The sequence below is a fragment of the Nicotiana attenuata genome, chromosome 8, assembly GCF_001879085.1.
Source record: "Nicotiana attenuata strain UT chromosome 8, NIATTr2, whole genome shotgun sequence".
In the NCBI taxonomy this organism is placed as follows: domain Eukaryota; kingdom Viridiplantae; phylum Streptophyta; class Magnoliopsida; order Solanales; family Solanaceae; genus Nicotiana; species Nicotiana attenuata.
In genome coordinates this window covers 29,385,669-29,457,757 of record NC_031996.1, presented here as the reverse complement: position 1 = coordinate 29,457,757, position 72,089 = coordinate 29,385,669, and the positions used below count along the sequence as shown (strand labels likewise).

The following is a 72,089-nucleotide window of genomic DNA, read 5'->3' as shown; positions in this document are numbered from 1 at the left end:
GCAGAATTGATAAATGACCTAGAAGCAGGATTTTTAGGATGCAAAGTGTGAAAATTCAGGATTACAAGTAATGAGATAAGTCTTATAGGCATGGTTTCTAATGGCATGCACATAAAGAATCACCACAACAACCTATAGGCATGATTTCTACCCGAATTTGATAAAAGATATATATAGAGATCCCTCCCCAGCTTTTACTAATAACCCCATATCTGTTTTTACAAGGATTATTACATTATTACAGATCAATACAATGAAAAATCATTATACTATTGGGAGCCTTGGCAGGCCCAATGTCAACCTAGAAACCAGGCCTTCAAGCAAGCAGGTCTGATGTCCACGGGTAGTCCACAATACACAAAATAGGCTTTTGGTGTGTCAAAGTTCCCAAGGGCCTCAGGGACCTCGGGCAATGCTCACACCACAACCTTTTCAAAGAAACAGTTTTGTACAGAGTTTGGAAGGCCAGCCCCAGTGTGTCAGAGTTCGGAGGAGTCTCATGGACCCTAGGCAGTGCTCACACTGGGGGTGGCAGGACCCTAGATAGCTAAGAGTAAGAGGTTGAAAACAGTATACAAAGGTAGGGGATAGTTTTATGGAAAAAAAATTATTTTCAGAAGTGAATAGAAACAAGTTGCAAACAGAAGAGAACCATATTTCAGCAGATTAATTAAGATATAGTTACCAGTAGTTAAACAATCACAACAAAACAGGAACACTGGAATCATAGATAGAACAGAGTCACAATTGGGTCAAACAAGGTTTCACAATGTCACGACCCTAGTTCGCCCTCCGTGAACTATCGTGACGGTACCTAGTCTCTACGACTAGGTAAGCCTAACAAATTGCGGAAAAAGAAACAACAGAATAAAACTAGTCAAAAACTGCGGAATACATAATGAAACGTTTAAGATGCCGCTCGGCATATACAATACAAACTCTCAAACTGAAACTACATTTCCCAAAACCCGGAATCTCATGAAATCACAAGCTATGGAATAACTACAAAGTGTCCTAACTCCAGAGTGTCTAAACAAAAGAAGAATACAGAGGGGCTATAACGAAAAGAGAGAGTAGATAGGGACTCCTCGGTCTGCGGACGTGGCAGATATACCTCAAAGTCCTAGAGATCGCCTCGCCTCGCTAACGATATGGCTGAGTCGATGTACCTGGATTTGCACACGGAAAACATGTGCAGGAAAGGGCATGAGTACACCACAGCGGTACCCAGTAAGTGCCAAGCCTAACCTCGGTCGGGTAGTGACGAGGAAGGCCAGGGCCCTACCGGGTATAAAATATAAAGCAAGGTAAGACAGTGTAAGGTGCAATAGTATAATCAAAATAGTATCAGAAAATGAGAAGAAATCATAGACAAATATACACTTAGTACACAGAAACATCGATAGGGGATCTCCCGGGATCCCGTCCCGTAGCCCCAAACGTAAATACTCGGGATCTCTCAGTATCCTCAATATGTGTGCTAGGGATCTCTTCGTATCCCGAGGATCTCTTGGTATCCTCAATATATGTACTGGGATCTCTTAGTATCCTGAGGATCTCTTGGTATCCTAAATATATGTGTTGGGGATCCCGAGGATCTCTTGGTATCCTCAATATATGTTGTTGATACCCAATTTTTCCCTAAGTATTTTTCTTGCAAATACTTTCAAAATTGCATATATAAGTATGCCCAAGTGTTTTAGTATTTTTCCTAATCTTTAAAGGATTTCTAAATCAATTTTTCAAATCAATTTATTACCCATTTTAGCGGTACAAAAAAAAAACCAATAATTATTCCCAAAATAGTCATTTTGGTGAATAACTTATTTTACTCTCATATTTATACCAAAATATAGCTAAGGTAATTTTTATACATTTTTTACAATTTATTTAGTATTTTAATGGATAAATTGCATGTAATTGCAATTTTAGCCTATTTTAAGAATTAATAGCATTCTATAATTATGTAATTGGTTCCAATATTTTTAAATTAATATTTATATATTATTAACTGATACGGTACTTTTAATTTGCTTTCAAAATCATTTTTACTATTTTTTATAAAATAAAAGGGGTAAAACTGGCTATTTAAAATTTGGCCTCATTTCGTTTCAATTGCAGCCCCATTACATTTCGATTATAGCCACATTGACCCCCCTAATTGACCCTATTTTGAATCCCAACCGGACCAGCCCAATTCCATACCCTTAACCCGTTTTAATTACCCGACCCAAACCCCTTTTAATCCAGGCCGTTGATCAATCTGATCAACGGCCACGATCTCCCCTTACCATTTTAATTCACCCAAACCCCCAACCCTAACTCATTTCACTCTATCAGCCGCCCCTGAATTCCCTCTCTCAAACTCTCTCGAAGGTTCTTGAAACCCTAATCGTCTTCTACCATGTTCAACCTCAATCTCACCGGAATCCATCGCCTCTCAGGCCATGGATGGCCTATACTCACCTCTCTCTGCTCTTGAACGCTTGGTTTTCGAAGTTTCGAGGTCTGACCTCGATGGTGTCCGTTCAGATCTTCTCCGATTCAAGGTTCCATGGCCTCTCCGGCTTTGCTCCGGCGTATCCAAGCATTATGAGCCTATTTTTGACTTATCCGACTCAGATCGAACCTTTTCCAAGCCTTTCTCGTTTTAGGGTTCCTCTGAAACCCTAGATATTCGAGGTTTTCTCTGTTTGTTTTCTTAAATTAGTTCTATATCTGTGCTCTACTTGAGTTCTTAAATGTTTTCCCCAATTTTTTCTTTCAAAAATTACTTCTCTTCGATTTAGGGTTTCCTAAAAAGCTCAAACTGTTCTCTGACTTTTCTTCTCCTTTGTGTATATTTGTCACGTATGTGCTTCTACTGCTTTCTTATGTTTTTCTACTATATATGTTCTTCTGTGCCTTGTCTTTCTACTATGTTTATACACCATGCTTACATGTTCGTCCTACTGTGTTTTTCCTATATGTCTTGTTGATATATTTTTCTGGTATTTTGTGCTCTCCTACTGTATGTATCTCCTACGGAGTTCTTAAGTTCTTTGTTTGCCCTTTTACTGGACCTTGTTTGAGTTCTCTTTAAAAATGTTTCCTCTACTGTTTTCTTAAGTGTTATACTACCTCTATTCGCTTCTGAACTTGTTTAAGTCCCAGGTTTTCTTAAAACATGTTCCTTCTACCCTTACTATGCTTCGAATCAGTTTCTTCACTTTGCTGTTTCAAACTTGCTATTGTATCTGTTTGTTTTCTCATAAGTCTTTGAAAGAGACCTCTGAACCTGTTTCAATTATTTGTCTCCTCGTCTCTGTATCTGATTCGAGTTGGAAACCCTGGGATATGGGGTTTTGACGAGGTTGATCTTGTGTTTGGATTAGGGTTCTATTTTTGAACCCTCGACTCTTTTAGACACACTCTGAGTCTATAAACTAAGCTTGAACTTCTTTGTTTATGACTCTAAACTTTTTCTATGCTAGACTCTTCTATTGATTGGTATGACAGTTCTTCGTACTTGAGCATGGCTGTATGTTTTTATATGTGTGATGAATCCTTTCTTCCAAAAAGGTTTCCAACTTTTGATTGATTCAGAATCCTCTTTTAGGTTTAATTGATTAGTACTGATATTCCATAAGTCGAGATTTTTCCCATCTTCCTGACCTGGTTCATTCACATGAAATCTACAATTGCTGATTTTACTGGCTGTTGATTGATTGCCTTTCCTTATTTTGCACAAACCGTGTGCTATCAAACTTTTTCCTTAATTAAATCTCTATGTATTTACCCTTCTTGTACTGCTTTGGAAAAGTGTTTGCTCAACCTCTTGCCTTAATTATTTTACCCATTCGAAATCAGAATCCCTTAACAAAAGGGAAACTTGTGTAATTGATTGACAATTGACTTTTTAAATTATTCTCCTACCTTATTCTGCTTGCCTTCTACACTATAAAAAGTGAACGACTCCTTTCTCAACAACAACCTTGAATTTGAAACTTTTCAGACAACCTCGAATTCAACTTTTCAGATACTTTCAATTACACACTCTCAATTCAACACTTTTACACTACTCAATCTCATAGTTCTTTTCTAAAATCATAGTGTTCTAACTGCTTGCTTGCACTTTGGCTTTACAAGACTACTGCTTTCTCTTCTTTTGTTTCCCTGAAACTGGTATGTTCTAGTTTGGTTTTCAGCCTCATCCCAATGTGTTTACTTTACAGCTTCTACACCCCTGTCTGCTTTACTGCCTATGCTTAATGTTAATTAGTATGTCAATTCCTTTGCATATGTTTCTACTGTGAATCCCTACACCCCTGTCTGCTTTACTGCTTATGTTTAATGTTAATTAACATGTGAACTTCTTTGCGTATGTTTCTACTATGAATCCCTGCACCCCTGTCCCCTTCTATGTATTTGAGTTGAAGTTCAGAACATGGCAACATCCAAATTGTTGCTCATGTTTGGACTTGATCCCTTAGGGGATCCTAACTCCCAAACAATATGTCTAACAGGCTGGTTGGGGTGTGCCGGCACTTCCAATTGCTAGGTATGACCACCAACCTATCTTTGCTTTTCCCCCAGAATCCCTTCTCTGCACTTACACTCATTCCTAGTTTCTAAATTCTTCCCCCCTCCTGTGAGCCTTGCCTTGGGACCTTGAGCTCCCTCTGAACTTGGACACTTGAGGGCTGGTTCTTCCACACTGCACTTTGACTCAATCTTGTATTTGGGTGTAAGCACTGCCCGGAGTCCATGAGGCTCTTGGGAACTCTGACACACCCAAATGAGAAAGGCTTTGGATTTTGGTCTTTGGAGTTGGTTTACTTCATGCTTCAGGCAGGAAACCTGAATCATGCTCTCCTTGGTTGTAAATTTTTTTTTGTTTCTCTGATGTAATTTTACCTTTTCTTATTTATTCTGGGCTGTAATAACTTGTAATAACTATTGGGGCTTTTAGTGAAAAAGGGAGGGTAAATCATGCATGCAAAAGGGGGTAGATATCATGTTCATAGGTGATTATTATACTTCTGCACTTATATCCTGCTTTCAACTTTTGTTTCTGTATTGCATATAGATACCATGTTTATAGGTTACGCATTTCATATAGAAACCATGTCTATAGGTTATGTATTTCATATAGAACCATGTCTATAGGTTCTGCATTTCATATAGAACACATGTCTATAGGTTCTGCATTTCTGCATCATATAGAGACCATGTCTATAAGTCATATCCAAACGCTGCATATCATATAGATAATATGCCTATAGGACTTCCTGAATTTTGCATCTACATCTATCATTAGGCAAACCTGTTTATAGGTTTAAAATAACTAACAACATTTAGATACCATGCCCATAGGACTTCTGCACTCCTGTTTCGATTGTAAAAAATGTTTTAAAATCAATAGCACCTAGAAAGCATGCCTATAGGAGTTGTCAACTAAATCTGAATCGTCTATTTTGCCTATAAGTCTAAATCAGTAGTAGCAAATGCTTAACATCTGCAGAATTTATGTTTTTAACAAGTCCTCTTCTTTAAAATTAGTATACTTCTCTTCTGAAACTAATAGATATCATGCCTATAGGTTTTCGTTCCACACTTAGGCAAGCCATAGGGTAACTTATAAATTGAGTCAGATTTTATTAACTACAACCAGCAGGCAGGCCTGGTTCGGGCTTCTTATCTGAAATATGTAATAGATCAGTCTGCCACAACTCTTAAGTTTAATTAAGACCTAAACAGTACGTGTAAAGACATGCTAAACTATATGCTTCTCTTTGTTTTTAAGGAGGTTTGTTTGAGCCCTTTCTATCTGTTGTGTTTCTTCCCCATATTTGGTACATATGTGTTTTGATTATCGCCTTAGAATTTTGTCCTTTGAAACCATAAAACCACGTATCCTTTCCCTTTAGGACTAGAAGTCCCAAATACCTCCGGGGCTGATAGGATGGGGGCGGGTAATAGCATGCAATAAGTAAAACGAGATCATTTCNGTTTTTCAAATCAATAGCACCTAGAAAGCATGCCTATTGGAGCTATCAACTAAAATCTGAATCGCCCATTAGCTTATAAGTCTAAAATCAGCAGCAACAACAATGACTGTAGAATTCATACTCCTGTGATTGACATTTTCTTTTTCCTAAATCAGCATACTTCTTTTCTGAACTAATAGATGTCATGCTTATAGGTTCCGTTTAATACTTAGGCAAGCCATAGGATAACTTATAAATTGAATCAGATTCTTATTAACTACAACCAGTAGGCAGGCCTGATTCGGGCTTCTTATCTGAAATATGTAATAGATCACTCTGCCACAACTTTTAAGTTTAAACAGACCCTAATCAGTACGTGTAAAGACATGCTAAACTATATGCTTCTCTTTGTTTTGAGGAGGTTTGTTTGAGCCCTTTCTATCTGTTATGTGCTTCTCCCCCATATTTGTTACATATGTGTTTTGATTGTCGCCTTAGAATTTTATCCTTTGAAACTATGAAACCTCACATCCCTTCCCTTTAGGATTTGTAGTCCCAAATACCTCTGGGACTGATAGGATTGGGGCGGTAGTAGCATGCAATAAGAAAACGAGACTATTCCACGTTTTAATACCTTAACGGGGTGGGAAAGGGTAGATATGGATATGATGACCACGCGATAACACCACGTGTATAAACGGTTACCGGGGGTTGTGTGGGGTGATCCATATTATTTATAAACCTAGGACCTCCCTCCCTTTACTTGTTTATTTTTAAAAGACTGCTTTTTCCAAAATTTCAGCTTCTTTAATCTCTTTTTTTACTTCAATTACTTGCAGTAATTATGTGAAAACCCCTTCCCTTAACTTGTTTATTTTCAGAATTTCAAAGACTACTTTTTCCCAAACTTTAGCTTCTTTAATTTCTTTTAATTTCAATTGCTCGCAACCATTATGTGAAAACTTCCTCGTATTTGTAATTCTTGCTTGTTGTTTGCACTTAAAGTCACGATTATAGCATGGCCGGGAACCACACTAGTGGATCTTGAGGGGTGCCTAATACCTTCCCCTCGGGATAATTTCAAGCCCTTACCCAATCTCTGGTTTTCTAAATCAAAATTCTTCTTAGTGTCCTAATGCACCGAATCATTAGGTGGCGACTCTTCAATTCAAACCCAATTCCCAAAAGGAAACGAGTTGTCCGCTCAAATGTCATAAACCCGATTTTGCGAGAAAAAGGGGGCATCGGCAGCATGGCGATTCTGCTGGGGATATCTTTAAGGCTTTTACCATTTCATGCTATTTGTGACTTTATGCTTCTTTATATGTCTTTATTTGTTTAAATGCCTTTAAGTATTTTTCTTCTTCTACCGCCGAAACTGACTTGGCTTTTTGTTTCTTTCCTTTATTTCTCTTAATGCTTTCCTTTATCACTTTCCTTTAATACTGTTGTAAATTATGAGAAACTGTTGTAATTATTACTTTATGAACCTGCAAATACGTGACAACTTGTTTGATTATTGTAACTGCATATTCAACATCATATTCCACTCGTGCCAAACAAAAGACCATAGCAACGCTTATACTGAGTGGTTGCGCTCTTCCGATATTATCACCCCCTAAATTCGGCAAAGGCATATTTGCGGTAAAACCAGTCGATCAACGGTGTAGTCGACGGTTCCGCGCCTTTCCCTCTTGAGTTGTCCGCTTAAGGGTACCAGTCTAATACCACATAGAAACCTTACTCCGTTTAATTGTACATGCATCATGGTCAAACCTAGCCGAGTCAGTTATGTTGTCCGCATAATGACTCTTTAAGATAGCCTTGTCCAAAGTCCACTGGGTTTCCTTGAAACCCAAATGGACCTTATCACGTTCTATGCATTTATTTGGAGAACTAAAGTGCTTTTATGCCAATTATTGATATTTAGTAGTCGAGTCTGGAGGGGGTAAGGGTCTAACCTTTTTCTTGCAGAAATATGAGGCACGAAGTCCCCAGATTCGGCATGGTCACCCACATTCACCCTAAATTGCTAAGCTAGTGGAAGGATCTTCATTCCAGCGATCAGACTCTTTTCCGGAAGTACCTGGGAAACCTACCTTCTCTCCTGGAAATTCAACCCAACAACAAAATCATAGAAGCTGCCATTCTATTATGGGATTGTGATAGGTCTGTGTTCCGCTTTGGAGACATTGAGATGGAACCTTTGCTTGAAGAAATAGGAGGACTGGCTGGAATACCGTGGGAAACTCCGGGTTTGCTGATGCCGGAAAATCGCAAGGGTAGAGGTTTTCTCAAAATGATGGGTCTAAAGAAGAATCCAGACTTGACATGTTTGAAGGAGTCGTACATTCCCTTTGACTATTTGTATGAAAGGTACGGTCACAACAAATCTTACCGTACTTATCCTGACGAGTTCCCCCTTACATCACTGGGGCATATTCATCGAATGGTCTTTGTCTTCATGTTCTGTTTCTTGGGGATGATAGTGTTTCCAATGAGGAAAGCAAGAATCCATACCAGGCTAGCTATGGTCAGCAAAACTCTAATGGAAGGAATTGACGGACAACCATTCAGTCTTGTGCCGATGATCATTGCAGAAATGTACTGAGCCCTAGAAAGGTGTCAACAAGGGGCCAAACACTTTGAGGGTTGTAATATGCTACTTCAACTATGGCTCATAGAACATCTCCAAAGGGGTGAATACCGACAGGAAATCCATCATAGGGACTGGGACGATCATATCGCCTTTCATCACCCAAAGCGAATGTTACATGCCCAACATGTTCGCCCGACCGAAGAATCCTAGAGAATGGGTTGAACTCTTTGACAATCTGACTGAGGACCGAGTGCGATGGATATTTGAGTGGTTCCCTACTGAAGAATTCATCGTTCGATCTAGGGATACGCCATTTCTGATACTGATCAGTTTGAGGGGAACCTACCCTTATGTCCCTCTCCGAGTTATGAGACAGGCTGGCAGGAAGCAGGTTATACCAAGGGTCGACAAGATGAATCACTTCCGAGCTGACTTCCAGAATGACGATAGTCCGCATAAGTGCCAGGCTCAGCATAGGTGGCACTACAAAATTGTCTTGGGAAAGGACACCATCGAACCAGATCGCTACCATGCTGGTTGTACCCCACACTATTCAGGTTGGCTGGAGGACAATCACAACAGTTTGGGTCAACCTGGGTTTGTTCGAGGTCACAGGATCATCGATGAAAAGGCTGAAGCACAAGTAAAGTACAACCAATTGCGCAAGAGGATTCGGGAATATGAAAATGAGCAACGGGAAATACAAGAAGCCAATCAAAAGCTAATTGAAGAATGAAAGGATACGGCTGTTAGCGCCAACAAACGACTGGTCTGTTTAGAGCGAGGTATAGTGGAACTGGAAAGGAAGTTTCTGAAGAGGGTCGAAGACTGCCGGATTGCTAAAGGAAATAAAGTTGGACATCTGGCCAGAGCTTACTTGCTACTAGGACTGCGCGATCTGGGAGAGCTGTTCGAGGGAGCTAACACTGCCGAGTCAGGGGAAGGTCCTTCTGGGACAAAATAGATAGGCGTTTTCCTTTTTTGCTTTGAGAAATGTAATAAGGCCTATGGCCACTAGTGACATTTATATTTCCTGTTATTTAGTGTCGCTTTGGGATTCGTCTAACTTTTTATCAATAAAATGAGGCATTTAGCATTATAAGTTCCCCAAATTAACTTGTCGCTAGGCCTACCTTGGGCACAACAAGGTCCCCAAAATTAGGACGCGCTTTATATTTCCTGCACTGCGTGTTTAAATATTGCAACAATTTTTTCTTTCCTTATGATCCTTACCGACTTATCACCTTTTTGTTTTTACTTTTTGTTTATTCCCCTCCCCAAAGGTTAGTTCGTGAACTCTGGCAACATCAGCATACTTTACAAGATCCAGGGGCCCTCCACCTACTCCTCCTCCCAGTCCCGTCAGACACAAAAGCAAAAGAAGAATGGAAGATTCAAACAACTCGGCTGAACGGGTAGAGGTCACTCGTGGTGCTATGGTCCCCAAGGAAAATGCTTCTTAAATAGAACAAAAACTACTGAAATTCCAAGAAGAGCTTGATCAAGTCCGGAATTTGGCAAGTCTGTCAGTTTCCTTTACCACTCCAGAAGTTACCTTTCCAAATACTCAGAATACCATACCTCCACAAAGCATCCCAAAGCAACCCGCTCCTCACTACCACTGCAATACTTGCCACACTCCCAACAATGCTCCACTTCTCATCTCGGAACCTTTGAACTCCACAAATGACCACTGCCACACCCACACAACACCCCCATCTACGTGGAGGATGTGCCACATTCTACCCAGCCCACCTCAAACACACCCGAGTCCGATCATAAGGACTTGCTCATCAGAAATCTGGCCGAAGAGCTTAAGAAGTTGACCACCAAAATTCAAGGCGTTGAAGGAAGTAAGGGAATTGAGGGGATAAACTATGAAGATCTATGCATATAGCCCGATGTCGAACTGCCCAAGGGGTACAAACCTCCCAAGTTCGAAATGTTTGATGGTACAGGGGATCCCAGGGTTCACTTGAGAACATACTGCGACAAGCTGGTCGGAGTAGGAAAAGACGAGAAGATCCGCATAAAGCTTTTCATGAGGAGCCTGAAAGGAGATGCTCTGTCTTGGTACATTAGCCAAGACCCAAAGAAGTGGTCAAACTGGGTGAGTATGGCGTCCGACTTCATGGAAAGATTCAGGTTCAATATGGAAAATGCACCGGATGTGTCTTACATTCAGAATTTAAAGAAGAACCCCACAGAAACATTCCGCGAGTATGCCACTCGTTGGAGATCAGAGGCTGCTAAGGTTCGACCTACTTTAGGGGAAGAACAGATGAACAAGTTTTTCGTCCGGGCTCAGGATCCGCAATATTATGAAAGACTGATGCTGATCGAGAATCATAAATTTTCTGACATCATCAAGCTAGGAGAAAGAATCGAGGAAGGTATCAAGAGTGGTATGGTTACGAACTTTGAAGCCCTGCAAGCTACCAATAAGGCTCTACAGTCTGGTGGTACGTCCAAGAAAAGGGACGTAGGCGCCGTGATGGTTGCACAGAGAACCAAATCACCTGCCAAATACCAAACTTTTCCAATACCTCCACTTACACATCAGCCCACTCCAAATTTCCAAACACCCGCACCTTCCTACCAAACTCCACCGCCTACTTATCAATCACCTCCACCTCCTACATACTAACCTGCTTTACCTAGATATTCCCAACCCGTACACGTCTACCAAGCCTACAACACGCAACAATCCCACTACCAATCACCTCCCCCTCGTCAAAACTTTCCTAGACCCCGACCAAATTTCGACCGCAGACCTCCCAAACAGTATACTGCCATTGCCAAACCAATCGACCAGCTGTATGAAAGACTCAAAGCTGCTGGTTATGTCACCCCTATCCCACTATAACCTTTGAAAACCCTTCCCAATGGGTCAACCCAAATAAAACCTGTGCTTACCATTCTGGCATGAAAGGGCATACCATTGATGAATGCCGCTCCCTGAAGGATAAGATCCAGGCTCTGATTGAAAACAAGATCATCATGGCAAAAGAGCCTGCTCCGAACATCCGCAATAACCCTCTACCAGACCACAAAGGAGGAGGTGTTCACATGATTGAAATAGAGGATGATTGGGATCCCAAAGGATCAATTGGTTTGATCGCAAAAGGCGACGACCCAAAGAAACCAACAGTCACCCTTAATCCGATTGTAATCCAGATTCAGCCTTCTGAAGATGCCGAGGTGAACATGTCCATACCATTTGAGTTTGAAACACCAGCCTCTGCAAAGACGCCAACACCAATTGAGGTCGAGTTTGGATCTCCAAAGGCGCCTGAGCCATTTGAAGTTGCCATATTACCTTCCAAAGCAAGGGTGCCCATTCCAGTAGCAATGACATCCGTAACACCATTCCACACAAAAGCCATACCATGGGACTACACAGCCGAGGCAAGAAGCAAGGGGAAAGCTAAGTTCGGGGAAGCAGTTGCGGCACAGGGTATGACAAGAACCGGCAGGTCTATACGCCAGAACACTTGGCTGAGTCGAGTAAGCAGACCTCTGGTCAACAAGCTATCAAAGAAACCGGGCCAGATGATCTCGGGAGAAAGATACAAGCAAAGGAATACTCAGTCATTGATCAGCTGAACAAAACACCGGCACAGATTTCTATCCTTGCTTTGCTACAGAGTTCCGACGCACACAAGAATGCCTCTTTAAGAGTGCTGAGTGAGGCATACGTACCAAGCAACATCACCGGTGGAGAGATGGCTAACATGGTAGGTCAAGTGTTGGAAATTCACAAGATCACTTTTCACGAAGATGGGCCGCCACCAGAGGGATTGAGTCACAACAAGTCATTGCACATCACTGTGCAGTGTGAAGATTATTTTATCACCCGGATCCTGGTCGATGGGGGGTCCAGTCTCAACATCTGTCCGTTGGTGACACCCAGGACATTGGGAAAAGGGCTGCATGAAATCAAGGACGGGACCATCAACGTTAAAGCTTTCGACGGGTCTCAAAGGTCTACTATTGGGGAGATTAGCTTGTGTTTGCAAATGGGGCCCACTTGGTTTGATGTTGATTTTCAAGTGATGGACGTGCCGGCATCTTACAATCTGTTGTTGGGATGACCATGGATTCATGCCCCGGGGCCGTGGCATCAACACTACATCAGGCAGTGAAGTTTGAGTGGAACCACCAAGAGGTGATCATTCATGGCGACGGCAGCAATCCCATATACAGCCGCCAGACCATTCCAGCATTTGGAGGAAGAAGAAGGATAGGTGGGGAAACTTACCACCACATCAAACGAGTCAACGCCGTCGATAAAGATAAGTGGTGGGATAACAAAATTGAAAGCATATTGAACTGGAGAGGGTATGAACCTGGCAAGGGACTTGGAAAGAATCTCCAAGGAATCGCTAAGCCCATCAAGCTCAAGAAACACGGCACCACCTTCGGATTGGGATATGAGTATACCTGGAAAGAATTCAACGAATGGTCGCCACCCTGGCGTGGTCCTTACTATCCATTGGAGCAGCCAATACCACGCTTGGAACAGACTTTCCAACCGGCCGAAGTTATCTATGGGTCAGAAGAAGAGGAAACACTAGCAGCAATGAGGAATTTGTTCCTAGAAGACGATGATATGGATTGCTGTGTCATTTTTGAGGAGGAGGGGGAGGAAGGCCCTTCTATACAGGCAGTAAGCAGAGGAGCATGCCTCAACAACTGGACCGTCAGAACCACCAGAGCCCGGCATGCCTCGGGGTAGCAAGGCTGAACAAGCACCATGCACTATTTTATTTTACTAGTTTACTTTCCTTTCGCATTTTTGTTTTTGCAAGAAAGAGCTCCAATGTTCAAAACATTTATGGAATTTATCAAAGCACTTCGGTTTTCTTATAAATCATACTCTTATTATTTTCTCTCATTACTTTACTTATACAACATTACTATTACTTATCTTGATGAACCAATGATTGTGGCATGCAACGAGACAACGCAACAAACGGACATAGATTCAGAGGAAAATGACATACTGGAAGAGATTGTTAAGGAAGTTGAGAATTTCAAAAATAGGCCTAAGTCCAACTTGAACGAGACTGAGATTGTTAACTTGGGAGATGCAGAAAACATCAAAGAAACACGAATCAGCATTCATTTATCACCATCAGAGAAGCAAGAGTATATAGAGTTTCTAAGAGAGTATGAGGATATATTTGCCTGGTCGTACGACGACATGACTGGTCTGAGCACATATATTGTGGCTCACAAACTGCCGACTGATCCGACCTGTCCGCCAGTAAAGCAGAAGCTCAGAAAATTCAAGCCAGATATGAGTTTGAAAATCAAGGAAGAGGTCACTAAGCAGGTCAAAGCTAAGGTTCTCAAGGTAGTAGAGTATCCAACATGGTTAGCCAACATTGTGCCAGTGCCGAAGAAGGATGGGAAGGTTAGAGTTTGTGTCGACTACCGGGATCTCAATCGGGCCAGTCCAAAAGACGACTTCCCCTTGCCGAACATACACATCCTGATTGACAATTGCGCCAAGCACGAGTTGCAATCATTCGTAGATTGTTTTGCTGGGTATCATCAGATCTGGATGGATGAAGAAGATGCTGAGAAAACGAATTTCATCACGCCATGGGGCATGTACTGCTACAAAATGATGCCGTTCGGGTTAAAGAATGCAGGGGCCACCTACATGAGGGCCATGACCACCATTTTCCATGATATTATACACAAGGAGATCGAATTATATGTAGACGACGTTTATCATCAAGTCCAAGAAAGCCGCTGATCACATGGAAGATTTGAGGAAGTTCTTCAATAGACTGAGAAAGTATAACCTGAAACTGAATCCCGCAAAATGTGCATTTGGGGTTCCTGCCGGAAAACTACTTGGGTTCATTGTTAGTCGCTGAGGGATAGAATCGGATCCATCAAAGGTCAAAGCTATTCAAGAATTGCCACCGCCAAAGAATAAGTAAGAGGTAATGAGTTCCTTGGGGAGACTTAACTACATCAGCCGGTTCATAGCACAATCTACCGTTATCTGTGAGCTGATCTTCAAGATGTTGAAAAAGGACGCCGCTACCAAATGGACCGATGATTGCCAAAAGGCCTTCGATAGAATCAAGGAATACTTGTCAACACCGCCAGTTTTGGTCCCGCCCGAGCCATGTAGACCCCTAATACTCTACCTTGCGGTATTGGATGGGGAGTTCGGTTGTGTTCTAGGGCAGCATGATGAAACGGGGAGAAAGGAGCAGGCCATCTACTATCTCAGCAAGAAGTTCACTCCGTACGAAGCTCGATATTCTCTGTTGGAGTGCACCTGCTGTGCTTTGATTTGGGTAGCCCAGAAGCTGAGGCACTATTTCTGTGCCTATACTACGTATCTCATATCAAGGATAGATTCATTGAAGTACATTTTTCAGAAGCCCATGCCCACTGGCAAGCTAGCCAAGTGGCAAATCCTGCTGAGTGAATTCGACATTGTCTACGTGACCCAGAAAGCAGTCAAGGGACAGGCACTAGCGGATCATCTCGCCGAAAACCCTGTGGATGGAGAATACGAGCCCCTGAAGACGTATTTTCCGGACGAAGAGGTATCATTCATAGGAGAAGACATTGCAGAGTCCTATGATGGGTGGAGGATGTTTTTCGACGGAGCAGCAAATTTCAAAGGAGTTGGCATAGGAGCAGTCCTAGTATCAGAAACTGGCCAGCATTATCCGGTGTCCGCCAAACTCAGGTTCCCATGCACTAACAACATGGCCGAGTACGAAGCCTGCATCTTAGGGCTCAAGATGGCCATTGACATGAACATCCAAGAGTTGCTAGTGATTGGAGATTCGGACTTGCTTATACATCAGGTCCGAGAAGAATGGGCAACCAAGAACTCCAAGATACTCCCATACCTGCATCATGTACAGGAATTGAGAGAGAGGTTCACAAAGACGGAATTTCGGCATGTTCCCAGAGTCCAGAATGAGTTCGCCGATGCATTGGCTACCCTAGCCTCTATGATACAACACCCAGATAAGAACTTCATTGATCCTATTCTCGTGAAGATCTATGATCAGCCAGCTTATTGTGCTCATGTCGAAGAAGAAGCAGATAGAAAACCTTGGTTTTATGACATCAAGGAATATTTGGCCAAAGGAGAATATCCAGAGCTTGCAAATACCACTCAGAAGCGCACACTTCGGAGACTGTCTAACAACCTCTTTCACAGCGGAGGAATCCTGTATCGGAGGACTCCAGATTTGGGATTACTAAGGTGTGTCGATGCAAAAGAAGCATCCAGGCTACTAGAAGAAATCCATGCTGGGACCTGTGGGCCACATATGAACGGCTTTGTCTTAGCCAAGAAGATACTCCGGGCAGGTTATTTTTGGATGACTATGGAGACGGACTGCATCTAGTATGTCCGAAAGTGCCACCGCTGTCAGATCCATGCGGACATGATAAGAGTGCCACTAAATGAGCTTAATGCAACATGCTCACCATGGCCTTTAGCCACCTGGGGAATGGATGTTATTGGACCAATCAAGCTGGCCGCATCAAACGGGCACAGGTTTATCCTAGTAGCAATTAACTATTTCACCAAATGGGTTGAAGCATCATCTTACAGAGCAGTAACTAAGAAAGTCGTGGCAGACTTCGTTCATGACCGTATCGTTTGTCAACTTGGGATTCCAGAATCAATCATTACCGACAATGGTTCCAACCTCAACAGCGACTTGATGAAGGCTATGTATGAAACCTTCAAGTTCAAACACAAGAATTCCACAGCTTACAGGCCTCAGATGAATGGAGCCGTAGAAGCCGCCAACCAGAACATCAAGAAGATACTAAGGAAGATGATAGAAAAGCATAAACAGTGGCATGAGAAGTTATCATTTGCTTTATTGGGGTACCACACCACAGTCCACACATCAACTGGGGCAACTCCCTATTGCTGGTTTACGGTACAGAAGCGGTCATTCCCGCCGAGGTAGAAATTCCCTCCTTAAGGATCATACAAGAAGCAGAACTCGACGATGCAGAATGGGTGAAGAGTCGTCACGAACAGTTAGCCCTCATAGATGGTAAAAGAATGAATGCAGTTTGCCATGGTCAGCTTTATCAGAACAGAATGTCCAGAGCCTTCAAGAAGAGAGTCAAGCCAAGACGGCTCACACCGGGGCAACTGGTGTTAAAGAAAATTTTCCCGCATCAAGATGAAGCAAAAGGGAAATTCTCTCCCAACTGGCAGGGTCCATACATGGTTCACCGGGTTCTGACAGGAGGAGCCCTCATACTTGCAGAAATGGACAGGGAAGTTTGGCCAAAACCAATCAATTCAGATGCAGTCAAACGATACTATGTGTAACCATTTATGATTTCCTTATGTAATTTGAACTACGTCTGACCTGATTCCCGTTTAAGAGGGGATACGTAGGCTGCCTTATGGGTTCGGTCATAATTCAATAAAATTTTCATTCCCCCCCCCCCCCCCCGCACAATTGGAAACTGGGGCAGAATTTTGAGGAGGACCCTCAAAATTCTGAAGTAACTTCGGCCGATCATCGCAAGCAGCCGTCAGAAGCAGCATCCCAACAAACTGGGGCAGAATTTTGAGGAGGACCCTCAAAATTTCGTAACAAGAGAAGTTGCAATGTCTTGGACCACGTCTCGGTCGTTGGTTCATCTAAAGAAAACTTTTTTTTAATTATGCATTTACACTATATTTTTACTAAATCGTGCATGTTTGTCACCAAAATTGCTCTGTTTAGCAACGCTACCCCAATGATACCCACAATGTCATCAGATCAAAGCCGAGTAGGGCAAGCAAAGTCAGCGGGGACACGAACTAACCTTTCCCCTTTACAAAACTCACGATTTCTCTTTGGATGCAGGCACCCAAGTTGCAAAATTATATATTACACACTCATACTATTCAGGAATACAACTCTCTGAATGATCACTTCACAATCGCTATTCGCATGCAATATCCCCAGCAGCCACAATATCACAATCAGCTACCAGCTATCAACTAAGAATTTTTATAACTATCGGTCCTACCTCTGGATCTAAGAATCATGGAAGACGTAATTGAAATATGCACCTGGAATTAAATCACATTGGTATAAAGAGCCGGAAAGGAAAAAGAGGAGGAAAGAAGCAAGGGACTGAGCGACGAAGCGAGGTTTGGAACCCTTCAATTACAAAGTGGAAGATGCCTCTCACAATGGGTAGGATTACTGCATTTCTTATATTTGACTCTTCTATTTGATAATATATTCTTTCATCTTTTGCATAAGGCTACCATTCTGCCTTCCGAGGTTAAGCTCTACCTCCATCTGCATTTCTTGCATTGCACAAGGCTACCATTCTGCCTTCCGAGGTTAAGCTCTACATCCATCTGCATTTCTTGCATTGCATAAGGCTACCATTCTGCCTTCCGAGGTTAAGCTCTACCTCCATCTGCATTTCTTGCATTGCGTAAGGCTACCATTCTGCCTTCCGAGACTAAGCTCTGTCTCCATCTGCATTTTTTGCATTGCATAAGGCTACCATTCTACCTTCCGAGGTTAAACTCTACCTCCATCTGCATCGGCTGAAATATCTCTACTTCATTTAAATCCTGCATCGGCTGAAAGATCGCCATTTTACTTACATTTTTGCATGGTTGAAATATCACCACTTCATTTAAATCATGCACCGACTGAAAGATCGCCATTTTATTTACATTCTTGCATCGGCTGAAAGATCGCCACTTATTGCATTTCATGGGCTGAAAGATTGCCAAACTGTCCAAGGGCGTCATTGTTCGGAGGCACCATTCGCATAGCCCGAGAACACCATGCCATGGCCTGAGGACTCCTTTTATCTCTTGCATATCATTATTCAAAGGCATCATCGCTCGGAGGCATCATTCTCATAGCCTGAGAGCATCATTTCATAGCCTGCGAATTCTTTATTACATGCTTCATGGCCCAGGACATCATGGTCTGAGGACGTCATCCTAACCGTCCGAGGACAACATTCATGGTCCGACGGAAATTGCATCATGTTTAAATACATGCGCGCAACGACCATCTCAGCAGGAGCAATCCCGCTCCGGTTCCCGCAGCCCTATTAGACTCTTAACCACCTATCCCAACCTAAGTATCGCGTCCGTTCTTGAAAGATCTCCATCGGCATACTCCGCCGACGGATCCTGAACTACATATGACCTGATTCCTGTAAGACCAGGGATATGTAGGCAGCTCACGAATCAGAGCACAGTCAAATTCTTCGAACCATTTCGTTCGGTCAAAATTGGCCATCATATCTTCACCCGGCAACTCTTTCATTCTTCCCGGGTAAAGAGGGGCAGCTGTTGATACCCAATTTTTCCCTAAATATTTTTCTTGCAAATACTTTCAAAATAGCATATATAAGTATGCCCAAGTGTTTTAGTATTTTTCCTAATCTTTAAAGGATTTCTAAATCAATTTTTTAATCAATTTATTGCCCATTTTAGCAGTACAAAAACCAATAATTATTCCCAAAATTATCATTTTGGTGAATAACTTATTTTACTCTCATATTTATACCAAAATATAGCTAAGGTAATTTTTATACATTTTCTACAATTTATTTAGTATTTTAAAGGATAAATTGCATGTAATTGCAATTTTAGCCTATTTTAAGAATTAATAGCATTCTATAATTATGAAATTGGTTCCAATATTTTTAGCTTAATATTTATATATTTTTAACTGATCCAGTACTTTTAATTTGCTTTCAAAATCATTTTTACTATTTTTATAAAATAAAAGGGGGAAAACTGGCTATTTAAAATTTGGCCTCATTTCGTTTCAATTGCAGCCCCATTACATTTCGATTATAGCCACATTGACCACCCCTAATTGACCCAATTTTGAATCCAAATCGGACCAGCCCAATTCCATACCCTTAACCCGTTTTAATTACCCGACCCAAACCCCTTTGAATCCAGGCCGTTGATGAATCTGATCAACGGCCACGATCTCCCCTAACCATTTTAATTCACCCAAACCCCCAACCCTAACTCATTTCACTCTATCAGCCGCCCCTGAATTCCTTTCCTCTCTCAAACTCTCTCAAACTCTCTCGAAGGTTCTTGAAACCCTAATCGTCTTCTACCATGTTCAGCCTCAATCTCACCGGAATCCATGGCCTCTCAGGCCATGGATGGCCTATACTCACCTCCCTATGCTCTTGAAAGCTTGGTGTTCGAAGTTTCGAGGTCTGACCTCGATGGTGTCCGTTCAATCTTCTCCGATTCAAGGTTCCATGGCCTCTCCGGCTTTGCTCCGGCGATCCAAAGCATTTCGAGCCTGGTTCTGACTCATACGACTTAGATCGGACCTTTTCCAAGCCTTTCTCGCTTTAGGGTTCCTCTGAAACCCTAGCTATTCGAGGTTTTCTCTATTTGTTTCCTTAAATCGGTTCTATATCTGTGCTCTACTTGAGTTCTTAAACGTTTTTCCCAATTTTTTCTTTCAAAAATTACTTCTCTTCGATTTAGGGTTTCTGGAAAAACTCAAACTGTTCTCCGACTTTTCTTTTCCTTTATGTATATTTGTCACGCATGTGCTTCTACTGCTTTCTTATGTTTTTCTACTATATATGTTCTTCTGTGCCTTGTCTTTCTACTATGTTTATACACCATGCTTACATGTTCGTCCTACTGTGTTTTTCCTATATGTCTTGTTGATATATTTTTTCTGGTATTTTGTGTTCTCCTACTGTGTGTATCTCCTACGGAGTTCTTAAGTTCTTTGTCTGCCCTTTTACTGGACCTTGTTTGAGTTCTCTTTAAACATGTTTCTTCTACTGTTTTCATAAGTGTTATACTACCTCTTTTCGCTTCTGAAATTGTTTAAATCCCAGGTTTTCTTAAAAACATGTTCTTTCTACCCTCACTATGCTTCGAGTCAGTTTCTTCACTTTGCTGTTTCAAACTTGCTATTGTATCTGTTTGTTTTCTCATAAGTCTCTGAAAGAGACCTCTGAGCCTGTTTCAATTATTTGTCTCCTCGTCTCTGTATCTGATTCGAGTTGGAAACCCTAGGATTTGGGGTTTTGGCGAGTTTTGATCTTGTGTTTGGACTAGGGTTCTATTTTGGAACCCTGGACTCTCTCAGACTCACTCTGAGTCTATAAACTGTGCTTGAACTTCTTTGTTTATGACTCTAAACTTTTTCTATGCTAGACTCTTCTATTGATTGGTATGACAGTTTATCGTACTTGAGCATGGCTGTATGTTTTTATATGTGTGATGAATACTTTCTTCCAAAAAGGGTTTCAACTTTTGATTGATTCAGAATCCTCTTTTAGGTTTAATTGATTAGTACTGATTTTCCTTAAGTCGAGATTTTTCCCATCTTCCTGACCTGGTTCATTCACATGAAATCTTCAATTGCTGATTTTACTGGCTGTTGATTGATTGCCTTTCCTTATTTTGCACAAACCGTGTGCTATCAAACTTTTTCCTTAAATAAATCTCTATGTATTTACCCTTCTTGTACTGCTTTGGAAAAGTGTTTGATCAACCTCTTGGCTTAATTATTTTACCCGTTTGAAATCAGAATCCCTTAACTAAAGGGAAACTTGTGTAATTGATTGACAACTGATTTTTTTAAATTATTCTCCTACCTTATTCTGCTTGCCTTCTACAATATAAAAAGGGCAAGACTCCTTTCTCACGAAAAGGGGGACAACTTTTCAGACACTTTCAATTACACATTCTCAATTCAACACTTTTACACTACTCAATATCATAGTTCTCTTCTAAAATCATAGTGTTCTGACTGCTTGCTTGCACTTTGGCTTTACAAGACTACTGCTTTCTCTTCTCTTGTTTCCTTGAAACTGGTATGTTCTAGTTTGGTTTTCAGCCTCATCTCAATGTGTTTACTTTACAGCTTCTACACCCCTGTCTGCTTTACTGCCTATGTTAAATGTTAATTAGCATGTCAATTCCTTTGTATATGTTTCTACTATGAATCCTTACACCCCTGCTTTACTGCCTATGTTTAATGTTAATTAGCATGTCAACTTCTTTGCGTATGTTTCTACTGTGAATCCCTGCACCCTTGTCCCCTTCTATGTATTTGAGTTGAAGTTCAGAACATGGCAACATCCAAATTGTTGCTCATGTTTGGACTTGATCCCTTAGGGGATCCTAACTCCCAAACAATGTGGCTAACAAGCTGGTTGGGGTGTGCCAGCACTTCCAATTGCTAGGTATGACCACCAGCCTATCTTTGCTTTTTCCCAGAGTCCCTTCTCTGCACTTACACTCATTCCTGGTTTCTAAGTTCTGCCCCCCTCCTGTGAGCCTTGCCTTGGGACCTTGAGCTCCCTCTGAACTTGGACACTTGAGGGCTGGCTCTTCCACACTGCACTATGACTCAATCTTGTATTTGGGTGTAAGCACTGCCCGGAGTCCATGAGGCTCTTGGGAACTTTGACACACCCTGTACACCTCCTTTTTCCTACCCCCGGAAGGGTATTATGGGAGTTTTTCTAATTAAAGGACAATCGAAACGGGATTTATTATTAAAAGATTCAGAGTCGCCACTTGGGATTATTTATGGTGTCCCAAGTCACCGGTTCAAATCCCGAATCGAGGAAAAGATTGACTCTGTATTACAGTCTGCGAGCCAGAAATCCGGGTAAGGAATTTTGTTAACCCGGGAGAAGGTGTTAGGCACTCCCGAGTTCCGTGGTTCTAGCACGGTCGCTCAACTGTTATTATTGGCCTATTATCTGATTTTATTACAAGTTTTAAACCTATGTGCATTTTTAACCTTAACCGCTTTTGATTATTTTTAAAGAAAGATTTGCAACGTCATTTAAAATATATCTTGAACCGCGTCACATAAATGCACCCGCGGTCCACAACACATTCTATATAACATTGTTGAGATTTGGATTTGGGTCACATAAATGCGCACCCGAGTTTAGGAAGGTAAATTATTAAAATAACGCGCCAAAAGTAACTATGCGTTTGCAACTTTGCGAGGGCCATGGAAATTCAACTAAATGGCACGCCCCGAATTCTAAGGATAAACAAGATTAATTAAACGAGGGCCATGCAATTGAGATTTTTGTTTGGCATGGCACACCTCGTATTATTCTAACTAAAGGGTTTCTATGTTAACTCGTGAGGGCCATAAACTAATCGTTCACCTATCATGGCTCTCCTAAGTTAAACAACGGTCATGATCCATTTAAACGCAAAATGAACTCCCCACTAAGTGACATTCCATTTGCATTGTTCTAATCCATATATACGTGATGCCTTATTTACTAGTGGGCTTGGGGAAATGGATTCAGCTTTGACCATGGTCTGAAATCCAAGATTTCTTTTAAAAGGAACTGGGCTAGAGGGACAGCCCGAAGTCGAGATTCCCACAAGAAAGCCTCAAGGACTTAGTTGGGCCAACAAGAGTTTGGGCCCAAATACGGAACTCTGCATTACACCAAGCATGCTCTATCACCCTAAGTCAATTTAATGTGAAAGCAAGAATAAGAGGCAGCGAAATTAACATTCATTTGGAGTAAACTAACATGAAGCAAAACCCATCTTTAATCTGAGCCCTAAAGGCATATGCACAAACTCCCATTTGATTTCAGATTTGTAATTATCTTAGCAGGGAATGATAGATAAATAATTTGATCAAATGCTCCCAAATCAAACATTGGTTCATCATGCTTGAAATCAATCTTTTAACTAACTTCACAAAAAAATCATTTTACTTGCACCGTGGTTTAATCCAGACGAGATAGTAGATGGAAATCTGTGAAGTGTTCTAATGAGCAAACATGAATCTTAAACTTTAAGCTCGTAATAATCATGCTTACAAAACATCATTTGTATAAATCAATACACATACAAGCCAACACCTAGCACTTCAAAATGTCAAGACTAAAACCCGCTAATCTTAAACAGAAACTAAACAAAATCTGTGACCCAGAATACAAAATCAAACATGAAGCTGAATAGTTAAAGTCCATAGTTCACTTGTCATAAAAACATCTACAAAACTGTTTGTACACCCTCTAATCATGCTATTTGATATTGAAATTAAACACTGAACTATAACACAAACCCAACTTTATAACGTGCAAGCAACAACTTATTTAAACCTATCATTGCAAATTACTACATGATATGAAACAACAAAATAAATAGAGAAAAAATAATTGAATTGACTACAACTTGTATTCCATCAAATCCATTGAATTACACAATCAACCTTAGTCATTGTTCATTGGGCTAAGAAGGATACCTGGAAAACAAAGTAAGAGAGAAGTGAGAAGATCAGCAGTAAGCAGTAGCAAACAGCCCAGATTTGGTCAATCAAACACCGATCAGCTCAGTAAAACCAATAGAATAGTGGACAGATGATGTTTGGCTATAATTCCATATTTTTAGTGCATTACTTACTTTACATTTTGATGTTTTAATGCTAAATTGTAATACAATCATGCTTAATTGAGTTTATTTTATGTGTAGGTACTTTGAAGATGGGATTTTGGAACAAAATGCACAAAACAATTGGAGAAGATGACGAGGAGCCTATATGATGCCTTAAAGTTGTGATTGGAGTTGCATTGGAGCAAGAAAGACCCCTCGGAGCTGAGTGCGCGCAAAGACGAGACAACGAATTGAAGAAAAAATGGCCTGAACTAGCGCGAGCTCTAGCGCGATCGCGCTAGTTCAGAAGCGGGAGGCAGAACGTCAGGCTACTAGCGCGAACTTTAGCGCGAACATTAGCGCGTTCGCGCTAGTCCCAGTTCCGGAAAAGGTCTGTTAGGGGCAAAATCAGAAATTTGGAGGAAATTTTACTTAACCTATATAAAGTCAAGCTCGCCCAAGGAGTAGAGGAGGAAGGTTTTCACAGTTTAGTGCAAGAAAAAGAGAGGCAAGGGAGGAGGACGTTTTTGAGAGGAAAACACAAGCACAGAGCCGCCGTGGAGGCCGGGTTTCATCTTTTCTTCCACCAACTTAGTCTTTTTATGTTTCCTTGTATGATTTGTTGTTTTGCTACCATGTCTATGTGGAGCTAAGCTTCACGTTCTAGGGTTGTGGTTCTTTCATGACTATTGTTATTCGGATATTGATTTTGATTGCTTAGTTTATCATATTGGTTTATTTATTCAAAGAACTCGACAGATTCTTATGAGCAATATTAACCCTGTCAACCAATAAACTAGATAAATTAGTTAGTCAATTCAATTGAAGAATACAATAGGAATGTTAGATAGCCCATAACCCTAGATCGTTTTCATTACATTGATATCATAAAAATTTGCTCTTCCTTTGTTTAAAGTTCATTATTTATATTCTTTATTTAATTAGTTTAGAATCAATTACTTCTAGGTTTAATTCTTGTTTAGATAATCAGGATAGTCTAATTTAGTTAATGGTTAATCACAAGTCCTCGTGGGATCGACATCCGACTTTTAGTCACTTTATTACTTGACGACCGCGTATACTTGCGTGTGCGTTTGGGAGCAACAACAGATCCCAAAAATCGACTTTAAACCAAACTTAAACCAATTCCCTCACCAAATGCTCAATTTCATAAGTTTTTCCAGAAATTCTAAATCGACAGAATGATTCAGAGAACTGAAACAGGAAACCTAAACCAATTCAAACAACTTTCAACATATTTTGTTGGATTTTCAGAAGGAAATAATTGATTCTAAACTTCATTATTTCTTTCTATCTTTTTTTAGTCTTCAGGGTGTCAAAAAGCTTCCTATTGAGTGAATAGAATGCTTCATTTATAGGGGGGGGGGGTCTGTGGTGTGCCTTCCAAGGCAAGGCAATCAGATTGCCCAAAATACCCCCATAAGGCATCTTTTAAAACTGAATTCTGGACAGCTGTCCATTTCTTTCAGATATTTTCATCTTTCATCCTATTTTCCTAATGATTTTGGGCAGCTGTCCATTTAAGAAGCTCCCCAATCAGTTATTGAGAGATTCCCCAAGTTAGACAATCCCCAAACTACCTCCTTAAGTTCCTAGATATTCAATTAACCCCTACAAATCCTTAAGGCTTTACAAATATGACAAACAACAATCATCACACCATTTTCACCAAACGGATCAAAATGAAACCACAACACTAAAATTGAACCTCTAAAACTTGAACATAATAGACCTCAAACAAAAATAGCTCTTCAGGCTGACTCTTGATAATGCCAACTAATCTAAACTAGGCTATTCAGGCAAACATAAAGACAACTTGTTTTCGGATTAAACCAATTAAGAAATTGAAACAAATTAACGAACAAAACAAACAGAGATACATAAAACTAGATTAATGAACCGCGCTGTTGATTTTAAAGTTAAACTAATCAATGGAGCTGAACAAAGATAATTAAAACTGATAACGAAACTAACATGTATTATAAGCTAAATTAAGCAAGAACTAAAACTAAGCAAAACCCTAGAGACTCTTAGATTCAAGAACTTCTGATTCTCTTTTATAAGTCAAAGCAAAGAAACTAGGAGAAGATAGCCTGATGGAGAAAAGAAGAAGAGGTGGGTGATAAAATAAAAGAAAACGAAAAATGAAAAAGCACGAGAATACCTTGCTGAGAAGCAGACCAACCATTCTTTTATGTTTGCCTCAACCGACCAACAAGGGTCTTTTCCTTCAAAGGATCCGTTCTTGCATGGCTCTGACCGGATCTCCTTGAAGGAAAAGACTTCTGAAAGTCTATCTTGAAGCAAGAGGGCTCAAATCTTGACCAAAACAAAGATACATGGACGACTTGGTGGAGTCTTGGACCGATTTGAGGGGATTAGGGTTTCGGGTCCGATCTTTGATCTAAAATTCGAAGAGCCTGAGGACGATTCGAAGGGAACGGGTTGGGGAATTGGTATGAGGAGACGAAGGGGATCCTAGGGTGTAAGTTTGGTGGGGATTGGAGGAGGCGCCGCCAGTGGGTAGTGGTGGGATTTAGGGCGGCTCTAGGGTTCCATGGTTGGTCTCTGAGGTGAGAATGAGAGAGATGAGAGATGGGGGGTGGGATTAATTTGGACACTTTTATATCAATGTGATGCCCAGTTCCCAGCCACTGATTTGGGGTGAGATCAACGGCTCAGGTGAATCCTAACGAAACGAGGTCGTTTGGATAAGAGAGGGGGGGGGGGAGACCGGGTGCGTGGGATTGGGCCGGGTTTGGGACTAATTAGCCGGGTATTGGGGAAAAAATATTTTCCAGGTGATGTTTCTTTGTTGCCGACTTGAAATGTAATTTTGAGATGCTTTCCCTTTTCTTCGGGTGGGCGCCTGATTGCCAAAAAACTTGAATTGTATTCCCTTGTTCTCCAGGTGGGCGCCTGATTGCCAAAAAACTTGAACCGTATTGCCTTGTTCTCCAGGTGGGCGCCTAATTGCCAAAAACTTGCACTGTATTCCCTTGTTCTCCAGGTGGGTGCCTGATTGCCGAAACTTGAATTGTATTCCCTTGTTCTCCAGGTGGGTGCCTGATTACCAAAACTTGCATTGTATTCCCTTGTTCTCCAGGTGGGCGCCTGATTACCAAAACTTGAGTTATATTTCCTTGTTCTCTAGGTGGGTGCCTGATTGCCAAAAAACTTGAATCGTATTCCCTTGTTCTCCAGGTGGGCGCCTGATTGCCAAAACTTGAACTGTATTCCCTTGTTCTCCAGGTGGGTGCCTGATTGCCATAAACTCGAATTGTATTCCCTTGTTCTCCAGGTGTGTGCCTGATTTCAACAAAAATAGATAAAACAAAGAAAATTTTCTGCCCCAGTTTGGTAGCTGGGCACGTATGTGAGTGTTAAACTGAATCATGTAACCAAATATTACTAAGAATTTGAAAGCTAGGTCCCATTATCCAGGGGGGTCCTGAGAACTCTTAATTAAACGATAATTTTAAATATAAGTTATATCTTCTAAAGGTGTGACTTCCGCTAAATCTTGTTATCTAAGAGGGTCTTAAACTACACCCCATTATCCAGGAGGGTCCTGAGAATCAAAAATCAAGTCTTATTTAAGAGTGACAATTTTACGGTTGAATTACATTACCCTACAACAGAACTTACGCTAAATCTTGTTATCTAATGGAAATCTTAAAGCTAGGTCCCATTATCCAGGAGGGTCCTGAAAACTCCTAATTGAATCCTATCTCAAACATGCAAACTTTGAAACCAACTTATATTCCTTGGGGTGCATTTATGCTAGATTTTGCTACTTATGATTGTTTCGATTTTTAAACTAGGTCCCATTTTCCAGGAGGGTCCTGAAAATTTACCGACAAACTTGTCTGGTGCTTGCTCTTCCCCTACGGAGGGTTTTTCTAAAACAAACGAAATTTTCTGCCCCTGTTTCAATCAAAGAAAATTTTTGTTAGTTTAAAAATATGGTGGTTGGTTTGTGGCCTTGACTTTGAGGGAGATTGCTCCTTCACTTCCCATGATCGCTTTGATTTCCACTTGAAGACCTTGCTAGTTTATTGACTAACCACTTTCTCTGTCATCCTTATCACAGAGAATACCTCTTCTCCATTCAGACCAAATACCCCCTATCTGTTGCATAGCTCATGACCTGACATTTACCAAGCCCTTGTGTTTCACATGAATCTCAAAGCACGACAATTGCCACCCACTCATTGCGCATGTTGTTCTTTCTTGACTTAAACCATTGGCTCTGGCCTTGAGGTCTATTGTTCCTTCACTTGCCATGATAACTGATTCCCACTCGAAGACCTTGCTTGTTTATTGACTAACCACTTTCTTTGTTACCCTTAACACAGAAAATACCTCTTCTCCGTTCAGACCCAATACCCCCTATCTGTTGCATTGCTCATGAACTGACATTTACCAACCTTTGTATCTCACATGAACCCCAAAGCACGTCAATTGCCACCCCCTCAGTGTGTATGTTGTTCTTTCTTGACTCAAACCACTGGCCATGGCCTTGAGGTCTATTGCTCCATCACTTGCCATGATAACGTTGATTTCTGCTTGGAAGATCTTGCTTGTCATTGGTTAACCACTTTCTTTGTCAATCTTATCACAGAAAATACCTCTTCTCCATTCAAACCCAATATCCACTATCTGTTGCATTACTCATAAACCAACATTTACCAAACCTTTGTGTTTCACATGAATCTCAAAGCACGTCAAATGCCACCCACTCGGTGCATATGCTGTTCCTTCTTGACTTAAACCACTGGCCCTGGCCTTGAGGTCTGTTACTCCATCGCTAGCCATGATAACTTCAATTTCTTCTTGGAAGATCTTGCTTGTCACTGGTTTACCACCCTTTTTGTCAATCTTATCACAGAAAATACCTTTGATTCGTTCACCCTAGCCCTCCTTCTGTTGCATTGTCCATGAATTGATATATACCAAGCCTTTGTATTTCACACGAATCCCAAAGCATGTTTATTGTTACCAGCTCAGTGCGCTTGTTGTTCATTCCGGACTTATGACGCTTTGATGTGCTAACCAGATCCCGTTTTTGTGCAATTGGAAAGCTGGTGGCAAATTTTGAAGTCATTTCTCACTTGTTCTGACCAAAAAGACTCAGGAAGAGGAAGTAAACAAGACAAAAGGAACAGAGTAGAGGACAATGGAAAGAGATGATTCCTAACAAGAAAACTACAAAGTAGAAACCTATCGGATGTGGATACCAACTCTAATGACCATGACATGCACCTGCGGCCTATTCTGTTAAGCAAATCTGATATTCAGCTCTCGTCGTACCTTTTTGCCGTGAAACTGGGCCTCAATGCTCCGCTTATCCAATCTGATTCACAATCCTTATTCGACTTGTAGTGCCCGAAGGATTTTCACCATCAAGCCTCTCTCATTTTGTTCTTTCTCTCAACTCACTGTCGCCTCAAGGTGCCCGTGAAGGTTTTCACCAATAAGACTCTATCATTTTGATTTCTCTCAGCTCCCGTCGCTTTACAGTGCCCGTGAGGGTTTTCACCAATAAGACTCTCTCATTTTCATTTCTTTGTCAGAACAGAGTGTTGCCCCTGATATGAATCACCTTTACTTGCTCGACTTGGCATCTCTCGAAGACTGATCAGAAGGTCTTTCTTTGGACTGTAACGTGGGTTTTTTGGATAAGGTTAGAAAGAAAGGGTATCAAAGGCTCAAAACAATTCAAATGGGTTCAAAATTACAACTTTCGAAATCAGATTTCTTACAACAATCACAACTTCTGCCCCCAGTTTCTTTGCTTGGGGACTTTTGAATTTTTACTTTAATGGGACGGAACCGTGAGGCTGCCTACGTATCCTTAAAAGAAATCAGGTCGAACGTAGTTCATGACATAGGAATTACTTTGTTTGTTGTGATTTTCTTTTCTTTTTCCTTTCTCCTCTTTTCCTCTTTTTGTTTTTCTTCTCTTTTTTTCTTTTTTCCTTCTCTTTTCATTCTTTTCTTTTTCTTTTTCTCTTTTTCCTTCTCTTTTTCTCTTTTGCCTTTACTTATCTTTTGCGCTTGCGTTTCTGAACTTTGCTACTGATTCCAAAAGAGGTGTATGAAAGAAAATAAATAAGGCTCAAAGAGGTAACAAAGGATAAAGTATTTAGATAGCAGAACAAAATGCCTTCATCATTCCAATCTTCAAAACATGCCAAGTACAAATAACACAATTAAACAAACCACAGAAAATATTCGTAACATCTTTTGATTGTACCAGACTTGATAACCATATCCACACATTCGCCTTCTACATCTGTTAAATACAAAGCACCATTGGACAACACTCTCACTCTCCCTACCACGAACGGCCCCTGTCAATTTGGGCAAACTTGCCTTAAGCTTCAACCTGATGCGGCATGATGCATTTCAATAGGGCTTCTTTATGTTCTATCTGCCCCAGTTTCACACAATTCGGGCTTGAAGTGATCTCAAAATCCCTTTACTTATTTTTCTCAAACGTCCATATCATCTTCCAAATTGTTTCATTGCTTCATGATTAAACTAACTTTTTAACACCGGCCTGAGAATTACGCGCGCATGTCATGTCACAAGAGTTAACAAGAAAAGGACTATAAAAGGAAAAGAGAACTTAAACAAAAATGACTAGAAATAACAGAAAACAGAAAATTGCATTAGACCGATGGTGAAAGGGTTCGAACAAACAAACTGAACTGGGGTTACAACCTTGGAACAAACCTAGACAACACTAAACGAGCTACTACGACTAAACAAAGTAGGCACAATAAAAGGATAGAAGGATTTGAGCCACAAGACAATATCCGGATTACAACCCTGAAATAACCCGGACAACAGAAATAACAACAAAATAAACCACGAAGACTCCTCCCTGGCTAGCCAAGAAAGGAGCATCTTTCCAATTACCAAGCTCGACATCTTATCCACTGAGTTCCGTATCAATATTGCCAAGACCATTACCAACTTCAATATTATCAACTTTAGTCAACCCGTTCCTAAGAGGATTCACATGCTCCTTGTCACTGTCATTGATCACAATTACCCTTTCTTGAATCATTCTTTCTATTTCCCTTTTCAAAGAGCGACAATCTTCAATACTATGCCCTTGGACATTAGAGTGGTATATGCATCGCACAGCAGGATCAAAGCCTTTTGCATATGGGTCTGGAGTATAGCCGAGGAGCGGCTCAATCAGGCCAGAATGCTTTAACTTTTCAAACAAGCTTGTATAGGATTCTCCGATGGGCGTGAAAGCATTTTCTTTTTTTCAGTAGTCTTTTCATTTTATACTCTGGCCTCGGTTGGAACCTTTTGTGGGCAGGTGGTTGATATGCCTGAGGGGGCAAGTGAGATATTTGTGGAAGTGGTGCGGGCCATCGCGGGCCTCGGGGATGTGGAGCATATGGTGGTGCATTGTGGGCGGGGTATCGGGGAAGTGATGTACGATTTTGGGGGTTCTGTGGAGAGAAGTAGCAGTTGGGAGGATTACAAGGATATTCACGAGGTCGATATTGAGGCTGAAAGCGTTTAGCAAGAACGACCACTGGACCCTGTCGTCGGCGGGGCTCAGCAACATCTTTTCTATCAATGGGAGGGCTATCCCGAGCAACTTGTTCGTTCCATCTGAGCCAAAAATCCCTAAAACTTTCCTTGGGTTTCTTTTCCATATGAGATAGGGAGGAGCGGTCTGGGACAATGTCTATATTATACTGAAAGTGTCGCACAAAATCTTGAGCCATGTCGCCCAATGTATGCCACTTACCGACATCTTGACGATTATGCCATTCCAAAGCTGCGCCAGTCAAGCTCTTATTGAAATATGCCATCAACAAATCATCTTTCTCGCCAACACTTCTCATTTCACTGCAATAAACCCTCAGGTGGGCTACTGGATCTCCACACCCATCATACAAGTTAAATTTTGGCACTTTAAATCCCGCGGGCAGGCGAACGTCAGGGGACACAGACAGTTCTTTGTAAGCCATGCTACCCTGGTCTCCCATTCCTTGCTTGTTCTTTAAGGACTGTTCTATGCCTTTCAGCCTCCTGGGTATCCCATCTCACCCTTCTCTTTCTGTGAACTTTTCATTTTCAACATGAGGCTCATCCCGCGAGCCCTGCTTGTATGAGTTGGGAACCTTGTGGGCAACCTCGGAGGGGTAATATTGGTCATCATGAGCTTTGAGTGGATATTCATTGTTGGGAACAGTGGATATGACAGGAGGGCAATTTTGAGGAGAGGTAATTGGAGGAAGAGTGATGGAGCTACTAGGGTGGTTGGGAAAACTGTGATAAACGGGTGGATCTGGAGAGTATGGGGGATCATCCGACACTACGACTGGAGTTTGGGTAAGGGTAGCATCTAAGAAGCTAGGTGGTGGCGGGGGTGGTGCCCTCCCCGTCATCCAAGCCTGATACATGTCTGCCATGTGTTGTCTTAACATCTTTACCTCTTCAACCAACCCATTGCCCTGTTCAACCAACTGCTTTCGGGCACCAGTATCAACCAACCCAATTTTGTTGTTGTCCACTATTGCCTTTTATGTTGTGGAGAGGAGTTACTACTTCGAGAACTACAAACCAACCACCTTTCTGCTATGAAGATATCAAAAGGAACAAAATGGGGTCATCCCGTTAGCGTTAGGGCATTTAACATCAAAAATATCACATTGCGTGCAATGCACCTAACAACAATTAATGGTTCTAGAATTACTTCAAGGTCATAAGGTCACTTGGCATCATCCCAATTTGTCCATTTGAATCTTCTCCTTTCTTTTCTTTCCTCGCACTTCTTAGCTCGCTCATTTTCTTTCCCCTTTTTCTTTTTGATTATCGCTCTTTTTCTTCCTTCGCATTTCTCACATCCCATAATTTCACCCTCTTTTTTCTTTTCTTTTTTTCTTTTTTTTCTTTTTCTCTTCTTTTAATAATTAAATAAAATGATTCGATCGAATCCTATGTAGGTTGCCTACGTATCATGACCCCGTATGAATCAGATCTTCGCGTAGTTCTGGAAGATCAGGAATAAAGGAAACCAACTGACGTTCTCATTTTCTTTTTCTTTTCCTTTCTTTTTTTTCTTTTTTCTTTTTACCTTAATGACTACTCTGATAAGAAAAGAGAAACAAAAGAAGCAAATCCTTTTTTTCGAATTTTCTAGACTGAATGTTCTATAACCTATTCTAAACTCAAGCTTAATGGATTTCTTTTTCCTTTTGACACAAATTCTCTATTAAGGCAAAATCCCTGAAGAGAAAAATATTTTTTTGATATTTTATTTTTAGGAAGGAAATCATGTTGTTTTCTTTTCTTTTATGTACAATGTCCTAAAGTTCTAATGAAAATAAAAGGATTTTTTTTTCATTTTTCATTAGTTTCCCAAAGAAGAACCTCAAAAGAAAATCTTTTTGGATTTTTGAAATTAATACCTTAAAGAAAACTCTTTAAAGAGGTACTAAAAGAAAATTCTCTCTTTTTTTTGAATTTTTACTCTTAATATACTAAAGGAAATATAAAAGCAATTTTTGTTTTGATATGAATTGCCTAAAGGAAAAACCACCTCAAAGGAATTTTTTTTCATTTCTAGAATTAGTATTCTAAAGAAAACCTATAACGAAAATATAAAAACGCAAAATTTCTCTCTTTTTTTTTGGAATTTTTGACTTGTAACACATCTCCAAATACAAATAAGAAATACAATAACAAAAGACTAGGCAAACTCAACTAGACTATTACAAACTCTGACATCACCTAAAAGACTGAATGCCACTATACAGGACTAAAACGTAAAACATGAACAATTGACTCAAAAACATAAAATGGCTCCTCGAGCAGCTCCTGAGTGCAGTGATCCTGGGGTGTATGTCATGCTCAAACTCCGATAAGTAAATCCACACCTGTATGAGAAAACTTAAACCAACACTATGTGAGACAATAACATTCCCTACTAGACACATGCAAGACATGATTGAGGCTATTTTTGCAAAATGGCTTACTTGGCTAAAAGATGGCTAGAAGTGCAAAATTTGGCTAAGACCCCGCAAAGCCAAGAACCTAACTTTTACTAGGAAGACCTGACCCTATGTGGGTTGCCTACGTATCACGCCCCAAAAGACGAGAATCAGGTAGCGAGAATAAAAAAAACAACTAATTTAGAGAGAACATATTTTTTTTTCTATTTCCTTGAAAATGATGAAACATGCAAAATCTTTTTGGATTTTCTTTTTCCCTTTTTTTTTATTTTTGATTTTTGTGCTTTATTTTCACACTTCACCCTCTTTTTTTCCTTTTTTTTTTCACTTGCCCTCAACTATTATTGGTCCACCAAATGACCCTTTTACCCTTGAAGATTGCAACATGTAGCACATTAGGATGTATCAGGATGGTCTTTTATTTTTGGGCACACGTGTCCTAGACGGACCCAACCCCTGTGTCGAGTCCCCAAGGACAAATGCACATGATGCAAACAAGCGTTCCTACTAGGGATCCGGCATGGGGCTGTGTTATTTCTAGGTTCAAAACCTAGGTATATTGTTCTAGACTTGTGTACCCGAGCGGACAACTCGAGCCGAGGAGGGGGCTACGTACCGGGAACCAAAAGGCCATCCGGCTTAGTAACTTGTCCGAGCCTCTTTCTTATTTCAAGGTATGACACTAACAGAATAGGGAGTCTCGACCAGCGAGCACATCCCCGAAGCTGAGAAGAGAAGGGTTTCTAGCAGTTTATATACAGTTCAGATAATATCAAAGCGGTAAAAGCGTCATTTAGCACATTAGGCCCAAACATGTAATAAAATCAGATAATAGATAAATCCAAATATAACAATTCATCTAAGCTCGAATTCTGAACCCTGAACCAGAAGTTCTGGGTTCTTGTCCCCAGCAGAGTCGCCAGAGTTGTCACACCTCCTTTTTCCTACCCCCGGAAGGGTATTAAGGGAGTTTTTCCAATTAAAGGACAATCGAAACGGGATTTATTATTAAAAGATTCAGAGTCGCCACTTGGGATAATTTATGGTGTCCCAAGTCACCGGTTCAAATCCCGAATCGAGGAAAAGATTGACTCGGTATTATAGTCCGCGAATCAGAAATCCGGGTAAGGAATTCTGTTAACCAGGGAGAAGGTGTTAGGCACTCCCGAGTTCCGTGGTTCTAGCACAGTCGCTCAATTGTTATAATTGGCCTATTATCTGATTTTATTACAAGTTTTAAACCTATTTGTATTTTTAACCTTAACCGCTTTTGATTATTTTTAATGAAAGATTTGCAACGTCATTTAAAATATGTCTTGAAACGCGTCACATAAATGCACCCGCGGTCCACAACACATTCTATATAACATTGTTGAGATTTGGATTTGGGTCACATAAATGCGCACCCGAGTTTAGGAAGGTAAATTATTAAAATAACGCGCCAAAAGCAACTACGCGTTTGCAACTTTGGGAGGGCCATGGAAATTCAACTAAATGGCACGCCCCGAATTCTAAGGATAAACAAGATTAATTAAACGAGGGCCATGCAATTGAGATTTTTGTTTGGCATGTCACACCTCGAATTATTCTAATTAAAGGGTTTCTATGTTAACTCGTGAGGGCCATAAACTAATCGTTCACCTATCATGGCTCTCCTCAGTTAAACAACGGTCATGATCCATTTAAACGCAAAATGAACTCCCCACTAAGTGACGTTCCATTTGCATTGTTCTAATCCATATATACGTGATGCCTTATTTACTAGTGGGCTTGGGGAAATGGATTCAGATTTGACCATGGCCTGAAACCCAAGATTTCTTTTAAAAGGAACTGGGCTAGAGGGACGGCCCGAAGTCGAGATTCCCACAAGAAAGCCTCAAGGACTTAGTTGGGCCAACGAGAGTTTTTCCAGAATTCTAAATCGACAGAATAGTGATCAGCAGTAAGCAGCAGCGAACAGCCCAGATTTGGTCAATCAAACAGTGATCAGCTCAGTAAAACCAATAGAATAGTGGACAGATCCCAAAAACCGACTTTAAACCAAACTTAAACCATTTCCCTCACCAAATGCTCAATTTCAGAAGTTTTTCCAGAATTCTAAATCTACAGAATGATTCAGAGAACTGAAACAGGAAACCTAAACCAATTCAAACAACTTTCAACATTTTTTGTTGGATTTTCAGAAGGAAATAATTGATTCTAAACATCAGTATTTCTTTCTATCTTTTTTTAGTCTTCAGGGTGTCAAAAAGCTGCCTAGGCAAGGCAATCAGATTGCCAAAATACCCCCACAAGGCATCTTTTAAAACTGAATTCTGGACAGCTGTCCATTTCTTTCAGATATTTTCATCTTTCAGCCTATTTTCCTAATGATTTTTGGCAGCTGTCCATTTAAGAAGCTTCCCAATTAGTTATTGAGAGATTCCCCAAGTTACACAATCCCCAAACTACATCCTTAAGTTCCTAGTTATTCAATTAACCCCTACAAATCCTTAAGGTTTTACAATTGTGACAAACAACAATCATCACACCAATTTCACCAAACGGATCAAAATGAAACCACAACACTAAAATTGAACCTCTAAAACTTGAACATAACAGACCTCAAACAAAAATAGCTCTTCAGGCTGACTCTTGATAATGCCAACTAATCTAAACTAGGCTATTCAGGAAAACATAAAGACAACTTGTTTTCGGATTAAACCAATTAAGAAATTGAAACAAATTAACGAACAAAACCAACAGAGATGCCTAAAACTATATTAATGAACCGCGCTGTTTATTTTAAAGTTAAACTAATCAATTGAGCTGAACAAAGATAATTAAAACTGATAACGAAACTAACATGTATTATAAGCTAAATTAAGCAAGAACTAAAACTAAGCAAAACCCTAGAGACTCTTAGATTCAAGAACTTCTGACTCTCTTTTATTAGTCAAAGCATAGAAAACTAGGACAAGACAGCCTGATGGAGAAAAGAAGAAGAGGCGGATGATAAAATAAAAGAAAACGAAAAATGAAAAAGCACGAGAATACCTTGCTGAGAAGCAGACCAACCATTCTTTTATGCTTGCCTCAACCGACCAACAAGGGTCTTTTCCTTCAAAGGATCCATTCTTGCATGGCTCTGACCGGATCTCCTTGAAGGAAAAGACTTCTGAAAGTCTATCTTGAAGCAAGAGGGATCGAATCTTGACCAAAACAAAGATACAGGGACGGCTTGGTGGAGTTTTGGACCGATTTGAGGGAATTAGGGTTTGGGGTCCGATCTTTGATCTAAAATTCGAAGAGCCTGAGGACGATTCGAAAGGAACGGGTTGGGGAATTGGTATGAGGAGACGAAGGGGATCCTAGGGTGTAAGCTTGGTGGGGATTGGAGGAGGCGCCGCCAGTGGGTAGTGGTGGGATTTAGGGCGGCTCTAGGGTTCCACGGTTGGTCTCTGAAGTGAGAATGAGAGAGATGAGAGATGGGGGGGTGGGCTTAATTTGGACACTTTTATATCAATGTGATGCCCAATTCCCATCCATTGATTTGGGGTGAGATCAACGGCTCAGGTGAATCCTAACGAATCGAGGTCGTTTGGATAAGAGAGAGGGGGGAGACCGGGTGCGTGGGATTGGGCCGGGTTTAGGACTAATTAGCCGGGTATTGGGGAAAAATGTTTGGGCTTGGTCAAAAATTAAAGAATAGGCCCAAATCTGACCTTACCCTCCCTTGCTTCTCTTTTTTTTTCAATTTTTCTAATTCCTTTTAATTTAAAACTAAAAATAAAACAAAAATTAATACCTAAATCAAATTGTCCTACCACATTAAATTAATTGAACTCTAAATTATGATTACCACAACCAAATTAAATACCAAGTTAAAGGAATTAACCACCAAAGTTCAACAATTAGAAATAAAAATGCACAAATAACTATTTTTTTGTGATTTTTCCAATTTCTTATAAAATAATTAATTCGCTACTCAATCTTAAAATGCAGAATTAAATCCTAAGTACAAATGCAACATATTTTTTTTTTTATTTTTTATTAATTAAATAAAATAAACATGCACAGACAAATGCAAAACACTTGACAGAAAATGCCACAAAAATCCACAAAATTGCAAATAATGGAAAAATTATTTTGTTTTGAATTTGTGGGAGTAATTCATATAGAGCAAAAATCACGTGCTCACACACCCAAATGAGAAAGGCTTTGGATTTTGGTCTTTGGAGTTGGTTTACTTCATGCTTCAGGCAGGAAACCTGAATCGGGCTCTCCTTGGTTATAAATTTTTTAGTTTCTCTGATGTAATTTTACTTTTCTTATTTATTCTGGGCTGTAATAACTTGTAATAACTATTGGGGCTTTTAGTGAAAAGGGGAGGGTAAATCATGCATGCAAAAAGGGGTAGATATCATGTTCATAGGTGATTATTATACTTCTGCACTTATATCCTGCTTTCAACTTTCGAATCTGTATTACAAATAGATACCATGTCTATAGGTTATGCATTTCATATAGAAACCATGTCTATAGGTTATGTATTTCATATAGAAACCATGTCTATAGGTTTTGCATTTCATATAGAAACCATGTCTATAGGTTCTGCATTTCTGCATTATATAGAGACCATGTCTATAAGTCATCCCTGAAACGCTGTATATCATATAGATAATATGCCTATAGGACTTCCTGAATTTTGCATCTGCATGTATCACTAGGCAAACCCATTTATAGGTTTAAATAACTAACAACATTTAGATACCATGCCCATAGGACTTCTACACTCTTGTTTCGCTTGTAAAAAATATTTTTCAAATGAATAGCACCTAGGAAGCATGCCTATAGGAGCTATCAACTAAAATCTGAATCGACCATTCGCTTATAAGTCTAAAATCAGCAGTAACAATAACGACTGTAGAATTTATACTCCTGTAATTGACAGTTTCTTTTTCCTAAATCAGCATACTTCTTTTCTGAACTAATAGATATCATGCCTGTAGGTTTCATTTAACACTTAGGCAAACCATAGGATAACTTATAAATTGAATCAGATTCTTATTAACTACAACCAGCAGGCAGGCCTGATTCGGGCTTCTTATCTGAAATATGTAATAGATCAGTCTGCCACAACTTTTAAGTTTAAACAGACCCTAATTAGTACGTGTAAAGACCTGCTAAACTATATGCTTCTCTTTGTTTTTTAAGGAGGTTTGTTTGAGCCCTTTCTATCTGTTATGTGCTTCTCCCCCATATTTGTTACATATGTGTTTTGATTGTCGCTTTAGAATTTTGTCCTTTGAAACTATAAAACCTCATATCCCTTCCCTTTAGGATTAGTAGTCCCAAATACCTCCGGGACTGATAGGATTAGGGCGGGTAGTTGCATGCAATAAGAAAACGAGACTATTCCGCGTTTTAATACCTTAACGGGGTGAGAAAGGGTAGATATGGATATGATGACCACGCGATAACACCACGTGTATAAACGGTTACCGGGTGTTGTGTGGGGTGATCCATATTATTTATAAACCTAGGACCCCCCCCTCCCTTTACTTATTTATTTTTAAAAGACTGCTTTTCTCAAATTTCAGCTTCTTTAATCTTTTTTTTTAACTTCAATTACTTGCAGTAATTATGTGAAAACCCCTTCCCTCTACTTGTTTTTTTTTCAGAATTTCAAAGACTACTTTCTTCCCAAATTTCAGCTTCTTTAATCTTCTTTTTTTAACTTCAATTACTTGCAGTAATTATGTGAAAACCCCTCCCCTTTACTTGTTTATTTTCAGAATTTCAAAGACTACTTTCTTCCCAAACTTCAGCTTCTTTAATTTCTTTTAATTTCAATTGCTCGCAATCGTTATGTGAAAACTTCCTCGTATTTGTAATTCTTGCTTGTTGGTTTACACTTAAAGTCACGATGATAGCATGGCCGGGAACCACACTAGTGGATCTTGAGGGGTGCCTAGCACCTTCCCCTCGAGATAATTTCAAGCCCTTACCCAATCTCTGGTTTTCTAAATCAAAATTCTTCTTAGTGTCCCAATGCACTTAATCATTAGGTGGCGACTCTTCAATTCAAACCCAATTCCCAAAAGGAAACGAGTTGTCTGCCCAAATGTCATAAATCCGATTTCGCGAGAAAAAGGGGGCATTGACACATATTCACTCAATTCTTAACCAAGAATTCATCTAGCTAACCATTACTTTCTTCCTAGTCTTCTTTGTGAATTATCCAACACATAAAATACCTTCATCTTCTCTTCTTTCTGGGCAACTGTTTTGTGCAAATTCTAAACTTCCAGCCACGAGTGCACGTGTTTGGAGGTGCTGTGGAACCTTGGGGAGCGACCGGTCTTAACGATTTGCACCTAGTCGGGCCGAAATCGCTTTCAAGGCAGTGGCTTGCCACGACACAGTATTTTTGATAAGTTGTTCTTCTTTCCGTCTTGTTCTTAGTCAATATTATCTACCCATTTTCCTTACATTCTCACCTCATTGAATTACTTAACTATGATGAATTAACATGGTTTAGTGTAAATATCCGTACGAGTATTTGGTGTAAATACCCATAAATAGCTCTGTATACGGTAGAAATTGGGGCTACCCGATTTCATCCTTTGCTCGAGATGGGAATGTCGCGTCAAGGAGCTAGGACGTCGAGTCCGGAATGGAAGCCTCTTTTCGGACCAAGGTCGACGTCAATCGCGACCAGAAAGAGACAGACTCCGAGTAACATCGGTATAGCTTGATAACGGAAAAGGCGAGATATCCGCAATTGGTCGAAGATCGTAGCGTGAATCTCGGAATGGATCAATCCATGGCGGTTAATCAGATGTTAATATGGTTTCCTACTATAATTAGAAGTGTACCTTATTTAGGAGTACTCTATTATATAAAGAGGGATCCTATTCATTTGTAAGGATCATTGTTCACTGATAAGAATATACACACTCGTTACTTTCCTGCTATTTCACTTACTGTTCATCATAGTTGCTTTATCTTTTACTATTCTTATTGTTCACCTCGAGACTATCTCGAGTCAAGGTCGAGACCTGGCTAGCGTACTGGTTTGATTTATTTTATTCTCTAATTTATTTATTTACTTTCTTGCTTATCAATTGGTATCTGACAAAATCACATATCCTTAAAACCACAATATAAATTTAATTGTTATCCGAATTTAAGGGTAAACAAGCTCAAGGACAAAGCAGTATATGTAGTACCTCCAATACCCTGAAGTCTTTAGTTGACGTAGACACTCGACGTATTAATAGGTCTAGGAATTTAACAGAGATTAACCTATGAGTTTCTTGAAAAAGACATTGTATTTATTTCAGTGGACACCTTCTAACATGTTAGTGCCCAATTGAGAAATCTATAGCCAAGTATTGAATTATAGCTAACGATGCTTGTCAAAGACCAAGTCCAACTTTCACAATTAAAGGGGACCAATGTAACATCATGATTTGTGGTACAAGTTTGTCTTGCAAAGAAATTGAATTATCCAACTTTAGTTTGATAATTTTCTCACAAGAACAAGAATTAGGGAAAGCAGTGTTACTATATATTTGTGTATGGCCAATGGCGGAGTCACGATTTTCACTAAGATGTCTCAAAATATAAAGAACAAATCCACGAAAAAACTAAAGGTTGTCACTATGTAATATATACATTAAAAAAAGTTACCTAATTATATAGTGTAATTTTTTATCGAAGAAGCATCGGCCAACACCCCTTGAATAATGTATGGGGTTAGGCAATCGTTGTGGTCTTATAGATAGATCATTTGTTAACAAAGTGATTTAGTAGTTAAATTTTTGTAATTAGAAAGACTTTCATTGTATCCAAATATAAGTAAACTTGCAGGGAGGAATAATGTCCTTCTAAGACATCATTAGATAAACTATTCGAGAACAAATTTACAGTGGATGGTACAACAACAATAACAACAAGACAAATGATGTCTGAGGAAGAGAGGATAGAGTGTACGGAAATTTTACCCTTACCTTGAAAAGATAGAGATGCTATTTCCAGTTTGAAAAAAATAAAAATCACTTTATAATACAGTTCTATTTAGCTAGTCTTAGTTCACACTAGTGGCCTATCTTTTCATTATATCCTGTAGTACATTTAATTTTCTTCCCCACATAGTCTTTTTTCCACAAGAATATAATGGTTCTAACCAAAATAAGGGGCACAATTAAGTCTTGAAGTGTGACCAAAAAAGACTCCTTCCAACATATGCACAAGATTTCTTGATTGATTTTGCAAGTGGAGGAAAATAAAGTCATGAATATGAAATTGTGAATAGCTCAAGGACAAAGCACAATATATAGACATTAACACCAAAACACAAAAGCTCATCAAATTCACTTTCCAAATACAACATCAGTTTGCAGCCATGGGATTCTTGAAAATCCTTCTATTCTGCATCTTTTGCACTTTCCTATGGCCTAGTATTCAGAGTGATTTAGAGACTTATATAGTCCAAGTTGAACCACCAGAAATCCAAATTTTTACTCAGTCATCATCTATGGATTTAGAGAGCTATTATCATTCTTTTTTGCCTAAAACTACAACAACTAGCTCAAGTGAAAATGAAGAGACAAGAATGATCTATTCCTATCACAATGTGATGAAAGGCTTTGCAGCAAGATTAACTGCAGCACAAGTGAAGGAAATGGAGAAGAAACAAGGCTTTGTTTCTGCTCAGCCACAGAGGATATTGCCCTTGCACACTACTCATACTCCAAGTTTTCTTGGTTTGCAACAAAACATGGGCTTGTGGAAGGATTCCAACTATGGGGAAGGCGTGATCATCGGAGTTTTGGACACTGGAATTTTCCCTGATCATCCTTCATTTAGCGACGTTGGGATGCCTCCTCCGCCTGCTAAATGGAAAGGAGTTTGTGAGTCCAATTTCACAACAAAGTGTAACAACAAGCTCATAGGACTCAGGTCTTACCAATTAGCTGAAGGTTCCCCAATAGATGATGATGGACATGGTACACACACAGCGGGCACAGCCGCAGGAGCCTTTGTGAATGGTGCCAATGTCTTTGGGAATGCCAATGGAACTGCAGTTGGTGTTGCCCCTCTTGCTCACATAGCCATATATAAAGTATGTACTTCTGAAGGTTGTGCTGATGTTGATATTTTAGCTGCCATGGATGCAGCTATTGATGACGGTGTAGATATCCTTTCAATATCCATTGGTGGAAGTCGTTCGCGTCCTTTCCATACTGACCCTATTGCTCTAGGGGCGTATAGTGCAACAGAAAGAGGTATTCTTGTTAGTTGTTCTGCAGGCAATAATGGTCCATTCAGTGGATCTGTAACAAATGACGCGCCATGGATTCTCACAGTAGGTGCTAGCACTCATGATAGAAAACTAAAGGCCACTGTTAAGCTTGGAAATAAAGAGGAATTTGAAGGAGAATCTGCTTATCGTCCAAAGACTTCCAACTCAACATTTTTCACTCTTGTTGATGCTGGAAATAATGCAAGTGATGAATTTGAGGCCCCCTATTGCAAACCAGGGTCACTCACTGACCCTGCTATAAGAGGAAAGATAGTCTTGTGCCTGGTTGGTGGCGGCGTTCGCAGGGTTGATAAAGGACAAGCTGTAAAGGATGCTGGAGGTGTTGGCATGATTATCATCAATGAACCGGACGATGGTGTCACTAAATCAGCTGATGCCCTTGTGCTTCCATCATTAGATGTTTCAGAAATAAATGGAACGAAAATTCAGGCATATATGAACTCAACATTAAACCCTGTTGCTACAATCACGTTCCAAGGGACGATAATTGGTGATAAAAATGCTCCCATAGTTGCTTCATTTTCTGCTCGCGGACCAAGTGTAGCTAGTCCTGGTATCTTGAAACCTGACATAATTGGTCCTGGTGTTAACATCCTTGCTGCTTGGCCTACCTCCGTGGATGACAACAAAAACTCAAAATTTACATTCAATATTATATCTGGAACCTCAATGTCTTGCCCTCACCTTAGTGGCGTAGCAGCTTTGCTGAAAAGCGCACATCCTAATTGGTCTCCTGCTGCTATTAAGTCTGCGATCATGACAACCGCTGATACATTAAACCTAGGCAAGAATCCAATATTAGATGAAAGGTTGATTCCTGCTGATATCTTTGCCATTGGTGCAGGACATGTTAATCCATCGAGAGCAAATGATCCAGGACTAATTTATGATACACTATTTGAGGACTATGTACCTTATTTATGTGGTTTGAACTACACAAATCGAGAGGTAGGTAACTTGTTGCAAAGCAAGGTGGATTGCTCGAAGGTGAAAAGTATCCCCGAAGCACAACTAAATTATCCTTCATTTTCCATCAAACTTGGATCAACTCCTCAGACATATACCAGAACTGTGACTAACTTTGGTGACGCTACATCAACTTACAAGTTGGAAATAGTTTCTCCAAAAGGCGTTGCCGTTAATGTTAATCCCTCCCAGCTAATCTTCTCCAAGTTGAACCAGAAGTTAACATACCAAGTAACCTTTTCCAAGACAACCAATAACTCAAACACTGATGATGTTGTTCAGGGATTCTTGAAATGGACTTCTAATAGGCACTCTGTGAGAAGTCCGATTGCAGCTGTGCTGGTCTAGTGAAACTACAAAATTGGCATTCTAGTTTTCTTTTCTTATTTACCCTTCTCTCTTAAGTTTGAGCCCATAGAGCTTAAATCCTGGATCCGCTTCTGCTTATATTAATGCTCTCTTTATTTTCATCCAAGTTCGCAACTGAATGATAGCATATCCTCTTTGATAGAAGTGAGCTTTTAAACGAGTTGAAGTGGATTTGACAACCTAAAAAACAAATTAAATGGCTAATGATTGTGTCTATGTCAGGGTAAAGAAGCTCCTGAGTCCTTCCTCGAGTAGTCGTAGGCTCACAGCACAAGAATTCTAATTTGGATCAGCTGTTATATGTTAAAAAAGAGCTCCAATTCAAGTATGTCTTAACAAATAGAAGATACAAACTTTCCATTATAAAAGAGACTAGCTCTGCTGGCATGATCTAAGTCCTTTACATTTGCAACTGGTAAGAACTAGCTATATAAAGTAGGCTCAACATAATGCTGGAGTTAACAAGTTACTGAATAACGTCACAAATATACTCGAAAGTCGACCTTTTAATTCTGAATTGCTGTCCTATCATTATGTCGACAGGAGTTCCAAAGTGCCAAACCACAAATCTAGGAGTCAACTTAGCTTTTGCATCATGGCCAATTAAAGAACCAAATGCTTATTTTGCATTGCACATTTCCAATGTCATTATTTGTCTGGAAAAGTCAGTTACATACTATGATAAATCAACTTGACATTAAAAGAAACGATAAAAAGAAAAACATACAGATTTGTTATAATAGCGTCACAGTCTAGTTAAAAAAAATAAACCAGGAGATGACCAAAGGAAAAATAAAGAGAAGAAGATACATTTACATTGTAAGGTACATGACTAAATACAGGGAATACTAAACCAAGGTTAACATCACACCATTAAGCATAAATGATGTGAAAATGTTTTATTAAAAAGTGAAAAATCACCGCGTCGTTGAGATTAGCTCCTTCATTTCCTTTTTCTAGAAAAAGAGGAATCTCACAGCAATTGGACTCCTAACAATGTGTTTGTCAGAAATCCATTTGAGAGATCCCTGATAATAACCGGTACTTGGTCTTGTAGCCAAAGGTGTAAACGTCACTTGATAGCTCAATTTCTGGTTCACCTCTGAAAAAACAAGTGTAGTTGGCTCAACTTTCACATCAACTCCCGGTGGTGAATCAACTTCAACACTGTATGTTGAGGTGGCTTGTCCTACGTTCATCACAGTTCTTGAATATGTTTGAGCAGTTGAGCTGATTCTGACTTGAATCGAAAACGATGGATAATTTAGTTGACCTTCTAAGATGCTAGTTATCTCTGAACATCTAACTTTGCGATTCAAAATGATCCCAACTTGTACATCTGTGTAATTTAAACCACATAGATAAGACACATAATCGGATGGTTCTATGTCATATATCAGGCCGGGATCATTTGCTTTTGATGGATTAACATGGCCAGCACCCGTGGCCAAGACACTAGCTGGATTGTACGTTTGATCCTCGATGAAGTCCAATCCGAGGTTTAAGATATCAGCTGTTGTCATAATTGCTGACTTAATCGCAGCAGGAGACCAATCAGGGTGCACACTTTTTAGCAGTGCTGCAACACCACTGAGATGAGGACAAGACATTGAGGTACCTGAAATCATGTTGAAATAAGAATTTGTGTTTATGTTATTCTCTAAGGAAATATGCCAAGCTGCTAGGATGTTAGCACCAGGACCAATAATGTCTGGTTTTAGAATTCCAGGACTTGCATAATTTGGACCCCTGGAAGAAAATCCAGCAACCACTGGAGCACGATCATCTCCGATTATAGTTCCCTTGAATACTATTGTTGCAGTAGGGACTAATGTTGAGTTTATATACTCTTTGATTTTTAGACCATCTGCATAGCTAACATGTGTCACCGGAAGGACATGTGCCTCGGCTGATGTTGTGTTAGCCAGGGTTTCTGTATTCATAAGAATCATGGCAGCACCACCAGCCGCCTTCACTGCTTTTCCTTTATTGACTCGCGTTATATTGCCAACCTCACACAACACTATCTTTCCCATGACGTTCATGTTGTTCAACGAATCAGGGGTACAAAATTTAGCGAAAGAGTCACTAGCATCGTTTCCAGGATAGGCAAGAGGCAACAGTGTCTGAGGAAAGTCACTAGGTTGAAAAGCTGATTCTCCATCGTATTCTTCATTGTTTCCAAGCACAGCAGTAGCCTTAATTTTCCTGTCGATGGTACTTGCACCAACTGTTAAAATCCATGGGGCTTCACTAGAAATTGTAAACCTGTATGGTCCTGAATTTCCAGCAGCACAACTAACAAAGATCCCCTTTTCCATTGCACTAAATGCACCAACTGCAATGACGTCTTCATAGAAATTATAAGCAACACCTCCAAGGGAAAGCGAAAGCACATCGACACCATCTTCAATAGCCATATCCATTGCAGCCAAAATGTCACTTTCAGAACAAGTGATAGCGGAGCACACTTTGTAAATAGCAACATGAGCTAGAGGTGCAACGCCAGCTGCAGTGCCATTAGCATTGCCAAATATATTAGCACCTGGCACGAAATTTCCAGCAGCCGTGCTAGCAGTGTGCGTACCATGTCCATTTTCGTCCAATGGTGTCCCATCCCCTGTGGACTGAAAGTACCTCGCGCCAACGAGCTTGTTGTTACATTTTGGGACACTAAACTCACACTCACCCTTCCACTTAGCAGGGGGAGGAGGCATCCCATCATCACTAAACGAAGGGTGGTCGGGGAAAACTCCCGTGTCAATGACACCGATGATCACACCTTTTCCATAGTTTGAGTCATTCCAGAACCCCATGTTCTGGTTCAACCCCAAGAAATTGGGACTATGTGTGGTGTATAAATCAAGTTGCTTTTCAGGGCGCGCAGAAACAAATCCTTCCCTTTTCTCCATTTCCTTGAGATCATCTGGAGATAACTTAGCTGCAAAACCTGTTAGAACGTTCCGATAGGAATAGATCAATCGTGGCGCCTCACGAGAGCTATCTGAGGTTGTTGCAGGCAAGAAAGAAAGATACCAACTATCTAAATCTTGATATCTGCTAGTGCCTTCACTATCTGGAAACTCACAATGAACAATGTAGACTTGTGAATTGCTTTGTTTTTCTTTAGGCCTTTCATGAACAGGGCGTTCATTTGCATTAGTGGTGAATGAAGAGAAGAGAAAAATAAGGCCAACTATAGTGAGAATTGACCTGTATTGAGCCATGACAACTTCAGTGCTAGTGAAATATAGCTGACTATTTGTGAGTTTGGATTTTGTTTTTGTGTTTTGGAATGTTTGATGGGTATATATATAGTTGTTGGAAGCCTTTTTTTAATTTGCTAGTCAGAAGCTATTATAGATATGTGAAATAGTCATGCCTGGATATTCTAGGATTAAATAGAAAAATGAAAGTCAATCGGTAATCTACACGCTAAAGCAACTTCATTTTGTTTAACTTATCTTAGGTAATGAACTTGACATAGCAATAGCATATAGACGAAGAAGTCAATCAAAATTATACATTTTCTATAGAAGTAATGTTCAACTCACGATGCTCACATACATTGGAGCAAAGACACACTTATTATTGTAGCTGCAATTTTAATGTTAGACCTTCATATTGAATCTACTTTTTCTTTTCTTTTTCTTGGCATTGTTACATGATAAAGACTTATCCTTTTAATGACTTAGCTCTCCTACTCAATCTTATTAATTTGCTTTTGCCTTTAAATTGCAGGGTTCAAATCTCATCAATAATCTTTTCTTTTTATTGAGGGCTAGCTCGGTCACCTTGTAAGCTCTCTGCCTTCCACAAACTCCATAAGGGGCGGATGTAGCCTTTTGACTGCGGGTTCAACTGAATCCATAACTTTCGACACAAAGTATAAATTTATATGTAAAAACCTCAACAAATATTACATTTGAACCCTTAATTTTAACAGTACAATGAGTTTAATGTAAAAAAAATCTTAAAAGCTGAAACCATTAAATTTAAATCCTAAATCCGCCTCTGTCTAAATAAAGAAAAAAGGATAAAGATTTAAAGGATCCGACAAATGTAATGTTAGTTAGTTGCTTCTATAATGTAAACTCCTAAGTTTTCTTTAACTTTGAACTTTGTCAATATTATTGACTCTCACTATGAAGGCACCAAGATAGAGCTCAAGATGGATAGTCTACTTGTGAAGAATGCATTGGAGAAGGCCGAAGATATTTACTAATATTTATCTGAAGTGATTTTTGATTGTAAAAACATCTTAAAAGGTTTTCAGTTTCTGCCTTTGTTTGTTGTTAGAAGGTCCGCGAATCGGGTTGTTCGTGCATTAGCACCGATGGTTGATTTTATGTCAGGCTCAGTGGGTGGATAACTACCCTAGTTTGATTTGAATTAAGATGATGGTTGTTTCAAAATATATATTCACCCTCACTCTATATAGATTATAAACTGATTATATATAGTAACACATATATTATACATGAATAATGCATGTATTACATATCCATTGCCTATTTTTAGGCTATTTAGGTTATATCTTCTTCAATTAAACACATATTTGTATTTTATATTCACATGTTTCAAAGAAAATATAATTAGTTTAAAGATTAAATCAGATAGTTTTACTGATTCAATTTAGCGACAACACTTGTAAAATAAATATATTTAAACCACTTGCAAGATTTAGTAATTAATAACTCATTAATGATAGGCTATAATTACGTATTTTAGTCGATTATTACACTCTAATTTACTGCACTTTAATTGAGTTTGAGCTTTAATCGCTAGTGTTTTACACTAATGGTGTGTTGTAGGAGTGATTCCGAGCTATGTAGATGTTATGGAATGAATTCGAGTGATTTGGAGCTTTAAAGTTTGAGTAAAAGTTGAAGGAATTAAGCCGAGATCGTGTTTGGGGGTCAACGGATGATAGTTAGAGCGAACGAAGACTCCAGTAGGCATATTGCGCACTGTCTAGTAAAATAGATATAACTTTTTGCTCAGAACTCCATTTTGGCTCCACAATATATGGTTGGAAAGCTAACTCAAAGGGCTACAACTTTCATGTTTTGCGTTTTTTCCAAATTCGAAACGGAACAGGGTGAAAAATGCGCGTCAATAGCGCGATCGCGCTCAGGTCGCGCTCGTCAGGCAGAACACTGGGCCACTAGCGCGATCGCGCTAGTCAAACCCGGGAAAAATGTCCTTTTTCACATTGGAGAAGGTATAATTGTTTTGGCCCAACCCTACTTGGTATATATACATGTCCTTTTTGTGATTTTCTCTCGGCGAAATGGCTTCCAAGCCACTTAAACTTGTAGGGCTTTTGAAAGCCGATACACAAACTTTCGTCTTTCCCATTTAAACACTCAAACTCGTGAAACCTACAACTAATAAACACATTTAACCATTAACTATGCTTATCTTACGTGGACATAGTGCGTACAAGTCACATTCAAATGGAGCCAGCATATGTTATTATTCATTAAAAAGATTGTAAAATCAAAAAAATAAACAGAAAATATAAGGAAAACCAAAAAAGAAAGAAGAAAATGGCGGCTGGGTTTATTGACTCCGCCGGTTCCATGAAAAGTAGCTCCATCAAACTTTTCAATCTCTTCAATGATAGGGATCAAGTGTTCAGAATAGATGGGATGACTAAGTTCTCCATGAACCATGACCTCCTGATAATCCCACTCAAATTTCACATACTGGTTCAGAATGGAAGGAACTTCTCCTGCCATATGATCTCACCGCCTCCCCAGAAAAAATTTCTACATCGATGATATATCCGTCACTTAGAATCCATCAAAAGCTCTCACTTTCATGTGGCTTTCCCTTATTTTTCCCTATATTGACACCCAACTCTCTTAGAGTGGTGAAAAGGAACCTAGAACCCACACCAATCAAAACTATGAACGCAATCTTGTCTCCACACTTCATAGTGATGTGAAACGAATCTTTGCAAAACGATATCCATTATTGTGTCCCGTTCCTTCTAAGGAAAGTTCATCTTTGCAAAATGAAGCCTTATTTCCCTCTACCATCCATTCAATTGCTGCAACCAATGTTTCAGGTAAAAGTTGCACAGCTTTGGTGGCTGGGTTTGGTGACGTCGTTTTGCTCCGTCCCCGTCGGGTAAAAGTTGCACAGCTATGGTGAAGAAGAAAATAAGGGAAATAGAAGAAAAAGTAAAAATTAATAAATTTATTCGCGCCCTTGACATGTAACAATCTCATTGGTCATTTGCTGACTGGATGGACACGTATGTGAATGTGTAATACACGCGCGTAGGGTCAAGGGTTAAATGTGTTTATTAATTAAGGGTTTCACCAGTTTGAGTGTTCAAATGGGAAAGTCCAAAGTTTGTGTATCGGCTTTCAAAAGCCTTACAAGTTTAAGTGGTCTGGAAGCCATTACGCCTTTTCTCTCGTTGAAATTTTTCTTTTCATCTTTTACTCTTTTTCTGATTTTAATTTTCTGCCAACAAAAATTTGAAGCCAACTCCTCCAAATGCTTTACACTGGTCAGACTCTCTGTATCAGTATTATCCTATAGTCTATTTGAATTTGCAGGAATTTATGCCAATAAAATTAATTCCAACAAAATTGTTTAATCAATATTGTCAAGTGTTTCTTTATTTAATAACTTAAACGGTTACATAAAAAACATCCTTATTTATTGTAACAACTCATCCCTTTGGCCTAGGCCTGCACGGCTTTAAAACGCATCACATTCGCTTAGGTCTAATGCGCATTTGTTTTGTCGATATGCCTAGGGTGTCACATAACATCCCAGTCCACTAGTGATATTATATGCGTTGCGCCTAGGCCCGCACGACTTTAAAATGCGTCATTAAGATTTAAGGCATGTACACTTATATACTCAACATCTCTACTGTGTTTTGCCCATGTGAGATTTGCCTAGATGTCACATTTATTTATTTATTTATTTATTTATTATGTCTACGACATAGTTTAACATAAGATGAATATTACTACTTCAAAAAATATTTAAAAAGAAAGAAAAGAAGAATATTTAGGTCTCTTTCTCATACATTCTATATTTATAGTTTACTTCTAACAATTCTCGTACTTTCTATATTTATAGTTTACTTCTAACAATTCTCGTCTTTCTATATATATTCATAGTTTACTTTTAACAATCAATTAAATAAGACATGTCGCAATTTTGAATATGAGGTTAAGACTTTTCGAGAATATACTTAACACTAGATAGATGATGATATATGCTGCTAATTGGAATATACTGTTTTCTGGGAGGCGGAGCTAAGATTTGAAGTTGATGGGTTCGGCATTATAGTTCTGTTGAGTTACTCAGTTCTAAATTAATATCTTGTACACATTCAATGGATTATAAGACAAATATAGAATTTTGACAAAAATTATTGGGTTCGGCCGAACCCGTAACCGAAGGCCTAGCTCCGCCCTTGAAGGTAGGACTCGCTGTCGCGAATCCAGATTAGTCGGGCCCTAAAACGTGTATGAGACGAGTGGGAAACCAATAAAAAACACTGTTATTGTTAAGCTTACAGCATCTGAAACAGAAGTTTAAGCAGACAAGAAAGATTGTTTTTTTGTTCCTTGCTTGCCAAGGATTTAGCAATTTGGAGTTAAGAAGGCAGACATTATTTTATCTCATTCAAAACAAAAAACCAAAGTGGTAATGCTTGAATTTGTCAGGATTGACAAAGCTCAAAGTTTAAAAAACTTAAGTGTTGGCATATTTTTATTATACAAGTAAGTAATCAACATCAAATCTATTGGGATCCTACAAATCATTATCCATTTTTTATTTGGAGAAAGTATGCGCTCATAAATAAAAAAGGAAGACTAGTGGTGGCAAAATGGTTAAAAGAAAACAGTTAATCACCCATATTATCCATTAAAAAATGGGCTGCATAATGAACTTTTTAAAAATGGGTCAAATATGTATAAGAACCATATTATAACCAATGGATAACTAATTGGTTTAACTTTTACATTTGTAAAGCCTCAAATTGAGGGTTCCTCAAGTTTGGAAAACTAGGAATTATCCCAAAAGTGATCATATTCAAAAAGCCCTTCGGTTAACCCATTTTTATCCGTATTAATTATGGTTCGGGCCGGATAATTTATCCGTTTTTTCATTACCCGTTTTCGACTCGTCCCATATCCGACCCGGCCAGACCCGCCCGTTTGCCACCCCCTAAGGAAGACCATTGGTGAAAATTTGAAAAGTTCCCTTTAGAGGTAGAGGGTGAAGTAGTATAAGTAATATCTCGTTACATATATAAAGTTAAAATTTGCATTTATGTTTGTAGAGTTTGCTCCAAACTATATAGTTTTTAAGAGTACTACGCAATTATAAAATCAGCTCGAGCACTTAAAAAGTACTTTTAAGTGTCGATGCAAGCGGGCATGTGATTCGGCTAAGCCAAACGGGCTCTTGTTTATATCTGAAGAATCCAATAGATTGAAGATGAAATGGTTAAGTGACTAAGACAGTAATTAAGGAACCAGCTTAAGTGTCGATGCAAGTAATTATGTCTTAACAGATATAACATTAACTAGGGAAGTAAGATTATTAAAAGGAAGATTCATATGTTTGAGCATGTGATTCCTTTAGCTCTCAGACAGAGAAAACAGGTCTGGATTCAATAACTGTAAAAGAAAACAAATTCGTTTTGAGCTCTGAAGTTATTATCTTGAGTTCATTTGATCTCCAGGAGATGGTCTAATGATTGAACTATGTGAGTAATAATCTTGAGATTTCAAGTTCAAATTTCAGCCATAACACTTAAACGTGGCCTCGTGTGTTCCAACTTTTGTGAGCATACTTACCTTGACAACCTGCACGTGTGGATCGAACAAGTTGTCCAGTGAATTAGTTGAGGTGAGCACAAGTTGATTCGAACATTACTTACATAAGAAAGGCATACTATAGACTTCTTCATCTATATGTTGTTGCTATCTCAAGTTCATTATCAAAGAGGAGTTAAATAAAATCAAGTCGATTTAGCGTGTAGATGACCAATCCACTTTCATTTTTCTATTTAATCTAAGAATCTCCAGGCATGACTATTTCACATATCTATAATAGCTTCTGACTAGAAAATAAAAAAAAGCTTCCAACAATTATATATATACCCATCAAACATTCCAAAACACTTAAACAAAATACAAACTCACAAATAGTCAGCTATATTTCACTAGCACTGAAGTTGTCATGGCTCAATACAGGTCAATTCTGACTATAATTGGCATTACTTTTCTCTTCTCTTCATTCACCACTAATGCAAATGAACGCCCTGTTGATGAAAGGCCTAAAGAAAAACAAAGCAATTCACAAGTCTATATTGTTCATTGTGAGTTTCCCGATAGTGAAGGCACTAGCAGATATCAAGATTTAGATAGTTGGTATCTTTCTTTCTTGCCTGCAACAACCTCAGATGGCTCTCGTGAGGCGCCACGATTGATCTATTCCTATCGAAACGTTCTAACAGGCTTTGCAGCTAAATTATCACCAGATGATCTCAAGGAAATGGAGAAAAAGGAAGGATTTATTTCTGCCCGCCCTGAAAAGCAACTTGATTTATACACCACACATAGTCTCAATTTCTTGGGGTTGCACCAGAACATGGGGTTCTGGAATGACTCAAATTACGGAAAAGGTGTGATCATTGGAGTCATTGACACGGGAATTTTCCCGGACCACCCTTCGTTTAGCGACGCTGGGATGCCCCCACCCCCTGCTAAATGGAAGGGTGAGTGTGAATTTAATGTTACAAAGTGTAACAACAAGCTCATTGGAGCGAGGTACTTCCAGTCCTCGGGGAACGGGTCACCATGGGACGAAAATGGACATGGTACGCACACTGCTAGCACGGCTGCTGGAAATTTCGTGCCAGGTGCTAATATATTTGGCAATGCTAATGGCACTGCAGCTGGTGTTGCACCTCTAGCTCATGTTGCTATTTACAAAGTGTGCTCCGCTATCACTTGTTCTGAAAGTGACATTTTGGCTGCAATGGATATGGCTATTGAAGATGGTGTCGATGTGCTTTCGCTTTCCCTTGGAGGTGTTGCTTATAATTTCTATGAAGACGTCATTGCAGTTGGTGCATTTAGTGCAATGGAAAAGGGGATCTTTGTTAGTTGTGCTGCTGGAAATTCAGGACCATACAGGTTTTCGACATCTAATGACGCGCCCTGGATTTTAACAGTTGGTGCAAGTACCATCGACAGGAAAATTAAGGCTACTGCTTTGCTTGGAAACAATGAAGAATATGATGGAGAATCAGCTTTTCAACCTAGTGACTTTCCTCCAACACTGCTGCCTCTTGCCTATCCGGGGAGCAATGACAGTGACATTTTGGCTAAATATTGTTACCCTACTTCGCTGAACAACACGAATGTCACGGGAAAGATAGTGTTGTGTGAGGTTGGTATTACACCGCAAGTTTCTAAAGGAGAAGCAGTGAAGGCCGCTGGTGGTGCTGCCATGATTATTATGAATACAGAAAACCTGGCTAACACAACACTAGCCGAGGCACATGTCCTTCCGGTGACACACGTTAGCTATGCAGATGGTCTAAAAATCAAAGAGTATATAAACTCAACATTAATCCCTACTGCAACAATAGTATTCAACGGAACTATTATCGGAGATGATCGTGCTCCAGTGGTTGCTGGATTTTCTTCCAGGGGTCCAAGTTATACAAGTCCTGGAATTCTAAAACCGGACATTATTGGTCCTGGTGTTAACATCCTAGCAGCTTGGCATGTTTCCTTGGAGAACAACACGAACACAAACTCTAATTTCAACATGATTTCAGGTACCTCAATGTCTTGTCCCCATCTCAGTGGCGTTGCAGCGCTGCTAAAAAGTGTTCACCCTGATTGGTCTCCAGCTGCAATTAAGTCAGCAATTATGACAACAGCTGATGTCTTAAATCTCGGATTGAACTTCATCGAGGATGAAACGTACCTTCCAGCTGATGTCTTTGCCACGGGTGCAGGCCACGTTAATCCATCGAAAGCAAATGATCCCGGCCTGATATATGGCATTGAACCAGCCGATTACGTATCTTACCTATGTGGTTTGAATTACACAAATAGACAAGTTGGGATCTTGTTGCAGCGTAAAGTTAACTGTTCAGAGATAACTAGCATCTTAGAGGGTCAACTAAATTATCCATCATTTTCGATTAAACTCAGGGCCGACTCAGCAGCTCAAACATATTCAAGAAATGTGACGAACGTAGGACAAGCCAACTCTACATATAGTGTTGAAATTGTTTCACCACCGGGCGTTGATGTAAAAGTTGAACCAACTACACTAGTTTTTTCAGAGGTGAACCAGAAATTGAGCTATCAAGTGACGTTTACACCTTTGCCTAGTAATCCAAGTACCGGTTATTATCAGGGATCTCTCAAATGGATTTCTGACAAACACATCGTTAGGAGCCCAATTGCTGTGAGATTCAGCTTTTTCTGAAAAGGAAATGAAGGAGCTGATATCAGTGACATGCTGATCAAGTTTTTTCATTTGTAATAAGAGCATTTTCACCTTACAACGTGAAAATGTATCTTCTTCTCTTTCTTATTTTATTTGGTAATTTCCTGTTTTATCTTGTTAACAAGAGTGAGACACTGTAAATACCAAATATGTGTGTTTTTCTTTTTATCTCTTTTTAGTGTCAAGTTGAATGTATCAGAGTTGAGATTTATGTCGTCTGTTTTTTGCTCTTGTCAATACAATCATATTCTTATTCTACTACTCAACGATACAAAAATGAAATATATTACACCAGATAGTTTTCAGTAAATATTAAGCAACTCATACTTTTAACATTCTCGATCAGGAGAATTGTAACAACCCGACGGTCGTTTTGAGAGTTAGAGCCCTGATCCCCTATTAACTGTTCTCCGTATCTATTTCTGTTGTTGTGACTTGCCAGGAGGTTCATTTTGGTTTTTGGAAGTGTTTGGGACACTTAGTCCCTTATACGGAGGCTTAAGACTTAAAATTTGGACCGAAGTCGGAACTGTGTGAACACGACTCTGGAATGGAGTTCAGTCGATTCCGTTAGCTCCGTTGCGTGATTTTGGGCTAATGGGCGTGTCCGGATTGTGTTTTTGAGGTCCATAGCTCATTTAGGCTTGAAATGGCGAAAGTCGAATTTTTGAAGTTTTGGACCGGTAGGGAAACTTTTGATATCGTGGTCGGAATCCGATTCCGGAAATTGGTGTAGGTCTGTAGTGTTGAATATAACGTGTGTGCAAATTTGGGGTCAATCGGACGTGGTTTGGTTGATTTCGGTATCGGTTGTCGAATTTGAAAGTTTCAAGTTCATTAAGTTTGGGTTAGAGGGTGATTTGTGTTTTTAGCGTTGTTTAATGTGATTTGAGGGAACAACTAAGTTCGTATGATGTTTTAGGATTGGTTTGTATGTTTGGTTGAGGTCCCGGGGGGCTTGGGTGAGTTTTGGGTGCTTAACAGATTGGTTTGAGACTTAGGAAAATAGCTGAAGTGGCTGTATCTGGTGTAACCGCACCTGCGCACTCTGGGTCGCAGGTGCGGAGCCGCAGAAGCGGCTATGGAATCGAAGATGCGGATATAGGCCTTGTCCAGCTGGGTCCGCAGAAGCGGTTGGGGACCGCAGGAGCGGGCTCGCAGGTGCGGCCCAATGCTCGCAGATGCGGTCCCAGCCCATTTAAGTTATTTTCGCACCCGCGATGCTTTTTCCGCAGATGCGAGGCCGCATATGCGTGTAAGTGACCGCATGTGCGGTTTAACTGACAGAAAAGGGGCCAAATCGAGGGTTTATGTCATTCTTCACCATTTGATTTTGAGAGCTCGGATTTGGGCGATAATTTGAAAGATTTTCAGAGGAAGCTATTGGGTAACGATTGTTTTGGCTATATTTCATTAATCTATTATTGCTTTCTTCATTTAATCATGGATTTTGAATGAGAAAGTTAGGAAAATGGGGAAAAAGTTTCCCAATCGAATTTCTGAGTTTTGAAGGGGAATTAGACCTCGGTTTTTGATACTTTTGGTACGAGTGAACTCGTGAGTGAATGGGTGTTCATAATCTATGACTTTTACCCGATTCCGAGACGTGGGCTCGGGGAGGCTTTTTGGGCATTTTTCTAATTTCTTGCCTTAGCTTTGATTTCGTTAGCTAGATTAGTTTCTTGTAGCTATATTTATGTTATGTAATTGGTTTCGGCTAGATTTGGGCCATCCGGAGCCGGATATTTGTGGAAAGAGCATTATTACGAACTGATTTGAGCTTGGTTCGAGGTAAGTGGCTTGCCTAACCTTGTGTGGGGGAACTCCCCTTAGGATTTGGTATCGTTTGATATATGAGCGCCGTGTACGTAAGGTGACGAGTGCGTACACGGGCTATTTGTTGGAAAACTCCATTTTCATTAAGCAAAAATATCTGTTTTCCTTTAATTGAGCTACACTAGCATATGTAATTATCCTGTTTAGTTTAGAAAAGCATGCCTACGTGCCTTAACAGCCTTAACTGCTTTAACTGCCTATCTGAACTCTATGCAGCATGTTTTAGTGAAATTCTTGTTCTTCCTTGAGTCGGACTTAGCCTGAATTTGGTTTCCTTCCTGTAACTGTTACTTCTGTTGGTTGAGCTACATATTTACTTTGGGAATACGGAACGGTATTCCAGGAGATCCCCCTGTACTGCATATTTACTTTAGAACTACGTAACGGTATTTCGGGAGATCCCTAGCACTGCATATTTACTTTGGGACTACGAAACGGTATTCCGGGAGATCACCCTGCACATTTACGTTTGGGACTACAGGACGGTATCCTGGGAGACCCCATGTTGTTATTTCTGCGTTTTGAGCTGTTGTCTTTCATTGAATCTATAACTGTTAGATTTCCGTATTTTTTTTATTGTAATATTTCATTCTGTCTAATTTCATTATGTTTATACCAGTAGGGCCTTGACCTGATCTCGTCACTACTCGACTGAGGTTAGGTTTGGCACTTACTGGGTACCGTTGTGGTATACTCATGCCCTTTCCTACACATGTTTTTCGTGTGCATATCCAGGTACCACACATCAGTCGCATTACCAGTGAGACGAGACGACTGTAGAGACTTCAAGGTATATCTGCCGCGTCCGCAGACCTCGGAGTCCCTATCTACTCTTCCTCATGTTAAACAACAGCAACAGCAACAACATACCCAGTAAAATCCCACTAGTGGGGTTTGGGGAGAGTAGATTGTACGCAGACCTTACCCCTACCCCGAAAAGGGTAGAGAGGTTGTTTTCGGGAGAATGTTAAACACTTCTTATAGCTTGTGACTTATGAAATTCCGGGTTTTGGGAGAGTTTAAGTACTTTTCGAAAGTGATTATTGTAAATGCCGAACGGTATCTCATTTCCTTGTTTAAATTTACCTATTAGTTGATAACTTTTATGTTTTTCGTTCCTTTTACCTCAAATGTTAGGCTTACCTAGTCGTAGAGACTAGGTGCCGTCACGACGGTTCACGGAGGGAGAACTCGGGTCGTGACAAGTTGGTATCAGAGCTCTAGTTTCATAGGAGTCGTGGGTCACAAGCCGGTTTATTAGAGTCTCGCAGATCGGTACGAAGACATATGTACTTTTCTTCGGGAGACTATGGAACTGTTAGGAAAATTCCACTTCATTTGATTCCTTGTCGTGCGAAATTTTTTTTTTACTTCGAAATTCTAAACTTATGTCTTCTATTCTCTCACAGATAGTGAGGACACGTGCTACTGGAGATGACCAGGCACCCTCTGATGACGTCCAAATCCACTACTAAAAAGTAAATGGAGATTAGGAATGTTAGAGAATTATTACTTGTTATGCAATACCAAACACTTAGAATTGTTTTGAGAAAATATTATAGCTAAATACGAAAATGTAAACTAACCTATAAAGCAAGTAAAATGATCAATGGCTACAAGTATGGATACACGGGGAATTACACTCAAGTAATGATCCAATGTATTTCACGATTTAACAAATATGAGCGAGTTTATGTTAATTAGCCCCGGGTAATAATTCTATATTAGCTTCTTCCGTAGACTAACAAGACTTCCTAATTGAATTATCCCTAAAACAATTAAGAGATTAAGTACACCCAAAGATGGCTACAAATAGTTCAATCCTATCCCTAGGTAGAATCTATAAAATGAAGGTTAAAGCCTCAAGTTCTTGTTAATTAATCTTTCCCAACCCCAAATTATCTTTCCCAAAATTAATTCGAAGTTAATGGGCGAGTCCTAGAGTTAGCTAATCCCTTTGGAAACATTAAAGAACAAGAATAATTAAAGAAACAATAACTCACTTCATAAAAGATAAAAAATCGTTCAATACATAAGCACAACAAGATATTTAATCCACACTTTAAACATGAATATTTCCATAAACAAGATTCAAGTGTTGAAATAAATACTACACACTCAGATATACAATACAAAGCAAAGAAATGAAGAACTGAGCATAAATGAGTAAGAAATCCTCAACCAAAAGCTTCAAAGCTTCAAGACCCAAGTGTGTGTGCAAGAACCCTAGCTTCCAAACTTGTTCTCTCTAGTCTAAAAACTGAAAATTAAGCCAAAGATATTTTAACAATTGAGCTAAGTCGGGTATTAAATGGTTTGGGGTAAAAATTATGAAATTCCAAAGCTTCCCAGATTTGTGAATCGCGATCGCGAAAAGAGGCCTGCGATCGCGAATAGAAAAGTTGTAAAGCACTGCGATTGCAGACCATATCCACGTGTCCGCGTAAAGCATTTGGGAGCACCTGACCAGTTGCGTCCGCAGAAATAGCTCTACGTTCGCGATGTGTTGTTTCCTAGCCTTCTGCGATCGCATGCCAAAGTTCGCGATCGCGAAGAGCATTAGCTGGCAGTAGTCATTTTTCTTCAATTTAACACATTTTGACTTGGTTTCTTCCGTATCTCTTCTCAATCACTTGATACCTGAAATATGCCAATAAACCTCAATAAATGCCTTAGTTTCTCAACAAAATCATACAAAAGCTTAAGTATCAAGAAGAGATAAGTTGGCAACGGCGCCAATTTTGATGACGCCTGAATCCACTACTAAAGAGTAAATGGACACGGTCGCATGCAATATAATTTACCCAACTATGAGTTGGGGTCGAATCCCACAGAGAATAATATGTAGGCAATTAGGAATGTAAGAAAATTATCACTTGTTATGCAATGCCAAACACTTAGAATTGATTTGAGAAAATATTTAAAGCTAAATACGAAAATGTAAACTAACCTAGAAATCAAGTAAAATGATCAATGGCTACAAGTATAGATGCACGGGGAATTACACTCATGTAACGATCCAATGTATTTTACGATTTTACAAATATGAGCAAGTTTATGTTAATTATCCCTTTGGGTAATAATTCTATATTAGCTTCTTCCGAAGACTAACAAGAATTCCTAATTGAATTATCCCTAAAACAATTAAGAGATTAAGCACACCGATTATGGCTACAAGTAGTTCAATCCTATCCCTAGATATAATCTATAAATGAGGGTTAGAGCCTCAAGTTCTTGTTAATTAATCACCCCAAATAATCTTTCCCAAAATTAATTCGAAGTTAATGGGCGAGTCCTAGGGTTAGCTAATCCCTTTGGAAACATTAAAGAACAAGAATAATTAAAGAAATAATAACTCACTTCATAATAAATAAAAATTATTCAATATATAAGCACAACAAGATATTTAATCCACACTTTAATTATGAATATTCAAGATTCAAATGTTGAAATAAATACTACACACTTAGATATTCAATACAAAGCAAGAAAATGAAGAAATGAGCACAAATGAGTAAGAAATTCTTAACCAAAAGCTTCAAATCTTCAAAACCCAAGTATATATGCAATAACCCTAACTTCCAACCTTGTTCTCTCTAGTCTTAGGACTGAAAATTAAGCCAAAAGATATTTTACAAATGAGCTAAGTCAGGTATTAAATGGTTTGGGGCCAAAAATTATAAAATTACAGAAGTACCCAGAGCTGAAGCGCAATCTTCGCATTTGCGAACATTGACTTTCCTGTTGACCTTCGCATTTGCAATCAAGACTTCGTATTTGCGAAGGTTGACTGCCTTGTTTGACTTCGCATTTGCGAAGTCCTTTTTGCATTTACGAACATAGCTTGACTGGCTTGACTTCGCATTTGCGAAGCCTTTTCTCGCATTTGCAATCTCTGTCTGCTTCGCATTTCCCACAGCTATGTCGCATTTGCGACATCTGAGGCCATTTTCCAGATTTTCTTCTTTTCAGCTTCTTTTTGACTCGTTTTCACTTGGATTCTTCAAGATCACTTCTAAATCACACAGAACCTGTAATATAGAAGTAAACGACATTAAACACATGATTTTATCACTCAAACATAGCAAAAATCTAAGCTTAAAGACATGATAAGTTAGTAAAATACCAACTTATCAAACTCCCAAACTTAAACTATTGCTTGTCCTCAAGCAATGAAAGCGACAAATATTTAACTCAATAGTGCATCAATATCATGCCAAGTCAAAAAGGTCTGTTGTAAGCACAAACATATGACTTCGATTGCTACCAACAATTAACCCAAAGCATATGAATTACCAAACACTTCTCATGAACTTCATTACACTTAAAATGCTCAAAAACTGTGCAAATCAAAGTAGCAATCAAGTCATGATACTAAAGCTTCACAAAGCCTCTTTATCACAATTAACTTCCTTTGTTCATTCCTTCCAATTCCAAATGGGATTAAATTCACAACTCAAATCTCATGTGCCCTCATATTTAAGAGAGAATCTCACAATCATAAATCTCAATTCAAAATAATAATGGGATATCAAATGGAAAGAATTAACTCTCTCTCACAAAGATATTCAAATGCCCACAAGTAGTACCAAAGGCTTGCCCTTCATGTGTTTCTCCACTAATGTAGACAAACTTGGTTCAAAATCAATTAGGACTTAACGGGTTGTAGTTTAGGCTTTTGGTTAAGGTAGGGCACAATTTTGGTTAGAGTGACTCAAAACCTCCCTAAGCACTATAATTTTTCACAATCAAAGTACACTTCCTTCAAGAACTTTTTCACCCCTTTCTTCCTTTTTTTAATCACCTAGTCTTCCGTTTATTCACAATTCCTTATTTTTCTTCTTTTCCACCCTTTTTTTTTCATATACTACTCTTTTTCTCTTTTTTATTTATTTATTACCTTTCACCTTTTAAACAACTTTCACATCACAACTTTCCCACCTTCACCCCCAAACTTAGGCTTTTAGCCTATGTTTATACTTTCAAAGTACTTAGGGAGGTAGGGTGCCAAAGGATAAATCAATAAAGAACGAAGGGTTAAAGCTTGTAACACGGTTGCCAAAGAAAAAGGTTAAAGGCTCAAAATGGGTTGACTAGGGAAAATATGTAAGGGTAGGAAATTTAAGGCACAATAGCGCTCATTTTTCAAACCAAGTTAGTCTAGGATTTCGCCTTTAAGCACATTCCGGGCAAGTTCTAGACTACAAATGATGCAAAATAACTCACAATAAATCTCACCACACATGGCACATGAACACCCAAGTTGAATACAAATCCAAAATCCAATTGAAACCAATGACTCAAAGAAGTTACATATAGTATAAGAAGCTATTTAGTGAATCAAAGAGCCAAAAATTGAGTTTAAAAGTCATGATAATAATCTTTACTTCAATCATCTTTCTTTTCAAAGATCTAAAATTCATATGCCGAGGTTTAAATCATGTTGGTACCAAGCAAGCCACAAATTGGCCACTGGGCACAAACCCCAACTCAAACCACTTATTCTTCCTCAATTAGCAAAAACTATATCTAAACTACAAGACTAATTCTCTTAAGAAAGTCGCCTAGCTATCTATCATCGGGAAAAGTCGACAAAAATTTACTAACAATTTCCCGGTAAAGAAAAAAATTGGCATCCTCGGAAAAAGAACCGTGGTACAAAGAAAACCAAGAATATCGCCACCAAAATAAAACATACTATTTAAAAAAAATTAAGAAGCTAATAAACATCAAGTCAATAAAACATAGTATATATAAAAACAAAAATTCAAGAAGCTAGCAAACATATTAATATAACACATCACATGAAAACAAACAAAAATACCAATCTACCATATCCACAGTTATCCACAATTATACAAGATCAACAACTATACAATAAGCCACCCCCAACTAAAGATGTTGTAATGTCCCCAATGCAACTAAACACAATAGAGTAAAATGGTGGACAATTCTCCCTGAATACTGCATCAAGCGCTATCCTTGCTGTCAGAATCAGTGGCATCATCCTCTCCTTCTTCTTCCTCGGACCAATGAACTGGATTCTGGCTTGGTCGATGGCACTCGGTCTTGAGGCTTTAGGACTTTCCACAGCCCCTTCACACCCTTCCACATGCGGGTAAAGAATTTATCTCTCTTCTTCTCCCTTTTCTTCATCCTGGTGTGTGCCTTTGCCAGACTGTCACGAGAAGTACTCAAAGTACCGTGTGCCGCGGCTAAATCAGTATATGCCTTCTCCAGCTGCTTAAGGTGATCCCCCTGCTTCTTCTGGTCATCAAGATACTTTTTAAATTCTTTCTTTGAAATGAATGCATAGGGTCCCTCAGACGTTTTCCCAAGTCCCTGTGGATGTCCAGCTACTAGGTCGCGAATTAGCCGCATTTCCTCGGTATGCATAGAAAATGGTCCTCCTGCAGAAGATGATGGCTGGCTACCCTGATCGTTTTGAGAAGAAGATCCCTATTTTCTCTTTTTGCTCTTGACGGCGCCGCCCTCTCCTCTTTTCTTCAATGGTTGAATAGGTTTTTCCGGATCAATCCAGTTGTCTTTCGAAGCCTCCTCAACTCCAGCAAGTCGGCACAACTCAGTGATGAGAGTTGGGAACATCAATGATTGACCCCCAAGAGTTAGATACTCCCTCAGTTCACTTATGAAAATTTCACCAACATTGAGCCGAATACCATCAAGAATGGAGGCTATCATTTGAGCTCTTTTCACTGGTACATTCCATACATTCCCTGCAGGGGAGATGCGACTGCATATGATGGCCAGCCATATTTTTGCTTCGACAGTGAATTCTTTGGATGTGATCCCTCTCTTCTCAGCTACCCATGGAACGTCTACACCCGGGCACAATTTTGAGACCAACCACTCGCTTGAGGCACAATCTTATGCACGAAATGGGGCCATGTCATGGTCATGCAGATGATAGACTTGGTTCACAACTTCAGCTTCGAAATGCATCATTTTGCCGCGAATCCTCATCTTTGGCTTTTTTAACCTGATGGATGGGAGATTTGCATAAAATTCCCTCACCCATTGCTCATCGGCTTTGCAAGGTTGAGGGACAAAATAGTTCAATCCCATGTCTACAAGCCTCTGATGGAACTCGAGAAGATGTTCCGGGACATTATCCAGCACTATACCCCTTTCCAGTAGCACTTTCTTTGAAATCAGCTCAGCATAGTACCGTTCCTGGCATTCTAATGACAAGAACCGGTGTTGGTCATAATTCTCATCCTCTTCCAAAGGGTTGTCATTGGGGGATTCGTCGGAGTTAGAGCTCATTTTTAGCTTACGGTACCTGTAACCAAAGGATTATAGTGAAAACATGGTATGGCTATGAAAAACATTGCAAAATGCTTCAAATATGGTCAAGAAATGATTGGACAATCGAAACCCAGCCTTAGAACAAATTTCAGGATTTCAAGTCTAGAACTCATTGCTCTCTCATGTCGCAATTGCAACATATTCTTCACAATTGCGAAGTCAACAGAGCTCGCAATTCTGGTCAATTCATCGCAAATGCGAAGGAAAGAGGAAACACAAGAGATCGCAATTGCGATAAAACTTCGCAATTGTGAAGGTGGCTAGAGCTGAGAGTTTTCACAATTACGACCACCTTTTCGCAAATGCGAAGAGGCCATCGCAATTGCGATCTCGCCGTACCCATCCATTCTTCTGTCAGAGAACAGCCCCAAAATTTTTGAAAAAAAGCACACTTTTAGATAACCCAATCAATTTTAAACACAATATCATGCAATGGACTTCATAGACAACCATGAATTGGAGAAAAGATCAATGATTCGGCCAAGAATCTCATTCGGGCCTTTCATCGATCACATAGGAAGCATAGAAAATCACTCTTATTTTAACAAGGCCATGAGTACTCAGACTTCCCCATTTTTACTGCAAAGAAATAGACTCATACTCTCAACCAACCTCACCCAAAAATCAACATATGATTTGAACATTTTTTTACACAATTTCCGACAGAAGAACATTACCTATTTGAAACCTAGGTTTTGAGAGATAAATGAGAGAAGAAGATGCAACGATTAAGCTTTCATACCCGGATGCTTGCACTTAGGAGTGAAAAATGGGGGAGTTTCGAAGTTGGGAGAGTGAGAGATACCAGTCGGTCAATGCTTTTTGGCCTCAACAGATGTTTGCAATTTTTGTTAAGTGCACAGCGAGACCCAGTTAAGTGCTTCAGTGGTCGCATTTGCGACCCCCCTTTCGCAATTGCGAACTTTCAACTTTCAGCAGAGATCGAAAATGCGACCTTTTCCTTGATTTTGCGATATGGTCCAGGTTCGCAAATGCGAATGCTGGTGATTCTGCAAATTTTTCAGCTACTGGTTTTGTTGCTCTCCGCCACCCTGACCTACTCAAATCAACTCCAAAAATTCTAAAACTTGGCAGATTAGTCAAAAACAATATGCTAAGCTATTATAAAAAGGAAAATTTTAAAAACGACTAAAAATTTTGAAAACGATGGGTTGCCTCCCACCAAGCGCCGCATTTAACGTCGTGGCACGACGCAAATCACTTAACCAACTTTCTCGCCACTTTGACGATATGAATTGGGTACCCAACTTGGAATCAAGATTGTGACCACGAGCAGGGGGGGGGGGTAAGTTGATGATCAAGCCAAACTTTAATTTCTTCATTTTGTATTTCTTGGCTTTCATATGAGGAATGTCATTTTGCCTTCTTGTTCCCTCAAATTGTAAGATGTATGGCCTTTGTATTTCCTCCTCGCAATCCTTCATTGAGTCATGTAGTTAATTCCCATATCACCACACAATTCCAATGTTGAAAAATGCTTGAAATGTGACATCAACCCTCCAAATTGCAATTCTTCCCGGATTTTGACATCCTCTTTTTCCCCCGGACTAGAGTCAATTTCAACCATCTTTTCAATTACACCGATTGACACTAATTCCATATTTTTCTTGGCATCACTAACAAGCATGGAGTCGGTTGGCGGATGTTCAATTCTTGATTCCTCAAAATAAAACTCACTTTCTTCCTCGAAGTCGGACTCTTCTTGACTTCTTTCCACACTCTCAAGTTGGTGGGTATAGTGAGCCTCAACCAATATTATCATTTGACCTTCCAAAGTGCGGATATCCTCGTCATTTTGAGTCAAGACTTGCTTCAAGTCCTCGAGTGCAAAGTTGTGCTTCTCCTCATTTTCAAGAACGTCCTCCAACATAAGCAGCATCTTCTCATTTTGAGCATTTGAGAGTTCTTCTTGATTTGGATAAAGTGCCAAGGAAAGATTTTCGGCTTCAACCTCTAAGGAAGGTTCTTGGTTATCATTCACTCCCGGGGCTTTTTGGACCTCCAAAGTTTCAAGCATTTCTCCCACTTGTAAGTTCAACCTTTCAAGCGCCAAGTCATTTTGGAGAGTATTTTCCAAAAGCTCCTCCAAGGCACTTTTCTCTTTGTTTCCTCCTTCAAGTAGGTATTCTAACTGAGCTTGAACTCTCCATTTTAACCATGCTCAACTTCTTCCACTTCCATTTCCCTATACTTGTCATCACAAAAAGTAGAATCATCATAATGGGGGTTTGTGGAAGGGAAGGAAAAATAAGCATAATTATCCCAATGACCATTTTGACGACCACACTTATCACAAATACTCCATTATTGGGTTTGAGATTGTGCGCACAATCCGCCCCCGGGAGAATTTAAATAATTTTATCACGAGTGTGGTCCTTCACAATTAGGACAAGGGTCATCAAAGTATGAACAACTACCATCTGACCGATATTCATTATATCATGCCATTTTTTAAAAACCAAGAAAATAAACAAGAAAAAAAATAGACCAAGGTAAGAAATTACACAAATATTCACAAGTTTGGACCAAAGCACTTATGCTTATTTCTTAAACAACCTAAATACGCCAAATTGTTCCCCGACAATGGCGCCAATTTTGATGACGTCCAAATCCACTACTAAAAAGTAAATGGACACGGTCGCATGCAATATAATTTACCCAACTATGAGTCGGGGTCTGTCACGACCCAAGCTCGCCCTCCGTGAATGTGTCGTGAACGCACCTAGCCCTACGACTAGGTAAGCCTAACAATTTGCGGAAGAAGAAACAAAATGAGAAAAAACTAATATAAACCAAAGGTAACAAATATAAAGGTGCTTAAGATGCCGCTTGACATATACAACACAAGATCTCAAAACCGAACAACTCCCAAAACCCGGAATCCCATGAATCGCACGCTATGAATATGACAAAAATGCTCTAACTTCGGAATGTCTAAATCAAAAGAAAAGATAGAAAGGCTATCACTACAAGAGAGAATGTAAAGGGACTCCTTGGTCTGCGGACGCGGCAGATATACCTCGAAGTCTCTGGAGAATCGCCTCGCGTCAAGGGTAGTAGGCTGAGTCGAAGTACCTGGATCTGCACACGAAAAACATGTGCAGGAAAGTGCATGAGTACACCACAGCGGTACCCAGTAAGTGCCAAGCCTAACCTCGATCGAGTAGTGACGAGGAAGGTCAGGGCCCTACCGGTCATATACAATAATATATAAGGAAAAGAAGCAGTGTTAAAAAAACAAGGGTAATTAGAGTAGCAACAACTACAACAGAAATAATTAATCACAGAAGGAATACAGCTCAACACAGAGATAACAACCGGGGATCTCCTAGGATACCGTCCTGTAGTCCCAAATATAAATATCTAGTGGATTTCTCGGGTGTCGTCCCGTAGTCCAACTCATAATGCGCCGGGGATCTCCCGGAATACCACATCCGTAGTCCCAATAAATACTCAGTACTGGGGGAATCTACCGGGTGCAGTCCCGTAGTTCCAATGTAAAAGTGCAGGGGGATCTCCCGGAATACTATATCCGTAGTCCCAAATAAAACAGGCAAGGGGGATCTCCCGGGATATCGCCCGTAGTCCCAAAGTAAACACACAGCAGCAACACGAAGAATATTCAATTCAAACAAATTTCTACTAAGGTAAACTGGTATTTCTAGCCTAGCATGCTGCACAGAATTCAAATAAGGCAGTTTGAGCAAGTAAAGCAGTTAAGTCACTTAGACAAGCTTTCCTAAGCTAACAGTAGGCTTAAATGGCGATTAGTAAAAACAGGGAAGAAAATACACGATTATAGTTACTTAATGAAATCCAGAATTTCAACAATTAGCACATGTACGCACTCGTCACCTCACGTACAAGGCATCTCATATATCAACAATACCAAATCCTAAGGGGAGTTCCCCCACACAAGGCTAGGCAAGCCACTTACCTCAAACCAGCTCAATCAACTCAATACCACGTTCTTACCACGAGTATCCGACTCTAAATGGCCCAAATCTATTCAAGTAATTGCATAATGCAAATATAACTTCAAGTAACTAATTCAACTAATTAATTCGAAGCTAATACGCGAAATTAGGAAAAATCGCCCCAAAAAGCCTCCCGGGCCCACGTCTCGAAATCGGGTAAAATTTACGAATTCGGAATCCTCACACTCTCACGAGTTCATATATACAAACATTACTCCAATCCGACATCAAAATCTTGATCAAAACTCCAAAATTAGGCCTAAGAACTTTTCCAATTTTTCTCCAAATTTTCACCCTAAATTCGAATTTAAAGGATGAATTTAAGCATAGATTCGTGGAAATTAATCAAAACCGAGTAAGAATTACTTACCCAAAACACCCAAGTGAAAATCTCTTCCAAAATCGCCAATCCCGAGCTCCCAAATCAATTAAGGTTTTGAAACTTAACCCTCGATTCTGCCCCTTTTCTGACCAGTGAAACCGCATCTGCGGACTCTAGGACCGCACTTGCGGTAAGGCTGTTTGGTGGGCCGGTCTGGGACCGGGACCGGACCGGGCCCGCGGTCCTAACAGGCTAAACGGTCCCGGCGGGGCGGTCCTGGTGGGCCGGTCCCTGAATGGGTAGGAAGCCCGTGACGGGCCGGTCTTGTACACGAGGCCCACGAGACCGGGACCGCTAAGCCCAGGACCGGCAGGCGGTCCTGGGCCGGTTCAACCGGGCCTAACGGTCCTAACGGGCTCCAACGGCTATTTTTAAAAAAAAATTTTTTTTTTTTTTAAAAAATAGCCAACGGTCAGATTTTAAAATCTAGCCGTTGGCCTTTAATTTTCAACCGTTTGGAACTTTAAAAAATAGCCATTTGGCCCCCAAACTTTATATAATTACACTTTTCCCCAATTCTCAACTATAAATACCCCCTCATTCTTTCATTTTTACTCACCAATTCATCCATCTATCTCAATCTCTCTCAATCTATATCTAATTTCTCTTCTATAATTGCTTATTTTATTATTGCAATTTCGTGAAAAATTGTGAAGTTGGTGAATTGAAGTATTCAAGTCTTCAAGTCTTCAACGATTTTCAATTTTCAAGAAGTTGTTCGGCAATTCGGTAAACTCGTTCCAACTCTTAACTTTTAAGAATATATTTTTGTGTGTTTAGTTTGCATAAATGTAATTAATATGGCATTTTCTTTGAAAAAAATGTTTGGTGGTAAGGGAAAAGCTAAAATTGGTGAAAGTAGTCTCCAACCTACTACCCTTCCCCCGGCTCCCCGACCCAGACCTATTACCTGTCCTGCTGCTCCTATTATTCTTGATAGTGATAACCCTTGTTTTTAATTTTCCGATAGTGAATTTTGCCATAATGTTGCACAAGGTGAACAATTAAATGAAGAAGTTATGAATGCTCTTTATCCTAATCAAACTATCTTAGAAAATGATGAGGAAAATGAGGATGTAGATGAAACCCAACCGGATTTAGATGATTCACCTACTAGTCCTGTTAATAACCCAACTGATGCCCCGCCCGACCCACCTGTAGAAACCCCTACTTTTAATAGACAACCTTCTAAACGCCTAGAAACATCATTAGTTTGGAATTTTTTTACTCAAGTAAGAGAACAAAATAAGGCTAGGTGTAAAACTTGTGGGAAATTGCTGGCGCATAAATATACTGGAGACCGTAGCGGTACGGGTAGTTTGGCTAGGCACATACAAACACACCCTAGAGATAAAGTTAAATATTTACAAATGAAAGCGCAGCAAGAGGGGACAAGTGTAGATACTGCGGTTAACCCTAGTACAGGTTCAAATCTAGTTCAACCAGGAATTAACACTGTGACCGGTGGTATTTTATATTACGATCCTAATAAAGATCGTGAAGAATTAGCAAAGATGGTTACTGTTATGTGCTTACCATATACTTTTCCTTCTAACCCTAATTTTGTGCATTATATTAGAAAAGTTTTTAATCCTACTTATAAAGGTTGGCCTCGCGCAACAGTTAAGAGCGATATTTATAAATATAAACATGAATATGAACAATATTTGCGGTATTTATTTACTCATATAACTAATCGGATTTCTATTACTACTGATATTGGTAGAAGTAATAATGACTGTGATTATCTAACTGTTACAAGTCATTGGATAGACGAGGAGTGGATAATGCAAAAACGCATTATTGCGTATAGAATAATTAATTCACGTCACACAGGTAAGTTTATTGCTAACACCGTTGCAGATATTTGTAGATATTTTTGCATTAGAGATAAAATAATGGCAATTTCTATGGATAATGCTTCTAGTAACACTAGTGCTATAGGCATACTTACAACAACACTAAATCCTGCATTTAGTAATTGTTTCCATGTGAGATGTATTTGTCACATTTACCATTTAATCGTCGGTGATGGTATGAGAATTTTAAATTTAGAAATTGAAAAGGTTAGAATGGCTCTTAATTGGCTTTTTTATTCAAACCGTAGAAGTAGACTTAGAGAGTATTTTAAAAAATGTGATGAATTTGGCCTTAGAGAAAGAAAGGTTCCTAAACCTTGTCCAACTAGATGGAATTATATGTACGAAAGTTTAGTAGTTGCATATGAATATAGAAACCCAATTAATGCAACGTTTAATGCTCGTGTTGGTGGTGAGGATGATGATGAAATCCTTACAAATCAAGATTGGACGAATGTCAAAATTCTTATAGATTTTTTAGAACATTTTCAAATTGCTACAAATGCATTTTCTGGACAATATTA

The 72,089-nt window shown here is 39.6% G+C and overlaps 3 protein-coding genes across 3 annotated transcripts; 2 read left to right on the top strand and 1 right to left on the bottom strand.

Moving 5' to 3' along the window:
- LOC109231143 (subtilisin-like protease SBT1.2) lies at positions 42,220–44,785 on the top strand. The gene has a single exon (XM_019396705.1). The coding sequence runs from the start codon at positions 42,386–42,388 to the stop codon at positions 44,618–44,620; it is 2,235 nt and encodes a 744-aa protein (XP_019252250.1). The 5' UTR covers positions 42,220–42,385; the 3' UTR covers positions 44,621–44,785.
- Positions 45,354–47,920, bottom strand: LOC109231142 (subtilisin-like protease SBT1.7). Its single transcript, XM_019396704.1, has one exon. The coding sequence runs from the start codon at positions 47,866–47,868 to the stop codon at positions 45,598–45,600; it is 2,271 nt and encodes a 756-aa protein (XP_019252249.1). The 5' UTR covers positions 47,869–47,920; the 3' UTR covers positions 45,354–45,597.
- On the top strand, positions 53,816–56,419 carry LOC109231141 (subtilisin-like protease SBT1.2). Its single transcript, XM_019396703.1, has one exon. The coding sequence runs from the start codon at positions 53,870–53,872 to the stop codon at positions 56,138–56,140; it is 2,271 nt and encodes a 756-aa protein (XP_019252248.1). The 5' UTR covers positions 53,816–53,869; the 3' UTR covers positions 56,141–56,419.

Bases quoted from the DNA above. Each gene is read 5' to 3' on its own strand.
- LOC109231143 (XM_019396705.1), top strand. From the start codon at position 42,386: ATGGGATTCTTGAAAATCCTTCTATTCTGCATCTTTTGCACTTTCCTA.
- LOC109231142 (XM_019396704.1), bottom strand. From the start codon at position 47,868: ATGGCTCAATACAGGTCAATTCTCACTATAGTTGGCCTTATTTTTCTC.
- LOC109231141 (XM_019396703.1), top strand. From the start codon at position 53,870: ATGGCTCAATACAGGTCAATTCTGACTATAATTGGCATTACTTTTCTC.